Raw genomic sequence first — 60,948 nt, forward strand, 5'->3', positions numbered from 1 at the left:
ATAAATTCAGCAAGATAGTGGGATACTAGATTAATATACAGAACTCTGCTGCAAATCTTTACAACTAATAACAAAATATCAGAAAGAGAAAGTAAAAGAAAATAATCCTTTTTAGAATTGTGTCCAAAAACAAAAACAAAACAAAACAAAACCAAGGAATAAACTTAACCAAGGAGATGAAAGACCTATACACTGAAAACTATAAAACATTGATCATGGAAATTGAAGATGATTCAGAGGAATGGAAAGATATCCCATGCTCTTGGATTGGAAGAATTTACATTGTTAAAATGGCTATACTACTCAAAGCAATCTGCATATTTAATGCAATCCCTATCAAAATACCCAGGACAATTTTCACAGAACTGGAACAAATAATCCTAAAATTTATATGGAATCACAAAAGGGCCAGAATTGCCAAAGCAATCCTGAGGAAAAACAACAAAGTTGGAGGCATAACAGGTTCAGACTTCAGACTATATTACAAAGCTCCAGTAATCAAAACAGCATGATGTTGGGACTTCTCTGGTGGCACAGTGGTTAAGAATCCACCTGCTAATGCAGGGGACATGGGTTCAAGCCCTGGTCCAGGAAGGTTCCACATGCCATAGAGCAACTGAGCCCGCATGCCACAACTACTGGAGCCAGTGTGCCTAGAGCTGTGCTCTGCAACAAGAGAAGCCACTACAATGAGAAGTCTGCACACCTTAATGAAGAGTAGCCCCCGCTCACATCAACTAGAGAAAGCCCACGCACAGCAATGAAGACCCAACACAGCCAAAAAAATAAATATATAAATAAATTAATTAATTTTTTTAAAAAACAGCATGGTATTGGCACAAAAATAGACATATAGATCAATAGAACAGAATATAGAGCCCAGAAATAAACCCATGCATCTGTGGTCAATTAATCTATGACAAAGGAGGCAAGAATATACAATAGAGAAAAGATAGCCTCTCCAACAAGTGGTGTTGGGAAGCTGGACAGCTACATGTAAATCAATGAAATTAGAACTCTCCCTCACACCATATACAAAAATAAACTCAAAATGGTTTAAAGACTTAAATATAAGACATGACACCATAAAACTTCTGGAAGAGAACATAGGCAAAACTTTCTCTGACATAATTGTAGCAATATTTTCTTAGATCAGTCTCCTAAGGCAAAACAAATAAAAGCAAAAATAAATGGGACCTAATCAAACTTAAAAGCTTTTCATAGCAAAGGAAATCAACAAGACAAAACAACCTACAGAATGGGAGAAAATATTTGCAAATGATGCGAATGATAAGGGGTTAATATCCAAAAATATGCAAACAGCTCATACATAACTCAATATCAAAAAACCCCAAACAACCCAATTAAAAAATGAGCAGGAGACCTAAATAGAAAAATTTCCAAAGACATACAGATGGCCAACAGGGACATGAAAAGATGCTCATTGTCACTAATTATTAGAGAAATGCAAATCAAAACCACAATGAGGTATCACCTCACACTGGTTAGAATGTCTATCATCACTAAGTCTACAAATAATAAATGCTGGAGAAGATTTGGAGAAAAGGGAATACTCCTACACTGTTGGTGGGAGTGTAAATTGGTGCAGCCACTATGGAAAACAATATGGAGTGTCCTTAAAAAACTAAAAATAGAGCTACCATATGATCCAGCAATTCCACTCCTGGGTATATATCTGGAAAAAATGAAAAGTCTAACTCAAAAAGATACATGCACCCCAATGTTCATAGCAGCACTATTTACAATAGCCAAGACATGGAAACAACCCAAGTGCCCATCAACAGTTGATTACTTTAAGAAGATGTGGTACACACACACACACACACACACACACACACACACACACACACACACTGGAATATTACTCAGCTGTAAAAAAGAATGAAATATTGCCATGTGCAGCAACATGGATGGATGGACTGATATACTCAGTGAAGTAAGCCAAACAGAGAAATACAAATACTACAAGATAACAGTTATATGTGGAATCTAAAAAATAATACAAATGAATCTAGGGAATTCCCTGGCGGTCCAGTGGTTAGGACTCCATGCTCCCACTGCAGGGGGCACAGGTTTGATCCCTAGTTGGGGAACTAAGATCCTGCAAGCCTCGTGGTGCAGCCAAAAAAGAAAAAAAAAAAAAAAAAAGAATCTGTATACAAAACAGAAACAGACTCATAGACATAGAAAACAAACTTATGGTTACCAAAGGGGAGATGGAGGGAGAGAAAGACAAATGAGGAGTACAGGATTAACAGATACAAACTACTATACATAAAATAGATAAGCATCAAGGATTTATTGTAGAGCACAGGGAACGATATTTGATATCTTGTTATAACCTGTATTGGAATATAATCTGAAAAAATATATAACCGAGTTGCTTTGCTGTACACCTGAAACTAACACAATATTGTAAATCCACTATATTTCAAATTTTTATAAATGACTTCAGTTTATCTTAAACATTGGTTCCAGTTTAAGGGAGTCTTAAATATTGATATCTGCTTTAGAATTTTTCTTCTTTTTGATCCTTTTCAATAAAAATGTTGAAGTTCATTACTATTATGGTATTTTTAGTATTCAAATATGCCTCTCAGGGACTTCCCTGGTGGTCCAGTGGCTAAGGATCTGCCTTCCAACGCAGGGATGCCGGTTCGATCCCTGGTTGGGGAACTAAGATCCCACATGCCACAGGGCAACCAATCCCGCGCACTGTAGAGCCCCCGCACCACAAGTAGAGAGAAGCCCGCACACTGCAACAAAAAGCCCATGCGCCACAACAAAAGATCCCGCATGGGGGCTTCCCTGGTGGCGCAGTGGTTGAGAGTCCGCCTGCCGATGCAGGGGACAGGGGTTCGTGCCCTGGTCTGGGAAGATCCCACGTGCCGCAGAGCAGCTGGGCCCGTGAGCCATGGCTGCTGAGCCTGCACGTCCAGAGCCTGTGCTCCGCAACAGGAGAGGCCACAACAGTGAGAGGCCCGCGTACCACAAAAAAAAAAAAAAAAAAAAAAAAAAAAAGATCCCGCATGGAATCTCTCCTGGTGGCGCAGTGGTTAAGAGTTCGCCTGCCAATGCTTTTTGAGAAGCATTTTCTGTTTAGAAAATACATATAACTTTGCGCATAACTTTAGAATCCACATTAGTGGTCGACTACGTTTCCTGGCCCCATTTTCCTGTGGGGGTAATATGTTGAGCCAAACATGACTTACTGAAAAATATCTAAATTGAATACTTTTCAAATTGCAAAAGTAGTATATGCCCATAGTAAAAACACAAAACAAAGATGTATAAAACAATTCTCCCTTATTCCCCTCCTCAACTCCCCCCCATTCCCACCACCCTCACAACTTAAACCTGTATCAATATCCTGGTGTGGGGCTTCCCTGGTGGCGCAGCGGTTGAGAGTCCGCCTGCCGATGCAGGGGACACGGGTTTGTGCCCCGCTCCGGGAAGATCCTACATGCCGCGGAGCGGCTGGGCCCGTGAGCCATGGCCACTGAGCCTGCGCGTCCGGAGCCTGTGCTCCGCAACGGGAGAGGCCACAACAGTAAGAGGTCCGTGTACCGCAAAAAAAAAAAAAAAAAAAAAAAAAAGCCTGGTGTGTATTCTTTCACACCCTTCTTTTGCTCATATAAACACAATTGAGCATAAAGATATGCATATAGATGTATATGTTTATATAAAGATATTAAGTTACTTGGTGTTTTTTACTAAAAAGGAATCATATTATACAATTATTCTGCAACTCTGCAACTTACTTTTTTCACTTGACAGTACCTCATGACCACTTACAAGTTAGTGTATATACTACATCTGCAATTGTTTCTTATGGTTGTTGCAACAAGTCACCACCAATTTAGTAGCTTAAAACAACACAAGTCTATTCTCCTACAGTTCTGGAAGCCAGAAGTCCGAAATCAGTTTTACTGGGCTACAGTTAAGGCTTAAGTCGGCAGGGCTACTTCCTTCTCAAGGCTCTAAACTTCTACTGGCTGACTTTATTCCTTGGCTTGTGGAGACCGCTCCATCTTCAAAGCTATCCCTCCAAGCTCTGCTTCCATTATCGTATCACCTTCTCTCTTCTTAAACAATTAAAAAAAAAATCATTTCATTTAAATTTTGGAGTTTCTGTAGTTGCTAAACTTGGGGTTCCTAAAGCTACATTTCATTTTTCAAAATCTATTTTCTTTCTTAGAATCTTCTCACAGCCTGCTCCCCACTCCTGCCGCCCGGACCTTGCCCGGGAAGGAGGTGGTCAGGAAAAAAACGGTCTCAACACCTTTCCTTTTGTCTTCCTGATCTCCTTTCCGGAAGTAGCAGTCTACCAGACCCACCAACGTCCTTTTTGTCAGTGAGTCAGGAACTTTTGGACCCCAGTTCCTAGTCCCTCCTTGGCCCGCAGAAGCATCGGAAGGCGTGACCCAGGCCCAGGACACCCTAGCTGAGCGCCAGGGGTTGACACTCTTCTCTAGCACCTCAGAGACAATTCTGAATATTGAAAGACAAACCAAACACACCCGTAAGGAAGGAGACACACCACAAGGACCAAGAAGACATGTTTCCGGCATCCCTTTACGGATAGGAAACATAGGATTTTACCTATGTTTTGCGAAAACAAGAAACACAGAACTAAGGCGTCTTCAGTTCTATTAGATGGGAAATATCTTTTATAAGTTAGTCAGAGGGAGGGAGACTAGGTCAAGAGAGGGGTCAGCCAGACCTTCCCAGTTAGCAAAGGTCAGGCAGTAGCTAAATCACTGCTTCTTAAGTTAGTACACGCTGGCATAACCTCGATTCACCTCATTTGCTGATTTTAAATAAGGGACCATAAGAACTTGAAATGCATATTGGGTGTCAACCAACAGTGAAGCTCGACTGCCAAGGTGGAAAAAAAAAAGCGCCCTTTCTCCTCCTGCTCCTGGCCCCCCGAGGTGCCAGGTTGCAATCTGCAAATGTATTGTCTGGCCCTAGGGGCTTGACAGTTAATGATTTGCCGCAGAAGGAGCCCGCCGGCCGCGGTGCGAGAAGGACGCGAGCGAACCCGGCAGCGCGGACTCACTGGCCGAGCCGAGCCGCCACCGGCAGCACAGGCACCGCCTCCCGTCTTCCGGGACCCGGCACGTCTAGGGGTTCCGGGCGCCGGAGACCGCGGGGCTCCCATGGAGGCCACCTCGCCGGCGGGATCCGCCCGCCCGCAGCCGCACGCGCAGGGAGCAGCGGGCGAGTCCGCCAGCCTGCTGCTCTGGATCAAGGGCAAACTCTTCACCTGGTGAGTGGAGGCCGCGCACGGCGACCGGCTGGGCGGCCGGCGCTGCTGGGAGCTCCCGGGTTCGCAAGTGGCGGCGGCAAGCACTGGGGTGCTGGTTCAGGCGGCTGAACATGTGCTGCAGGGATGTAGCTGTTTACTGGCTTTATGAAGCTCTTGGCGTCCCTCCCTTGACTCCCTCTTAGAAATCGTGGGGATGTATTTCAGAGGATTTGAGGGGAAATTCACTGTCTTGGCATTGTTAGGTCAATCCCCAGTGGCCTCCCAGCGGGGAGGGGACGAAGTCCCCAGGGATGCTGTGAAGGAGGGGTGCCCAGTCTCGGGCTTGGTAGGTGGGTGAGCTCCTCTTCCTGCCGCCGGTGCCCACATTCCCTGCTGCGGAGCCCGGCAGAGTGGGCGGGTGATCCCTCACTAACAGTTGAGTTCACCCAAGTGAGAAGTCTGTGTTGAGTTTTGTGGTGCCGCCCCGAGGAAATCCAGAGCCTGCCTCTTTCCCGAGCTGAGCGAGGCGACGTAGCCACCTTCGGGTCTGAGGTCCAGGGAAGCCTGCTTCTCTTGTCACTGTGTTACGTGGAAAATAGAGAGAAATGTGCTCAAGGGATCGGCAGAGACTCTGGGACAGGGAAAGCATTTCTGTGGTTACTGGACGACTCGCATCCTGGAAATACAGATAACTCAGGATCTGAATAATGAAAGCGAACGTTCACTGAGCATTCACTATGTCACGTACTGTGCTTAGCGATTTATATGGATACTATCATTTAATCCATACCATTTTATGAGATGGCACTGTTGTTATCCCTGCTTTGCTGATGGAGAAACAAAGAAGGCTAAGCAATTTCCCCAAGGCCATGCGATGACCTGTAAGGGGTGGCGCCTGCCAGCCCCAGTCTAAACTGGGCTTAACTACTCCTGGACGCTGGCACCCTTTTTTTTTTTTTTTTTTTAAGGTTAACAAAGTGAATTTTCCTTTAAAGGTTGTGAAAACTGTCTTAAAAAGTCATACTATATTCAAAACTAGATCAATAATGGTGTATGTATTTTTTCATGTAAATAAGTTTTAAATAGCTGTGTGTGTTTAAAGGGCCAAAAATCACCTTGTATTATCCAGCTATATACAGTATGTCTGACAAATTTAGCCATAAGTTCTCAGCTGGGAGGCAGTGTAGTGTAATGTCTAAGGGTACAGATTCTGGACTCAAATCCTGTTTTTGTGCCACTTACCAGCTAGGTGACCTTGGGCAAGTCACTTAACTTCTCTGTGCCCCACTTTTCTTACTTGTAGAATGGGGATAATAACAGTACCTACCTTGTTGGGTTATTGTGGAGATTAAGTGGCTGATTACGCAGGAGTGGCAGACAGCCTTGCTCATGGTACTATGCATGGGTTAGTTTACACCCACCATCAGCCCTCCATTCCTGGGTGATAGGAAGATGTGGTGTTGCTTCAGGAGATGAGAAGCAACCCTGATGAGGAGACAGACAATATGGTGGAATAGTTGAGCAAGACATAACAAGGATTAGCAATAATTGTTTTTTTCCTAATGCTCTAATATTTTCAAAATCTGGTATGTTTTACCAGGAACATCTGATAGCTTCCTAGATAGAAGATTTCTTCTGTCTCTGAACAGACTTTCTTTGTGCCTCCCTTATGGATTTTTACTTTCTTCCCTGTGTGATAGCTATTTATGTGTATCTTGCATTCCTGATGGACGAAGTCCTTAACAGCAGAAATCAAGTCTTTTAAATTTTTGTATTTCCCACAACCCCATAAATGAATGAATGAGGGATGACTAAGGTTCTTGAGGCTTCCTTTCCATTCTGCCATACTCTCTACAGTCTTCCCTTTATTGATCTTTATTCTGAGGGTCTTGGGCTGGAGCTTTTTTTTTTTTTGGTTGGCTGAGCTCTTTTGTTCATTAAGATTTTCAGTCCTACCTCTGGCAACCATCCAAACATGAATTCTTGTTTGCAGTTTCTCCTTGTCTAACCCAGCAATCAGAAAAATGCAGTTTACCTGATATCCAGGACTTCTTATATTCAGTATTTTAAACTCTCAGTATTAAAACTCATCCCCTAAATTTGAGTTTAGCTCCATGAATCCCTAACCGTTATGGGATGGAGAGAGGTTGGTAAGTAGATGTGTTATCACTATATGGATAGGATATAAAGGAATAGTTTGTGACCACACAACTGGTTTCTAGTTGTTTTACCAAAAGGGGGCAATAATACCTCTTTTGGCAACTGGGTACTAAATAACAGAGGAAAAGTTTAGGACCTTGAGCTGGTTCTGTTTTCATTATGAGAGGGATATATTCTAGGTAACACCAACTCCTGATATGCCTGCCTCAGTAGTAGACAGATAACTTTTTCTCTATGATTAAGAATATCAGGTCACTCGTTCAATAAAAATTTATTGAGGACCCACTACATGCCAGGCATTCATGATAATGAGCACTCTATGTTTCCAAGTAGATTCTGCTTGTAATTTCAGCTTTTGTCACTTATTGCTATCAACTCAAATGACAAATACTACGATAGGAGGATATGGATTTCCAGGAATACCTGAGGATATTTATTTAATCGTATGGATACTATCTAGCAGATTATATCCTAATGTATACTCTAATTCAAATATGAAAAATGCATGTTTATTATAATGACTATCAAATTTATATCTCTAGCAAAAATTGTTAATTATTATTTCACATATTTGTCCTTTTCCCATCAAATAGATGGTAAGCTTTTTGAGGGCATAGGTTTTATCCCATTCTTTTCGTAGTACAGTGCAGGACATGTATTCATTCATTCAGTCTTTCATTCGATAAACCTTGAGCATCTATGATGTTCTAGGTTCTAGACTAGTCTCTGTGCTATTAAGATGAATAGGATATAGTTCCTGTTCCCAGAGAACTCATGATCAAATTATGGTAAGAAGTTATGATAAAAACATCATAAAAAAAAGAAGTTATGATAAGTACTGTAGAGGTGAGCACAAAGTACAGATGGCACAAAGTAGGCCAGAGATCATGTCCACCAGCATGAGGGAGCTCGACAGAGAAGGTGATCGGGAATTTGACGCATGAATGAGTTTTCCAGGTGGACTAGGTGAGGAAGGACAGTCCAGGCTTAGAGATGCCAAAGAGTATTTTGCTCAAGGAACTGCAAATAGCTTGGTTTGAGGGGGGCACAGTCTTGAGGAGGAATGAACAATAGTATTTGGTCAGTCTACACGTGTACTCCTTGTTACTGTCTAGTAAAGGGCCTGGCCCTTTGGTTCTTCTTTTCTGTTTGGTTTCCTCATTTCAAAGGTTAAGGCGCAGAAATTTGGAAGGAGTCATTTAGTGGTGTTTAACTGTACAGCCTTCATCTATTCACTCAACAAACATCTATTGAGCACTCACTGTGTGCACAACACAATCCTAAGCCGGTATGTAGCCCTCCTGAAAGGTACTGTAAATTGAAGAACTTTCTGTGGCCTTTGCAAGTGAGGGATTAGGGAGCTCTAGATCCTACCAGTCTCCAAAATATCTTCTCCCTTCCCCTTTAAATTTGCAAAATTAATTAATATCTGCCTCTTCTACTAGACTTCAGGAGGTAAGGAATCCAATCTAGTTTTGGTCACAATTGTATTCTCTGCCAAGTGTAGCGCTTACCTTGCAAATACATACACAATGAATACCAGATGTGACTATATGAATCCTTAATTCAAAATAGGAATTTTATAATAGATCACATCTCTTAAAAAATTTTTTTTTCTATTCAGCACTATATGTTTATGACCCAGTCATGTTTTGTTCCTCTACTCCATCGTTTTTCAATCTCAGCCTTATTGACATTTTGGGTCAAATAATTCTTTGCTCTGGGGGCTGGCCTGTACATCGTGGGATGTAGCAGTATCCCTGGCCTCTACCCTCTAGATGCTAGTATAGCACTCTCTCCACCTCCTTACCTCTGAATTGTGATAATCAAAAATCTTTCCAGACATTGTCAGATGTTTCTTGGGGGACAAAATGACCCTGGTTGAGAATCACTGATCTAGCCTGTTGTTTCTAACTATCTGTGGTTCCATGGTCCTTCAGTGATGGACACTCAGATAGTTTCCAACTCCCAGCCACAAACAACACTGATGAGCATTCTCATACATGTGCCCTTGTGTACTGGGGAAGAGTCAATGGCCAGGCCTGGCCAAGTCCCTCCAGGTGGCTTTAGGTAGAAGGGAGGGGATGAATCCCAGAATGGAGAATCCTTGGGCATTACAAAACCACTGTTGATTGCTTTTGTTTGGCACCCCTCCATCAGGCTGTTCTGTGACCATGGCTTTATCACCAGCTGCTCTGGAAGAAGGAGGAGGCAGTCTTTCTAGGTTGTAACCCATTAGCCCTAGGAGCTTGGAGGGAGGTGGGTGGAGGAATGGCTCCTGGCTAGAAAGCCTGAACCTTTTTAACTTCTCAACACTGCAGGAAGTTGTTAAAGGGATAGGCAGTAATGCAATGTAGGGGAGAGGTAAGGGTTGACATTAAAAGCGTTCCACTTGGCCTCTGGCTGTTCTGTGCCCCGGGTATAGTCCTGTCCCTCCCCCAGACCAGTTCTAGGAATAACCTTTGGGTTATTCCTGCTTATCTCTGCTCCTTTCTTCAGGTTGATTTGGAGGAATATGAGATGGCTGCCAGTGCTTATTTCCCATCTTGACAGCATTTCCAGAATATTTCTGGAGTCCACCTTCCCCTCCAATCCTTATTATCACTACTTCAGTTTAGGCCTTTATCATTACTTGGACTTTTGTCGTAGCTTCCATCCATGCCTCCACCTACCCTAAATCATCTTATTTCACAGGAACCACAGTAATGTCAAATAAAATTAAAGGGTACCAATAGCTGCCATCAAATGAGAATTTACCACCTATCAAGGTATCCTACTAACATTTCATCAGTCCTTATATAAAAAGTTTTTTTAGTCCCTTTATAGCATAGAAGTAACTTGCCTGAGGGCACATGGTTAGTGAGAGGCAGAGTTGAAATAGTTTCATTTGATTCCAAACCAGACTGTTTTACAGTACTGTCTCAGAAATCTCACTGCATCATGTTCAGGCCGAAACCTTTTGGCTTCCTCCCATCACCTGCATCAGTGGTTTGCAAATTGAGGGAGCTCTTGGGGTTCCCTGGAGACTCCTCTGGGTCCATTATGGGGGCAAGTTAGGAAACAGACGCTGGTGGCTCCTGGGCTGGCCTCTGGCCCCCACCAGTCTGTTGCTTAGCCTGGTTTATAGTTGGGCTTCTGTGCAAGATGTTTGAAGAAAGGGTTCTGCAGCTAAAACAAGACTGAGAGCCACTGGTTACTGGATGGAGCTCAAGCTGTGGCTGTTGCTACTGCTTCTGGCTGTTGTTCCCCTCCTCCCTCCTTCATTTTCTTCTTTACCTGAACACAATTATTATATTTTTAGGGGTTTTTATTATGGTAAAATATATATAACATAAAATTTACCATTTTAAGTGACATTAAGTATATTCAAAATGTTGTGCAACCATCACCGCTCTCCATTTCCAGAATTTGTTTATTATTCCAAACAGAAACTCTGAACCTGTGTAAACACTAACTCTGCATCCCCCTCTCCCCTCAGCCCCTGGTAACCACCATTCTACTTTCTGTCTCTACAAATTTGACTATTCTAGATCTCTTATATAAGTGGAATCATGCAATATTTGTCCTTTTGTGAGAACTCAAGGTTCTTGACGTGAACTGTAAGGCCCCCTATCACTGGCCCACTTCCCTCTCCAAGTTTATCTCCCAGAATATCCATCTCTCATGTGGCGGCCCAGCAATAACGGCATGCCTCTGAGTCCCTTGCTGTCTGCATCTTTACACCTGTACCTCCCTTCTTGAATGCCTTCCTATCTGACCTCATGGCTGCTTAAAGACTCTTTGTAGACAGAATCAAGTCAGGCAGTCTTCTTCCCTGGCTCCTTGCTGCACTCTGTTGGATGCCCTTCCTCTATGCCCTTCAGTTACCTGTTTCCTAACTCGTTACATTTACCATATTATGACAAAAAAGGTAATTTTCACTAGCCATAGCTGTGGAAGAAGCGAAATGGCTCTCAAGGTAACTGCTTGTGTATATAAGTTTTGGTAAGTTTGTTAAAAAGTTATAAAGCTTCCTTATATTATTATTTACTGAGGAACATCAGAGAAAATGAATCATTTCATGCAGGTGAATTTTACAGAAAACTTATGACCCACTCTTTTAAAGTATTAAAATTTACTTTTAAACCCAATTAAAATGACACTGTTTATGTAATGGATTACTCACTTCTGTTAATTAATTTATTCATAATTTTGGGCAGCAGTTCTTCAACATTTAATTGGTTTGTATCAAACAACTTTCTAGGGTAGGCCAACCCATTGAATTACTTAGTGGGTCCATTTGCAACTAATCCTGGAGATTTTACCAAGGGAAAAAACCCCATTATTTAGAAGTCTTCATGGTATATTTAAAACAGATATATGAGACTACTTGCCTTCTAATAAACAAAGTGCATTCAACATATCACCTTTTCTTCATGATTCAGGATCATCATTATGATGATTTTCTTTTTTTTGCGGAACGCGGGCCTCTCACTGTTGTGGCCTCTCCCGTTGCGGAGCACAGGCTCCGGACACGCAGGCTCAGCGGCCATGGCTCACGGGCCTAGCCGCTCTGCAGCATGTGGGATCTTCCCAAACCGGGGCATGAACCTGTGTCCCCTGCATCGGCAGGCGGACTTGCAACCACTGCGCCACCAGGGAAGCCCCATTATGATGATTATGATGATTAAAATTATTATTCTGAGTGGTTGTAATATAATCAGAGGTTAATTTTTTGTCTTATTTTTTTCTGACTTCTTTCTGACAGTTTTCACACATGATTTTTTTCTGTATTACTGAACATATCTCTGAAAGTCTGCATTCTTACTAAATTATGACTTCTAACCTGTTAATGCTGTAGAAACCAGGTAACCCAGTTTCTTAGAATTGCTCGTAGTGAAAGTATAAATAGGCCCTGTATAAAGATTTAAATGGTTTTTATTTTAATAAATTATAAAAACTTTAAGTCCACAAATTTTGGGACATTTTTTTGGATGGTTACAGGAGTCTATGTTAATTAAAGTCATCAGATAAGTAATATGTCACAAAAACTTGGTTATTTATTCTAATGATGCAGAGAAAGATTCCATGAGAAACCACCTTTGAGTCCCAAACTTCTTTCTAGTCATTTCTTGGAAACCAGAGTATTTAAGGAACGTTTTAACTCAGTTTTTTCAGTCCAACAAATCCTACTGAGAGCTTGAGGCTAGTATTATTGAGAGCTTGAAGCTTAGAGCTTCCCGGAGCAGTACTGAACAAAAGAGTTTAGGAGAACATTTCTTAAGCTTTTCACTGTGGTATCAAGCCAGAGATAAAAAAAATAATAAAAGCTAATCTTTGTTGAGTAAAGTTTACTTAGTATACCTAGAGCAACTTCACTATTCCAGCACCTCATGTGGATTAACTCATGTAATCCTTACAATAATACTCTGCAGTAAGTATTATACTATCATTGCCAGCCTACTGAACACATTTGGAAGCTGAGGCACTGAGAGGTTAAATCGTATTCCCTAACAGGATTAGTCACACAGTAGTAAGGAAAGCAACCAGGTTTCATCTCCTCCATCAAGTCAGTCTGGCCACAGAGCCTGTGCTACTAACCAGTGTGGTGACCCTGCCTCCTATGAGCTGGGCAATAAACAGAAAAAAAAGGACTTGGAAAATTTACCCCCTAGGGTTTTTGCTCTGGGTTATTTGTATCGCCTTGGGGTGCCAGAGAGTATATAAAGTCACACGATAAATATAATGCTCTTTCTGGAGCATCATTTAATTTATTTTTTAGATTTCAGTTGCACAGAAGTGGATTAATCATAATCCCTGGCTCATGACACCCTTTCGTTGTTGGCCCATGAATAAGTTAATTTTTTTGTGTGCAGTAAGTTCCTGTATACCTACAACCAGCCTTAAAGGTAATTTTAATCTACCTATTAGTCATCTCCTCCTTCATATCCCTTCTTCCCCAACCAAAGATAATCACCATCCTGAATCCTCCTTTCACCATTTCCTTGCTCTCATTTTGATATAGTTTGGTACCTCTATGTATTTCTATATATAATCTGTTGGGATTTTTTTACCCATTGCTAACTTTCATCCATATTGTTACCTTATGCTGCAACACACTCCCTTTTGCTTCATATAATGTTCTTTCCTGTGAGTATACCACACTTTATTTACTCATTCTGTTGATGGGCATTTGGGCTTTTTTCTGTTTTTTGCAATAGTGAACAGTGAGCATTCTTCTACATGGCTCCTATTGATCACTTGTAAGAGCTTCTTTTATACACACACATGCACATATACATACATCTAGGAGGGGAATTACTGGATTATAGGGTATGTGATTGTTCAACTTTATAAAATAATGCCAAACTTTTTCCAAAGTGGTTGTATCAATTTACACTCCCACTAGCTGAGTATAAGAGGTCCTGTGAAACAAATAACCTTTCTAACACTTGATATTATCAGACTTTAAAATTTTTGACAGTCAGATGAATGTAAAAGAGTATCTCTTAATTTGCATATCCCTGATCACTAATGAAGCTGGGTCTCTGTGTATGTTTATTGGCCTTATTTGTTTCCACTTTTGAGAAATACTCATATTACCTGTGAAATACCCATATTTTGCTATTACTTTTATATTAAATAGTGTCTCTATACACAATGCAATTTATATAGATTTTAAAGATACCACCAGAGAGTTGAAAACATTGGGGCTTGTATCAGGTTCTCCACTAATGCTCATTTACTTCTCCTTGCCTGATAGTGGGGGTTCAGTTGAAAAGGCTGAGAGTAGTTGAGAGTTGGGAGGTGTAAATTAGGAGCAAATGAGTCAGTTTAAGGAGGGGAATGAGTTTTTCTGGTTTGAGGCCTGTGGAGTGTTGAAAGACTCACATGACTCACAGGAAATCTCCCTTACACCTCCATTTGCCTCCCAGGCCCAGTCCTCAGGAACTTTCTAATTCAGGTTTAGACTCCTGTTTTCTTTTGGTGCCTGGCTGGTGTTTAAATAGTGTATTAGTTTGATTGTTAGCAGAGAAATCCAGCTCACCACTGTTGTAGGTAAAATAGAGGGTTTATGACTTCACAGAGTTCAAGGAGGGTAAAAGTGCCAAACCACAGAGAGCAGAGAAGCAGCTGGAGGCAGGAACCCAAACCACAGTGGGATTCTCTGCCTGTCTCTTTATTTGTGCTTTGCTTTCACTGTTGATTTCATTCTTCTAACTGCAGACCAGATGATTATCTTCATTTGAGAATTACATTTTACAGTTTAAACCACACAAAACAGAAAAAAACCCCAAACCCTCAAGTTTTGAAGTCTGTATTTTTGTTTGATAATCCACAAGGGATGTACATTTAGATTTTCCAATGGTTAAAAAAAAAAAAAAACTTCTTCAAACTTCCTATTCAGCCTCAGCCTCAATGGGCAGGCAGTATTAGCAATTAAAAATTTTATGGGTCGTGGCTTCTTGGCTGCCCATTGAGAACAGGGTTAGTCTGTTTTCTTCCATGTATTTGCCAGACTGGGCTGGGTAGAGAGAGGGCTGTACATCTGTCACAGGGTCATAAACTCTAGTCATCTAGACTCTTGAAACAGCAGCACACTCATTACCCAATACTAATCCCATCCTTCTGAATCTACCCTTGCCCCATCCCTGAGCCCAAATTGTCAGCCCTCCTGGAGCTCCTGTTCCTAGCCTTTGGAGGGTGTTCACATTGGTGCCCCTCTTAGAATTCTCACACAGGAGACTGGGGAGAGGGAGAATCCTGGAGGTAGAGGCCATATCCTCTACATGTTGCCCACAGTTTAGTGCTGCCCCCTCCCCTCTTGTAGGCTGTAGGACTCAAGTTTCTCTGACCTGTGTCCAAAGAGAATAGGTGAGTTGAATATGTGTTTCAGACTTTCTTATTTCAGCCAATCAAAAATTGGAGGACAGAGGGAGGATATCATAAATAGATTTTATGTCATCTTATTTTCATTAGAACACCCCTTATTAAAATAATTAATTGTAGAACATATAATCAAATGAGTGTGTTAATGCCCATTGTTAGAGATGCAAGGTAATTTGTATCAGTTGGTCTCCCTGTATGGTATTATAATCCTCAATATTGTATATTTTATTTTTGTTCTTATCAGGGAGGCAGTGTGTAGCATGAGAAAATACAAACTGAACAGCTAAAACTCAGTTTCTCACCTATTCAATTGTACTTGTAATCCCTTTCTTACAAAAGTTTTTGTGAGATTTAAATGAAACAACATATATAAGCACTTAGTATGGCACCTGACACACAGTTATTTTTATTAAGCCACCTCACTTTTGTTAGGATAATAATAAAGGATTTTTGAGTTCATAATAAATGCAAGTAGTATCCCAACTGTCCTCAGTTTCAGTTACACATGGTCAACTGAGGTCTGAAAATATTAAATGGAAATTCCAGAAATAGACAATTCATAAGTTCTAAATTTCGTGCTGCTCTGAGTAGCATGATGAAATCCTGTGCCGTCTGCTCCATCCCACCTGGGACTTGAATCATCCCTTTGTCCTGCGTGTCCTGCCCATTAGTCACTTGTAGCATCTTGGTTATCAGATTGACTGTTTTTGTGTTCAAGTCACCATTACTTTACTTAAAAATGACCCCCAAATGAAAGAGTAGTGATGTTGGCAATTTGGATATACCACAGAGAAGCCATAAAGTGTTTTCTTTAATTGAAAAGGTGAAAGTTCTCTACTTAATAAGGAAAAAAATTGTCAGCTGAGGTTGCTAAGATATATGGTAAGAACAAATCTTCTAGATGTGAAGTTGTGAAGAAGGAAAAAGAAATGTGTGCTAGTGTTGCTGCAGCACCTTAAACTGCAAAAGCTACAGCCGCAGTGTGTAATAAATGCTCAGTTAAGATGGAAAAGGCATTAAAGGCATTAAATTTGTACCATAAGATATTCTGAGAAGGATCACATTCACATAACTTTTATAACAGTATATTGTTGTGATTGCTCTATTCTATTAGTTACTGTTGTTAACTTCATTTATAAATTAAACTTTATCGTAGGTATGTAGGTATAGGAAAAAACACAGCATATATAGGGTTTAGTACTATCCACGTTTTTGGGCTTCCACTGGGGTTCTTGGAATGTATCCCTCATGGATAAAGGGGAGGGGGCTACTGTACTTCCAATATAACAATGATTATGAGCCACACTGCTTGGGTTGCTCTCCAGGTTCTACCACTTACTAGCTGTGTGATATTGGGCAAGTTGCTTAATGTCTTGTGCCTCAGTTTCTTTATCTATAAAGAGCTATAAAAGTAGTACCTACCTGGGACTTCCCTGGTGGTCCAGTGGTTAAGACTCCATGCTTCCACTGCAGGGGGCACGGGTTGGATCCCTGGTTGGGCAACTAAGATCCCACATGCTGCATGGTGTGGACAGAAAAAAAAAAAATAGTACCTACCTTTAGGATTATTGGGAGGATTAAATGCATTAGGATTATGAAATTGTGAAATTGTTAGAACAGTGCTTTGTACATAATGTGCACTCAACAAGTGTCAGATATTGTTATTACTACTGTAAACAATAACAGTGGTAACAGTAATAATAGTAATGGTAACAATAGTAACAACAACAATAATAACAGTACTAGATATTGTGTGGATATGTATATAAGGGGGAGGCACAAAAATATCCGTGACAGTTTCTGCATTTATAATCTAGTAAAACAAATACAACAGGCATATAAAACACTACAGACAGGATGTAGAAAATGGGAAGGAAGGTTACAATGCAAATGCCGTAGGAGTTGAGAGGACATGATTCTGGAACTGGGCACCCTTCTTACTATCTTTCTTCCCACAATTATTTGATTTTCTTAGCATAGAGGAATGGAAAGAACACAGGCTTTAGAATCCTGTTTGGATTTTAATCTAGTGTTACTATCTGTTTGTCATATCAACTTGGTTAAAAAACTTTGAACTTTTGCAAAATTTTGCCTACATTTTAGGTTTGTATGAAAATCCAGTAAGATAATATATGTAAAAGCTCAATACAGTGACTGACACTTGTCTCCCTTTTATTGTATAGACAGTGAGTATTAATGTTTCCCTTGTATTCTTGACTACCTAGGAATCATGCAGGACATAATATGTAAGGAAATCACTGGATTTCCAATTTTTACTTTTGTTGGTTTGAATAAATCTAGTTTGGTAGATTCTGTCTTGATGGCATGGTTTCATTTTTTTTCCAGCAAATGATGAAAGTGTTTTAATCCAGGATGGCTCCTGATCAACTTTGTCTGAAGTTACTTAATAGGCTTTTTACTTGATGTGATTATCTTGTTACTAAGGCCATTCATTGAGATTAATGTAAATAGTTAAATAATATTATGATTCAAGTATGATTTTAAGTGTCATATGCAACTAAGTTGACTTGGTGTATTAGTTTTCTAGTGCTGTCATAACAAATTACCACAAATTTAGTAACTGAAGACAACACAGATTTATTATCTTACAGTTCCTTAGGGCAGAAATCTGACACAGGTCTCACTGGGCTAAACGCAAGGTGTCAGCAGGGTTTTGTTCTTTTCTGGAGGCTCTAGGGAGAGTGGATTTCTTTTCCTTTTTCAGTTTCTAGAGGATACCTGCATTCCTTGGCCTTTGGCCCCTTCCCCATCTTCAAAGCCAGCCACTTTGCATCTCTCTGACTTTTCTTCTGTAGTCATACCTTCCTCAACCACAGATGGGAAAGATTCTTCCTTTTAAGGACTCATCTCAATGTACTTAACCATAATCACATCTGCAAAGTCCCTTTTGCCATGTAAAAGGAAAAAAACTTCTGACAACAAATGTCAGGGTGGGGGTGCGTGGTTTTCTCACATCAACCGATTCTTCAACTCTCCAGACACAAATTGGGTGTCCTACAATTTAGTTTGACACTATTTGGAGCTAGTGCAGATGACGCAGGTTAAAGACTCAGTCCCAAAAGATTGCCCCCGTCCCCCAACCTCCCATTTTAGACACCACTCACAAGTCCCAGGTTGTCACCTTGTACTTCTGACCAACCAGCTATAAATCAGAGGTTCCCATAACCTCCTTCTTGGGTTTGATAATTTGCTAGAGTGGTTCACAGGACTCAAGAAAAGTTTACTTGTTAGATTACCAGTTTATTATAAAAAGATACAACTCAGGAACAGTAAGATAGAAGAAATGCATAGGGCAAGCTATGGAGGAGGGGGCATGGAGCTTCCATGCCCTCTCCAGGTACATCACCCTCCCAGCACCCCAATGTGTTCACCGACCTGGAAGATCTCTGAAAACCTTGGTTAGGGATTTTATGAATGCTTCGTTATGTCGGCACGAGTGATTAACTCATTGATCATTAGTGATTAACTCAGCCTCCAGCCACTCTCCCCTCCCTGGGGGTGGAGCTGAAAGTTCCAGCCCTCTAATCACTGGCTGGTTCCCTTGGCAGCCAGTCCTCCATCCTTAGGGGCTTTCTTAAAGTCATATTATTAACATAAACTCTGGTGTGGTTGAAGAGGGCCTGTTATGAATAACAAAAGATGATTCTTTCACCTTTATCACTCTGCAGCTATTTCAGGAATTGGGGACAAACAAACAAACAAAAAAAGGTGCTTTTCACTCTTATCATTTAGAAAATTACAAGGGTTTTAAGATCTGGCCAGAAAACAAGACTAAAATATGTATTTCTTATATCATAATATCACACTATGTAAGGTGAACTATTCACAGGTTCCAGGGTACTAGGACATGGACAGTTTTGGGGAGACATCATTCTGCCTACTACATTTGGTGATAGAGTCTAAAATTAGTTCCAATAAAAAAAAAACAGCTTTAGAGCACAAATACCACCTGGATGCTGGTAAAAATGTAAGCAATAATTCATAAAATGTCAAGGAAACCTTTTTTAAACCTTTTCTCAGCTCATCTAACCCACACCTTCTGCACATGGTCAGTGTTTGAAATAACCAACCAAGAATTGGTACTCTTTTCAGGTTGTACCACAGGTTTGAAAGAGATTTGGTAGCTGCTAATTTCTTTGGATGAGCTGCATCTCTAGGCTCCAGGCATGCTGGAGAATTCACAATACCATTCTCTCTGCTGAGACCCTATAAGCGGATAGGGTAGGGGGTCCCTGGAGAAAGAGAACCAGGCATGGCTTTCTTGACATTAGAGAAAGACCTAAGCCATTTTGTGATCTAAGCCTGGACACAATGCCCTTGAACAGGTCTCAGTAATTAGTGATCTTAAGGGAACAAAAAAACAAATGAGTTTTTAGGCAAGAGAAGTAACAGTAGCAAAGAATAAATCAGTTATAAAGGCTCTCAGTTCTGTTTCAATGGTAAAGATAGCCTGAAGCACATTCTTGGGCTGTTTTACAGAATTGAGCCCCCCAACCCCACCCCCTGCCTAGTGCAGCTGGAACCTAAGGAATGATGATGTTGAGCTTTTCTGACCCACGAGATTTCGGTCAACTAAAGCTTGGACTCTGTCAACCTTTGTCCCAATTCTATGCTGAATTCTTCTCTGCTCAAGCCCCTTCATGAATATGCATAAACCCTCAGCTTCAGACTTCCCCAATTTTGCTGTTGGGGAGACACTGCTTTGGGAAAGATACCTGTTGTTCTTACTTGCTGCAAGTAATAAATCCTTCCTTCTCCCACTCTTTGGCTTGGCAGTGTCTTTTAGCTCAAAACCCACTAAGAAGTGAACCCAGTTTTCGGGTAACAGAACAGCAGTTCCTATTCCCTTTCTGTTAACCTGAGCAACTTGACTTCATTCTTTGTGTCAGATGAAATATTACTTCATGAGGAAAGCCTTGCATGAAATCTCAAATTAGGTTAGGTCCCATCCCAATTGTTTCTTTACTGTTTTTCTTCACTGCTGTGTTGTGAATTTCATGAAGGCAGGCTCTCTATTATTTTTCTATATTCCCAGAGCCTGACATACTGTCAGGAAGTAAAAAAATATTTGCTGAATTGAAAAGGATACCATTAAGAAGATGGTAATAAAGGTCACCATGGGTTATTGCAATTGCCTGCCTTGTGGACTATTTCCACTAAGCAGTTTCTAGGTAGGAGTGGTGTACTACTGCAAAGGCTACCCCTCTTCTGAAAAAAGACACAGTTATTAACTTGATTTGATCATCCCTGAGATCATCTCCCTTGAACAAGCTGCAGCTTTCTACTCCACAGGTGCAGTTACCTTCAAATACCTCAAATGCTTTTCTCTCTCCACACTTCTCTATTTATGTGAGGATGAGTGTGTGTGTGTGTTTCTGCTTAACTCTGATTTTCTAGAGGGCTTGATATTGGTAGCCTTCTCTTTTATTGGCTGTGGGATGATACTGTGATGATGAAAGTTGCCAGGTATTGCAGAAGGTTATATACTTCAGTAGTGTGCATAGTATTTATTAAATTGCTTGGTGTGTGTTAGGATATATTTGTATACAAAATTCCAAGTAAAATGTAAAATAATCATAATTCTATGATAACTGATTTAATTCTATGCAAACCCAGTCTGCAGTTATTATGGAATATTTTATCTATTATAAAAATATGGGGAAATATAATATTGAAGACATATTCAATGATCACATAAGAAGTCAGGCATTTATATAGAGAGATGGCACCAACCTGTATTTTTGCAGCCTCATCCATTGTCATCAAACATTTGGTTATAGGAAAAAAAGAAGAGATTAATCCTCTACTTTGAAGTTATTTTAACAGAATCATGTAGGAGGGAACATGGTGGGCTAGCAGAAGCACTCTACTTAGTGTTGGGGTTTTGTATTTTGTACCTAATTCTGCCACTTTTGAACAACGTCGGTTAAGTGACCCATTTCACCTCTCTCAGTCTTGGTTTCTTCGTCTGTAACTCCACAGCACTGTCAAATGGATCAAAAATCAAAGAGAGTAGAGAGAAGTTTTTGTAAATTGTGAGGCACTATAAAAAACATAAAGTTAGGTATTCTGATGGGGTCCATTTATGTGAATGTAATAAATAAATAATATTTGATGATGACGGATGCCCCATTGGCGAGTCCAGGGAGCTTTAAGTCAGCAGTTTGGAAACCTTGAATTGTCAGCTGAGAATCGCAGGTAATAAGGAGGTTGGGGGAGAAGCAAAGGTGAGCTGTGAATCAACATTAGCACAAGGCTTCAAAATGAGGAGTCAAAAAAGTCTTCTAATGTTATGTTCTCTTCTGGTCCCTTCACTTTACAGGTTTTCATAGAAAGAAAGGATTTTTTTTTTTTTTTTTTTTTTTTTTTTGCGGTACGTGGGCCTCTCATTGTTGTAGCCTCTCCCATTGCGGAGCACAGGCTCCGGGCGCGCAGGCTCAGCGGCTCCGCGGCATGTGGGACGCTCGCGGACCGGGGCACGAACCCGTGTCCCCTGCATGGGCAGACGGACTCTCAACCACTGCACCACCAGGGAAGCCCCTCTCTCCTGGCATTTTTTACCTTTACAGCAATTCAGCCTGCCCGTATTGATTCACATACTGGATAAACAAAGATGAATAGGACATTGTTTCTGCCTTTTAGTAGCCTACAACCTACCTGGGGAGCTAAACACATACTAAGTAGTGTATAATGTGAGACATTTTATTAGATCAGCAATCTTTAGGGTTTTCCTCCATTATAAACCCCTTTTCATTACTTCTCTGACAGGAATTAATGTATATTGAAACTCCTGTAAATTGCATTTGTTAAGTAATAATGAATTTATTTTTCCTTCTCTCTCTTTTAACTAATCAGACACTAAAACTTCTGATGAGCAAGAGAAAATGAGTGTTACCATGCTTAGTTGGTAACTGAAAGTAAGTAAATGTGATGTTTGGGTTTATCATGGGTAAATGTGGGGGTTCTGTTAGGCTTAAAAAATATGGAAACGTTTAAATAAAAATAGAGACTATTACCTGCTGTGATGTACTCATCACCCAATAATTATCAACTCATTTCATTTGCACTGCTCCACTTCACCCCTTCTGGATTATACTAAAGTAGATCTCAAGCATCATATAATATCATGCATAAATATTTCAGTATTGATCTCTGCAAGATAAGGGCTTAAGAAACATAATCATAGTACCATTATTCCCCCTAAAAATTAACAATAGTTCCTTACTATCATATATCTTGTCCATGTTCAGATTTCCCCAGTTATAGCTTAATTTTAAAAATAGTGTTTTTAAACCAAGATGCACATAAGGCCCATGCATTTCAACGGGTTGTTATATCTACATCTTTTTCTTCTATACGTTTCCTCTTCCTCTTGGCTCTTTTTTGTTGTTGTTGTCTTTTTCTTTTCTTGGCTCTTTTTTTTTCTTGCAGTTTATTTTTGAAGAAACAGTTCATTTGTCATGGAGAGTTTTCCACACTCTCAGTTTTGCTGATTGTATCTTTCTGGTGGATGTATAGTATTTCCTTCTCAGAATACTGTTTTTAAATGCAGAAAATAAAATATATAGGATTATAGTGGAAACACATTACATCTGTTTAGGTATTAAACTATTAAAACATATTATGATGTTAATATATGTGCTTCTTTTCTTTAAAAAAAAACACGTTAAATAACAAGATCTCACAATGGGTCTTTACCATGATTTTGGAGTAGTGATGATATTTTGAAATTTCAGCAATAGTTGTCATATGATATGAAAATATCTGTGAATTCTTTGGCAGCAAAGTCATAGGTACTGCTAATACTTCTACAGTTTGTTACCCACGTTCACAATCGAAGGGAACGTATTGTGATGTATTTTTTTCCCATCCAAGTTCATGTATTTCCCAGAATATTTTCATGGACCTGATCAGTGGACCCCTGTTAAAAACCCTGTGGTCCTACATTTTTGGCAAGACTATTTCATAGATATTGTGTATTATCTTCAGGAGATGCATAACATTTGCTTGTCTTTATTGTTGTTGTTGTTATATTAGGAGCTATCAAGTTTTATTGCCTAGATTATTATTTTATTAGGGGTTGTAAAATGATATTCTATTTCTGTCATTCCATTTTTATTTATTATATAAGTATTTCTACAAACTCCCTGTCATTAACTCATTACCCTGAGGTATAATTTGTATAGGAAGGGAGGGATTGCCCTTTGAGTTAATTCTAACTTTTAATAAAGTTCAGAACCATAGGGTTTTTAATATAACCTCTTCAGTCTTACATCTTCATCTCCTTTTTCCTGTACCCAAAATCAATACATTAATATCATTTCTTGTTTGCTTTATTCCACAGTATGCAACACTACCTCTAAAAAGTTTAAGATATTTTACAGTTCTTATTGTTTCTATGGTATATTCTATTAGGAATGTACTGTCAAATTAGTGTGTTTTAAAGTCGCTTGAAATAATTCCTTTCTATTTGGTTTTGCCACCAACTTAAGACATCCTTAAGTTCATTTAAAATTTTGTTTTTAATTTTATATGTAGCTTTTAAAAAAATTTAATTTTTGTTTTATAATTATGTAAAATACATGGCTCCTAAGACAAATCTATAAAACAAGGCATATTCAGACATAATGTACCTCTTACTTTCTCTCTCTCCTGACCTATAGGTAACTGTAAAAAGTTACCTGTTTTCATTTAAAAATACTAACAAATATAGGTAAATGTTTGCATTCCATACCCATTTTCCTCCTCATTTGGTTCTTTTTTTAGTATCTCCTGGCCGTCATTTTATAGAGTGTATAGAGATATTTACTTTGCTTTTTATAGCTGCACGGTATTCCTTTGTGTTTATTAAGCTAGTCCCCTGAGACAGGAAGGCGGCAGGGCACAACCTTTAAAAGAATGACAGCCATTGAGGACACGACGTAAACCGTTTAGAACGAACTGGGTCCAAGATGGTGGGTGATTGACTTCCACTAGACCTTGAACCTCAGTATATGTTCATTGCAATACATCAGCAAGCTAAATGACACACCCACAGGCGCCATGACAGTTACGAGGCCGACCATAAAAGGCAAAAAAGTGGGCAGTGGCCCAATTCATGGAAATCCCCACCTCTTCCCCAAAATAGTTGGAATAATCCTCCCACTCATTAGCCTATGAAATTATCCACCCCTATAAAAACTGACAACTGCATACCCTAGTGCCTGTCATCTTCTGAGGTGGTCCACACTCTGTCTATGGAGGGTGTATCTCCCTGAATAAACCTTCTGTCACTTTACTATGGCTCACTCTTGAATTCTTTCCTGTGTGAAGCTAAGAACCCACACTTGGCAGCCGTCCCAGGGACTCGCCTGAGACCAGGGACATGACCATCCTCTTGTGCTCACTTTCTTTCCTGCAACAATATTTTTAGACATACAGGTTTTTTTCTTTAGATTTTCACTATTATAAATAGTGCTGCAGTGAATAGTCTGTATATATTTACTGAACATCTACAATGAGTAAGGCATAATCCAACGGGGGAAAAAGAAAATTACCTTTCCCTACTTGCCTTCCTTTTGAGGTAATAATATATACTACTGCTCTTTCTATTCTTTGAAATTTGGCTTGCTTGGCCACTTTGAGTTTTGAATATGCCTTTATTACATCAGAATGTGTGTTCTTCAAAACTGCTAGCTACTTATGCTTATTAGCATTAGATGATACACTAATGGCTAAATTTTTGAATCATAGAAATGTAGATAAGGAAAGAATATAACAGGTCATCTAGGCTGCTACTCACTATATAAAGAAAAACTATCATATTTTAGCTTCCTTCCAGTCTAATTTAAAATACTCTACTAATAGACACTGGATAATCTATGTGCTAAATGTGATGATTTATTCTTTCCAGATTTGTAATAGGATTTTATTTTTTTTATGTTGGGGGGTAGGAGTTTATTAATTAATTAATTTATTTTTGCTGTGTTGGGTCTTCGTTTCTGTGCGAGGGCTATCTCCAGTTGTGGCAAGCGGGGGCCACTCTTCATCGTGGTGCGCCGGCCTCTCACTATCGCGGCCTCTCTTGTTGAGTAGCACAGGCTCCAGACTCGCAGGCTCAGTAGTTGTGGCTCACGGGCCTAGTTGCTCCGCAGCATGTGGGATCCTCCCAGACCAGGGCTTGAACCCATGTCCCCTGCATTAGCAGGCAGATTCTCAACCACTGCGCCACCAGGGAAGCCCCTGTAATAGGATTTTTATAGAAGTGCTCAAGTTATTATTCTATCCCGGGTATTTACAGATGGCGGTATGATAGATTTAAAAATCTCCCCAAGGAGACGGCTCCATAGATGTCTTTTAGCTTTGATACTAAATCTTGCCTTTAGATGATAATGTACAACCTAGCAGCACGGATTTGAGACATAAAGTGAACAAAAATGTGTGATTTGCATTCAAACAATGCATTGTATCAGTCATTTGACACTTTTTTTTTTCTTCAAATAATTCAGTGGTTTATCATCTTCATTGTGTATTAGATGCATCTAGGGGACTTTTAAAGTAGACTGATATTTGGATGCCACCTCCTAAGAATGTGATTCAACTCGTTTGGGCTGATGTCTTAGTTCTGGTGTTGTTTTAAAGCTCCCAATGATTTTTAAATGTACCCCCAGGTAAAGGACTATCAATCTAACCTGACATTCCAAATGAAGAAGAGCTGAATAAATGAATCAGTCCTGTCATTGTGTCTTGTGTATATTTTATGTAAAGCTAGTGTTTGAATTAGGCAAAAATCCTTCATTCCTGAATCTTCCTGGAAATTGTTCACCTTTCTGGTCATTCTTTGTGAACGTTTTCCAGGCAGTCTTGACTTTTCCTTACCCTGGCCACGCATACAACTCTGTTTTGACACTTTCCCATTTTATTGTGGTTCTGTGTTGTGAGGTCTGTTTCCTCGACTAGACAGAAAGCTCCTTAGCACGTTCAACAATGGCAAATATCCTTGAAGCACTTATTCTGTGCCAGGCACTGTGTTACTCATGGAGAATATAATGTCCCTGTCCTCCTGGAGCTTAGAGTCCTGGAGGAAGAAGAACCACAAGCAGCATGGTAGGTGCTAGGATAGAGGGATATGGTATTTTTTCAGGGCACACAGCAAGAGCCTGCTGACCTGTTCTGGAGAGAAGTGGGCCTGGGACCATGAAATACATGGGCCTTCTAAATTCCCTGTGCTTATTAGCACATATTAGGCACCCAAGAAACTTTAGTAAGTACATGACTGAAGAGTTTACTGACTGATTAAATGAATAAAAGAAGTTATAGTTTCATTGGAAAGCATGTGCATGAGTATGTGTTTTGAAATGGAAGGGATGTTAAAATACGTACTTTAGCTTTTCTGGAAGAAAGAAGGGGGGAAATAAAATGCCTTAAAGTCTTTTCTTCTTTTATTCCTTAAATTCATACAATATATCCAGATAGTAATGTGGTCAGAAGTGATGTTATTTAGTTTATTTTCTACGTGTTTTCCCACCCCTACCCCTGATGATCCATGACTTGTTTGCCCTGCTTTCTGGTGTCCCGGCTCCCACAGCATGAAGCTGCCTTGGAAAATATGTCTTGGAGTTGGATCATATCCTGCCATTGAAGTTCACTTCAGTGGAGGTTCCGTTTGAAAAACAGTGGCAGGATATGTCCTATGGTTAGATGCATGTTGCTTCTGTCAGCTTCCCTTAGAGAGTAACAGGTTTTATTAAGGTGTAGAGAGAGTCCCTTTGTTTAATTCAGAATTCATATGCATTAGGACCTTGTGAAATCCAAATGCTTAAATAGGAAGCCATAAGTAACAAAAATTGTTTTGAGGCCTATGGTATCTCTACAAGTCTGAGTGGTTTTCTCTTCTTTTGCCCTTGTTCAGCCTCCACCCCCTTCAGTTTCTCTTTCTTTCTGTCTTTCTAACTTGCTCTCATTCTTGCTCTCTTCCTCTTCCATTATAGATGAGGTCATTATGATTTGGAGCCAAGAGAAGTGCATTCCTGTAACTTTAAATCTCCATACTCAATTTATGACTTTTTTTTTTAGAAGATGGTTATACTTTATAGTTGGAGGACAGCTTGCTTAATTGTGCTATTTTTTAATGTAAATGTGCGCTTATTAGAGGAATTTTCTCAATTTGTGAACAGGGCTTACTGCTTCCACATTTCTTATTCTCACATATTTCACATTTATTATTGCTTTTGAGCCCATTATGTTCTGCAAAGAATGTTCTGAATTTGATAAAGTTATCAGCCCCTTGATTAGCTTTTTAGTGTCCTGTACTTTGGACATCCAATGCCCTCCTGACATACGGAGAAACAGTGTTAATACTGGTAGCAGGGAAATTAGGCTAGACCCTTTGTTTCCTGACTGCAAGGTGAGGTGCAGGGATCCTTTGAAGAAGGTGTTTCCTAATATAAGCTCTGTTATAAAATCTTGGAGAAGTGAAGGAGGATAAAGAGATGAATGTAGGGAAAGGTGAGCGAGGACAAAGAGGTACAGGAGGTAAGAAGATATCAGCCGTGAGAGATGACCTCACTTACTATCCTAAGACCATGTTGTATAGCGGGCACAGCAGATGTTCAGTGGTCAGACAATTTGTGCACAGACTCTGCTCCTGAGATGATCTTAGGGAAGACACACCCCTCTTCTGGGCCACAGTTTCCTCAACTTAAAAAAGTGGGCATTAGCAACAAAATCTAGCAATTCTGAGACTTTGTTCCATGGAAGAGAGGAGGAGAAGTTTAAAGAAATGAGGTCATTAAACAATGAAATACCAGAAAATTGGAACCATTTCCTTGGCCAGGTACCCTTCCACACATGATTCCAGAGGGAAGTATGTGGTTGGGGACAATGACACAAAGTGAATGCACTTTTTCACTCTTTGGCTTTGGCCTATACTTCTGTAGGTTCCCAGTACACTATACAGGACCCAGTGGTGAATTTCTTATGCCTAGGATAGGGCAGCATAACATCCAGAATTGATGCAAACTATGCTTCCTTCAGGAAGAAATGAGCATAAGAGAAAGAGGTAGCAACCCACAGATCCAGTTTGCCTCATCAGCCTGTGACAGGTAGAACATCCCTAGAAAGAACACTGCTCTGGGGCTTCTCTGGTGGTGCAGTGGTTAAGAATCCACCTGCCAGTGCAGGGGACACGGGCTGGAGCCCTGGTTGGGGAAGATCCCACATGCCGCGGGGCAACTAAGCCCGTGCGCCACAACTACTGAGCCTGTGCTCTAGAGCCTGCAAACCACAACTACTGAAGCCTGCATGCCTAGAGTCCATGCTCCACAACAAGAGAAGCCACGGCAATGAGAAGCTCGCGCACTGCAATGAAGACGCAACGCAGCCAAAAATAAATACATATATAAATAAATTTTTAAAACAAGAATACTACTCTGTGGGAGCAAGTCCTTAACCTCTTGCTCACCTGGGTGAAAATTTCCTTCAGTAGCCTAATAAAATGTCTTTGGGTCTGGCCATTTCCTGATATAATTTCTGCCTGTTGAAGGGTGAAGTTGCTTCATTTTCTTCCTTTTGAAAGTAACAGAGTAAACTGGAGTGATATAACCCTTTGAAGAGCATTTTAGCAAAACAAGTAAAGTTGAAGACATGCCCTAAAACCAATGATTCTACTCTTAAATATATCTCCAGAGCAAATGATTTCTTTAAACTTCATGACACAAATAGAAACTTCATGACACAAATAGAAACTCATGACACAAATAGAAACTCATGACACAAATAAAAACTCATTATAGTTGTAGAGTACTCTGAGTTCACTGCTTCCAGCAGATGTCTAGATGGTACCCATCAGGCCATCCTGAGTGTGGAGGAGATTATATGTTAGCACATAGTTTGCTAAAACCCAGAAAAAGTCTTAGATATGTATGTCAGGGGACACACATATGAATGTTTGTAGAGGCATTGTTTATAAGTGCAAAAATAAATTGGAATACAACCTAATAATAAGGGAATGGATAAATAAAGTGTGATATAATCACATAGTGGAGTACTATACAGTAGTGGAAAGGAATGAACTAGAACTAACATCAATATAGAGGACTCTCTTGAACAATGTTTATCAAAAAAGCAAGTTGCAAAAGTATACATTTAGTATGATGCTGTTTATATAAAAAATTAAAACAGACAAAACAATTGTATACATTGCATAAGGATACTTCTGTAAATATGAAAATATATGGAAATGCATTGAATGTTAAATACCAAGTTCTAGAAAGTACTTATCTCAGGAGGGCTAAGAGATTGGGGAGAACACAAGGGGGATATGTTGATTTTGGCAATATTTGTGGAGAGAGAGAGTAGAGCAGGAAGAGCAGTTAGGAGAAATTTGCTGCAGTTCAAACTGTAGAGTGCTTCCTCCTTGAAATGCCACTTACTCTTGCTTCCAGAGTGTTTTTCCTTGTTTTCTCCCTGCGTCTCTCTGGCCATGCCCCTTCATCCCCATCTCTAATTCCTCTTCCTCCTCTGCCCCTTAAATGTTGCTGTTTCCCAGATTGATTTTTTAAAATAATTTTATATATTTATTTTTAAATTTATTGGCTGCATTGGGTCTTCGTTGCTGCACGTGGGCTTTCTCTAGTTGTGGTGAGCGGGGGCTACTCATCATTGCGGTGGGGCTTCTCACTGCAGTGGCTTCTCTTGTTGTGGAGCACGGGCTCTAGGCACATGGGCTTCAGTAGTTGTGGCACACGAGCTCAGTAGTTGCTCTGCAGCATGTGGGATCTTCCCGGACCAGGACTTGAACCAGTGTCCCCTGCATTGGCAGGAGGATTCTTAACCACTGAGCCACCAGGGAAGTCCCCCAGGAAGTTTCTTTTTTACCCTCTTTTCTTTTCAATTTTTAGGTATATGTTTTAGTGACCTCATTTATATCCCAACTTCGATTACCACTTTTATGATCATGATTCCCAAATTTATTTCTCCAATCCAGTCCTTTTTCCCAGCTCCAAACTGTCTACTGGACATTTCTTCTTGACTGTCTCATAATTAAACAAAATCCAGCATGTCCAAAATGGAGTTAATCTCTTTTCCAAATGTGCCTTTTCCTTTTGTCTTTGGGATCTTGATTAATTACATTGTTATCTACACAGGTGTCTGATCCAGAAAACTGGGTATTATATTAGGTAGATCTGTCTCTGTCAATTTTCCTCTTTAATTGGCTTCCATGGCAGGAATTAAGGGTTAGGTTTTGGTGTTCTGTGTTATGACATAATGTGCTATGACATATTTAGGGACCCAGGAATGCTCAATTCCTACCTTGCTAATCTCTTTACTCTCTCCTATTCAGAAGATTTCAATGAGCTTACCACCAGCAAAATAAAATACCAACTTTAGAACCTATTTTAGATCTCTTCTTGATCTCGATTCTATTGACTTTTCCATCATCTGCTGCTCTTGTTTTTCTCTTACACTCTGGGTTATAGCTACACCAACCCACTTGAAATCCCTGAATGTGCCATATTGTTTTAGAACTCTGTGCCTTTGTACCTGCTATTCCTTCTGCTTGAGATACCTTTCCTTACTGTGCCTGTCTAGTGAACCCCTGAGGTTCTTGTAAGTAGCCCATTTTTGTACTTGTCTGTCTGTGCCCTAATTACTAGTTTATATGCCTACTTATCCCCAATGGTCTCTGAGCCTCTGAGGCACAGAGAGTGCCTATCCAGTTTTGTATCTTCATGGCCTGGCACATTGTAGATGCTCTATAAGTATATATTTAGGGTTGACTTACCCAGCAAATTTCCCCTTTTTCTTTTTGCCTGTGTTAGGATTGTTTGAGATTAGTTGCAAATTACTGAAGCAAATATTCCAAAGAAAAAATACATTGTAAACTCTTAGAACAGATATTCTCTGTCTTCTGCAATTTGGGTATTTTCTATTTTGCTTAGGGCAACTCTGGAAGGAAGTATTTATGTAGAGAACATTTAAATAAAAGTTGCAGTATTCTCAATCCTGGTCCCTGAACCTTCCAGGAACTATATGTCTTCATCATCTCTTTTAATTTCTTTTAAGTTTCTTTCAAGTTTTCACCCATATTGCCTTCTGCTCATCTCCCAAACTTGTTTAAGTTTCCCTGCTTCTTTAACAAGATAATAATTAAACAAACAAACAAACAAGCAAAAACCCTGTCCTCAACACTGCTGCTAATAAGCAGAATACTTCAAACTCTTTCCCCATCGCTGTTCTCCTTTTCATCATTAAAAAGAAAAAAAGAGCTATTTATGTTTGGTGCATTAATTTGCTCATATTCTACTCACTCAGCCCACTAGAATCTGACTTTAGTCATTACCACTAACAAAATGCTTTCCTTCCAAGCCATCTAGCAGCATCCAGCTTGCCAGTCCAACTGTGTCTATTTAGCCATGATGACATCTTTTCTCTCTGCAGTTTTTGACACTGTAGTATTGATGAGCTCATCCTTCTTGAAATGTTTTTCTACTCTTAGTTTCTGTATCATGGCACTCATAATTTCTTGTCTTTCTCTGACTATTGAACTTCATTGGATAAGTGTGGAAGTGTCTTATATTTGAGGTAACCATATATTTGGGCATATGTGGTAATTTCTTTATCCATTTACATTCACTTGACAAATATTTATTTATTAAGTGACAACAAAGTGCCAGCACTGGATATGTTGTGGAGAGTAAAACAGATATGGTCTTTCTGAAGTCCAGAGTTTCAACCTTGTATTTGTTATCTGTTGCTACTGTGTAACAAATTACCTCAAATTTAGTGGCTTAAAACAATACACATCTGTTATCATAGTTTTTATGGATTAGGCATCTGGGCATGGCTTAGCTCTGCCCTCTGCTTCAGGGTCTCTCATAAGGCTGCAGTCATCGTGTCAGCCAGGGCTAGAGTCTCATCTGAAGTCATGACTGGGGAGGGAATCTGCTTCCAAGCTCATGTTGATTTTGGCAAGATTTATTTCCTTGGAGACTGTTGGACTCAGGGTCTCAGTTCCTTGCTGGTTGTTGACCAGAGGCCACCCTTAGTTCCTTTCCATGTGGGCCTGTCTATATATTGCAGATTGTTTGATCCGAGCCAGCAAGGAAGAGAATCAATAGAGTTGGGTAGCAAGATGGAAGTTATAACCTCAGGTAGTGTATCCATGGAAGTGGTATCCTGGTTTTTTTTTTTTTTAATTGAAGTATAGTTGATGTACAATATTATATAAGTTACAGGTGTACAATATAGTGATTCACAATTTTTAAAGATTATACTCTATTTATAGTTATTATAAAGTATTGGCTATATTCCCTGTGTTGTATAGTATGGTATCCCATTAATTTTCTTGTATTCTATTGGTTAGAATCAAGTAAAAGATCCAACCCATGTTAAAGTGGAAGAGATTACACAGAGTAAAACTACCCAGAAACAGAGATTCACTGGTGGCCATCTTAGAGTCTGCCTGTCACAAACCTCTTAATGTTTTTCTCTTAGACCTTCCAGCCACCTCAATTTCTAGTGTTCTCAAATTAAGCTCAGTACTCTCCCCTTGCCCAAACCTGCTTCTCATCCTGTATTCTGTGTCTTGGTCAGCAGCCTTATATCTATCCAGTCATCTAGTCCAGAAACCCAGAGATCATTTTCAATACCTCCTCCTGAGATTTAATGGATCACTAGGCTCTGTGAGTCTTTCACATCATTCTCTACTTAACATTCACATTTATGTGGCTTTAGTTCAGTCATGGATCATTATATTAACCTTCTAACCTTCAGTAGTCCTTCTCATAATAACCAGAGTTACCTTTTTTTTTTTTTTTTTTTTTGCGGTACACGGGCCTCTCACTTTTGTGGCCTCTCCCGTTGTGGAGCACAGGCTCTGGATGCGCAGGCTCAGCGGCCATGGCTCACGGGCCCAGCCGCTCCGCGGCATGTGGGATCCTACCGGACCGGGGCACGAACCCATGTCCCCTGCATCGGCAGGCGGACTCCCAACCACTGCGCCACCAGGGAAGCCCCAGAGCTACCTTTTTACAGTCTGGCCTCTACTTACTTTTCCAGGCTTCTTGCCCTCCACTCTTTGCAATTGACCTTATGCCTTAGGCATAGGCCACTCGATATTTCCTGAACCGACCATTGCATGTTTGTGCCTCTACATTTGGTCCTACAGTTACTTCTTCCTGGGTTCCCTTCTCCCTACTTCTTCCTCTAGATATCTCTTATATACATACTTCCAAACCTAACTGAAAAATCACTTCTTCCATAAAACTTTTCTCAGTTTTCTCCCTGCCTGCTAACTCCCTCACTCAGAATTAACCAATAGTACCTGTGTGCTCTCTCAGCCCCTTAATCACACCACTGTTACTGTTGTAACAGTGTACACTGTTGTTGTGTAGTTTGCTTTCTGCAGTTTCGTAGTTGGCTGTTAAGGTACTTCTCTTTTAAAATGCCAAAGGGTAGGGTCTAGATCTTATTCTTCTCTGGATCCAAAGTGCCAGCCTCTGGAACAGTGATTCACAATCTTGGCTGCATTTGGAATTACTTGGGGACCTTTGAACTCCACCGAGGTCTGGACCCACCCCCCGAGGCGACGATATGATTGGTCTCAGGTGCAGCCCGGGATATTAGCATTTTTAAAAGCTCCATGATTCTAACATGTAGGTAACATTGAAAGCCTCTGCTTCTAGTTGAAGGAACCAAGTCTCTGGGAGAATGAGAGGATGAGAAAATGTTAAACAATGAATAGGAAGACTTTAAAACTAGAGTTAAAGTTGAGCTTTAAAAAATCATACACACAGGGCTTCCCTGGTGGCGCAGTGGTTGAGAGTCCGCCTGCCGATGCAGGGGACACGGGTTCGTGCCCCGGTCCGGGAAGATTCCACATGCCGCGGAGTGGCTAGGCCCGTGAGCCATGGCCGCTGAGCCTGCGCGTCCGGAGCCTGTGCTTCGCAACGGGAGAGGCCACAACAGTGAGAGCCCCGCGTACTGCAAAAAAAAAAAAAAAATCATACACACATAATTCAAATAAAATATGACATAGCAAAGTAATCAAAATGATCTCTAAATAAATCATCAGTGAACTGGGGGAATATGTATTTTTGTGGTAATGAGGGGAAAATTAGAAATGTAAAAGAGAATAAAACTGTAGTCTCTCAAAATCCAATGCTTTAATTTTTGTGCATATGAAGTAAGCGATAAAATGAAATAAAGAACCACCTGGAATTATTAGCATTTTCCTTTTGGTTTAGCCCTAAAGTGTGTGTGTGTGTGTGTGTGTGTGTGTGTGTGTGTGAAAGATATAACTTACTTGCCAGTTCCTCTGATTTCCTCCTTTGTTTTCTAGGAATATTTTGAAAACAATTGCCCTGGGTCAGATGTTGTCCTTGTGTATATGTGGGACAGCCATCACCAGCCAGTATTTGGCAGAAAGATACAAAGTGAATACCCCCATGCTTCAGAGCTTTATCAACTATTGCTTGCTGTTTCTAATTTATACAGTGATGCTGGCATTTCAATCAGGTATGTCAAATGTTGGAATTACCTTTTCAACAAATTATCTTCATAAAAATTTTTGGCTCTTGACATTCAAAAAATAAAATATGGGGCAAAATCAAGAACAGGAAACTACTGCTGTTTTTATTAAAGTTATTAGAAAAGTATGACACCTTTGAATTCTATGAAATTGGTGACTAGAGATGTGTGTAATTCTCTGAAATTGTTGATTAAAATAAGTAGCACCAAACTGTAACGTAGGAGTTGTCTAAAAAAAAAAGTGTAGGGCTTCCCTGGTGGCGCAGTGGTTGAGAGTCCGCCTGCCGATGCAGGGGACACGGGTTCGTGCCCCGGTCCGGGAAGATCCCACATAACGCGGAGCGGCTGGGCCCGTGAGCCATGGCCGCTGAGCCTGCGCGTCCGGAGCCTGTGCTCCGCAACGGGAGAGGCCACAACAGTGAGAGGTCTGCGTACCGCAAAAAAAAAAAAAAAAAAGTGTAAATGCCATTACAAATTAGGTCTTCTATTTTTCCCCCCATGGTTGATAAATTTAAAAGACAGTATTAGAAACACTTAAAAAGTCAAGAACCTCACTGTCCAAAATATGTATTTCCAGCTAAGTGGAGAATGCTAAATGGACCACCAATTGCATGTATTGATAGATCAAGTCTATGTTGTGAGAGAAACAAAACAAGGAATTGGCAAGGAATTAACATCTTATCACTGGCTGGTTAAGTTGTTTTAGAATCATTGTAGAATTATCATTTCTAGCTAACTATTTATAAATGGGAAAAACTAGGCTAACATTATTGCGCCAGGTATCATTTTAATTGCTTAACTCATTGAAGCCTCCTAACAAATCAAGTGAGTATTATTATTATCTCCACTTTATAGATGAGTAATCTGAGGCATGTAGTACTTAGATAACTTGCTGTAAATCATGCAGGTGGAGGCAGATTTCAACCTAGGCAGCCTGCCCCAGAGCCCATGCACTCACCACCATGCTGTATTAGGGGCTTCTTGTCATGATAAGAGCCATCCTTCCCACAAAAGAAGAACATGGTACTATAAAATAAATTAAATAAGATTGAATTCAAGAGTGTAAAGACAATGGGTAACCCAGACTGATAGGTAGGGTGCAATACTCCCATTTTCATCACATTTAAGGCAAATAATAAAATCACCAGTGTGCTATTTGCTAATCGTCTTTTAATATGAACCTTAATACATAATGGTATTTCTATGTGTCAGGATAAATAACTTATTTTGAAAGAAAATGGAAACCAGCTGTGGGAAGGGGTAAAGAGATATCTTAAGGGGAAATCTTCAAATTTGGCAAGAACTTTAGAAGTTGGAAATAGAACTGGTACATGGTTAATAGCCCCAGACTTTTCTCCTCTATGTAAGCATTGGCCTTTAGGAAGTCAGTGTGATTCATAAGTATATCAGTGTAGTCCTTCTAAGGGATGGTTATTAGGTGCGTTCCATGCCATCTTATCTTGGGGAAGACAAACTGTGTTTTCAGGATGTTCCTGCTGATTGGGATTTCATGATAATTATTTGGCTACGAGTCTCACTACCTTTATTTCCTTGCAGGTTATCTTACCCATAAAGCCTTCTTGTATATGTGCCAACTCTATATCTCCTTGTGATGCTAGATTCTACAAAGAAATGAATCACAGTTAACTTGAATAAATAGAATTTAGGGGATAAAAGGTGTTTCTTCAGTGGGGCCACTAAATCTTTTTTCCATACTTACCACTGGCTTAATTTTCTCTTGAAAGCACATCTTTTCCGAAAGAATGACCACATGCAGAGTTTTCTTTGAAGAAGCTCATGAACAGAGGTTAAATAACCAATGAATTCATAAGCAAACATTTCATTTCCTAGGGATCTGGATGTTATATTTCTGTTGCAGTAGGAAAGGGAATTTAACCACTTTTTTCTTATTTCCTTTCTCTTTGGTGTTTTCATTGAACACTTGGTCTATGATGACACCTTAGCTTGGGCCTCATACTAGAAAAAAATCTGACTGCTGAGCTGTTGCAGGAGTTTGGGTTATGAGTAATGGAAATTAGGAGGGTCCACATTCAAAATACATAGTAAACCCTTGATTTGACTCTTTATCTCTAAATTAACATGCAAGGAATCATTTTAAGTACATGTACTAATCTAGATTTCTTTCAACCAGGTAGTGATAACCTTTTAAACATCTTGAAAAAGAAATGGTGGAAGTACATCCTGCTTGGACTAGCAGATGTAGAAGCTAATTACCTGATTGTCAGAGCATACCAGTACACAACTCTAACCAGTGTCCAGGTAAGGAGTCCTCTTACCAGTTTGGGTTTTATAGCTTTAAGAGAAGAATCTGAGCTCATATGTGCTCACCTAATTTTATTAAGAACCTGTTCATTTGAAGAAAACCTAAACACAGGTGGATGCTATCTGTTTTCCAGTGGAGCATATATGCTAATGAGTAAGGCTTCCTGGAATTACTGAAAATGTGTACAAGTTAATCAGTTCCCAAACTGCTAATGCTACAGCAGAATAGAACAGTTGCTATGAAAATAAACATAAATATTTAGTTGGCAATGGATGCTGTGATGTTGGCAAGAGTTCTGTTTTATGTGTTGCTTAAACATGGCATATAAAGTGGATATTACCATTGTGCTACAGAAAAGTTGGAGGTTTGCAAGTAAAGTGGATATTCAAGACAAAGGAACAATTAGAAGGAACCTATTAGACATCTTGGTTAGAGATGGTAGCCAAAAGTAAAACTTATATCTCTATTCCTTTTCTAGGTTTATTCTCACTGGATTGAAAGAAAAATGTTTCTACATAGCAGTACTTTTCAACCTGGTGGAGCTGAGGAAGATTGTTTAAGTTGTCTTAATGTTAGGGAGTTTACTGGTGGCCTAGTGGTTAGGATTATGGGCTTTCGCTGCTGTAGCATGGTTCCATCCCTGGTTGAGGAACTGAGATCCCACAAGCCGTGTCATGCAGCCAAAAAAAAAGAAAAGAGTTGTCTTAATGTTGGCAAACTGTGTGATGTATCATAACACTGACTCCCCATTGCTAACAACAAAATATCTTATAAATGGAGATGAAAGTAAGATAGATTCCAATACCAGGTTTTTGCGGTACGCGGGCCTCTCATTGCTGTGGCCTCTCCCCCTGCGGAGCACAGGCTCCGGACATGCAGGCTCAGCGGCCATGGCTCACGGGTCCAGCCGCTCTGCGGCATGTGGGATCCTCCTGGACCGGGGCACGAACCCATGTCCCCTGCATCGGCAGGCGAACTCTCCACCACTGTGCCACCAGGGAAACTCCTGAATTTAAGACTTTTGATGCATCACTTTTTTTTTGTTTTGGCTGCACAGCATGACTTGCGGTACCTTAGTTCCCCGACCAGGGAGAGATTGAACCTGCACCCTCAACAGTGTAAGCACGGAGTCTTAACCACTGGACTACCAAGGAATTCCTGATGCATCACTCTTTTATATAAAACAGATATGGTCTTATCTTCAAATATTAGGAACATGGAAAAATTTAGCTGTCCAGTTTTCCCAGCACCACTTATTGAAGAGGCTGTCTTTTCTCCATTGTATATTCTTGCCTCCTTTATCAAAGATAAGGTGACCATATGTGCGTTGGTTAATCTCTAGGCTTTCTATCCTGTTCTATTGATCTATATTTCTGGTTTTGTGCCAGTACCATACTGTCTTGATTACTGTAGCTTTGTAGTATAGTCTGAAGTCCAGGAGCCTGATTCCTCCAGATCTGTTTTTCGTTCTCAAGATTGCTTTGGCTATTTCGGGTCTTTTGTATTTCCATACAAATTGTGAAATTTTTTGTTCTAGTTCTATGAAAAATGCCAGTGGTAGTTTGATAGGGATTGCATTGAATCTGTAGATTGCTTTGGGTAGTAGAGTCATTTTCACAATGTTGATTCTTCTAATCCAAGAACATGGTATATCTCTCCATCTATTTGTATCATCTTTAATTTCTTTCATCAGTGTCTTATAATTTTCTGCATACAGCTCTTTTGTCTCCTTAGGTAGGTTTATTCCTAGATATTTTATTCTTTTTGTTGCAATGGTAAATGGGAGTGTTTTCTTAATTTCACTTTCAGATTTTTCATCATTAGTGTATAAGAATGCCAGAGATTACTGTGCATTAATTTTGTATCCTGCTACTTTACCAAATTCATTGATTAGCTCTAGTAGTTTTCAGGTAGCATCTTTAGGATTCTCTGTGTATAGTATCCTGTCGTCTGCAAACAGTGACAGCTTCACTTCTTCTTTTCCGATTTGGATTCCTTTTATTTCTTTTTCTTCTCTGATTGCTGTGGCTAAAACTTCCAAAACTATGTTGAATAAGAGTGGTGAGAGTGGGCAACCTTGTCTTGTTCCTGATCTTAGTGGAAATGCTTTCAGTTTTTCACCATTGAGGACGATGTTGGCTGTGGGTTTGTCATATATGGCCTTTATTATGTTGAGGAAAGTTCCCTCTATGCCTACTTTCTGCAGGGTTTTTATCATAAATGGGTGTTGAATTTTGTCGAAAGCTTTCTCTGCATCTATTGAGATGATATAGTTTTTCTCCTTCAATTTGTTAATATGGTGTATCACGTTGACTGATTTGCGTATATTGAAGAATCCTTGCATTCCTGGAATAAACCCCACTTGATCATGGTGTATGATCCTTTTAGTGTGCTGTTGGATTCTGTTTGCTAGTATTTTGTTGAGGATTTTTGCATCTATGTTCATCAGTGATATTGGCCTGTAGTTTTCTTTCTTTGTGACATCCTTGTCTGGTTTTGGTATCAGGGTGATGGTGGCCTCGTAGAATGAGTTTGAGAGTGTTCCTCCCTCTGCTATATTTTGGAAGAGTTTGAGAAGGATAGGTGTTAGCTCTTCTCTAAATGTTTGATAGAATTTGCCTGTGAAGCCATCTGGTCCTGGGCTTTTGTTTGTTGGAAGATTTTTAATCACAGTTTCAATTTCAGTGCTTGTGATTGGTCTGTTCATATTTTCTATTTCTTCCTGGTTCAGTCTCGGCAGGTTGTGCATTTCTATGAATTTGTCCATTTCTTCCAGGTTGTCCATTTTATTGGCATAGAGTTGCTTGTAGTAATCTCTCATGATCCTTTGTATTTCTGCGGTGTCATTTGTTACTTCTCCTTTTTCATTTCCAATTCTATTGATTTGAGTCTTCTCCCTTTTTTTCTTGATGAGTCTGGCTAATGGTTTATCAATTTTGTTTAACTTCTCAAAGAACCAGCTTTTAGTTTTATTGATCTTTGCTATTGTTTCCTTCATTTCTTTTTCATTTATTTCTGATCTGATCTTTATGATTTCTTTCCTTCTTCTAACTTTGGGGATTTTTTGTTCTTCTTTCTCTAATTCCTTTAGGTGCAAGGTTAGGTTGTTTATTTGAGATGTTTCCTGTTTCTTAAGGTAGGATTGTATTGCTATAAACTTCCCTCTTAGAACTGCTTTTGCTGCATCCCATAGGTTTTGGGTCGTTGTGTTTTCATTGTCATTTGTTTCTAGGTATTTTTCGATTTCTTCTTTGATTTCTTCAGTGATCACTTCGTTATTAAGTAGTGTATTGTTTAGCCTCCATGTGTTTGTATTTTTTACAGATCTTTTCCTGTAATTGATATCTAGTCTCATAGTGTTGTGGTTGGAAAAGATACTTGATACGATTTCGATTTTCCTAAATTTACCAAGGCAAGATTTGTGACCCAAGATATAATCTATCCTGGAGAATGTTCCATGAGCACTTGAGAAAAAGGTGTATTCTGTTGTTTTTGGATGGAATGTCCTATAAATATTAATTAAGTCCATCTTGTTTAATGTATCATTTATAGCTTGTGTTTCCGTATTTATTTTCATTTTGGATGATCTGTCCATTGGTGAAAGTGGGGTCTTAAAGTCCCCTACTATGATTCTGTTACTGTTGATTTCCCCTTTTATGGCTGCTAGTGTTTGCCTTATGTATTGATGTGCTCCTATGTTGGGTGCATAAATATTTACAATTGTTATATCTTCTTCTTGGATCGATCCCTTGATCATTATGTAGTGTTCTTCTTTGTCTCTTCTAATAGTCCCTATTTTAAAGTCTATTTTGTCTGATATGAGAATCGCTACTCCAGCTTTCTTTTGGTTTCCATTTGCATGGAATATCTTTTTCCATCCCCTCACTTTCAGTCTGTATGTGTCCCTAGGTCTGAAGTGGGTCTCTTGTAGACAGCATATATAAGGGTCTTGTTTTTGTATCCATTCAGCCAGTCTGTGTCTTTTGGTGGGAGCATTTAATCCATTTACATTTAAGGTAATTACCAATATGTATGTTCCTATTCCCATTTTCTTAATTCTTTTGGGTTGAATGTTGTAGGTCTTTTCGTTCTCTTGTGTTTCTTGCCTATAGAAGTTCCTTTAGCAGTTGTTGTAAAGCTGGTTTGGTGGTGCTGAACTCTCTCAGCTTTTGCTTGTCTGTAAAGGTTTTAATTTCTCCATCAAATCTGAATGAGATCCTTGCTGGGTAGAGTAATCTTGGTTGTAGCTTTTTCTCCTTTATCACTTTAAATATGTCCTGCCACTCCCTTCTGGCTCACAGAGTTTCTGCTGAAATATCAGCTGTTAACCTTATGGGGATTCCCTTGTGTGTTATTTGTTGCTTTTCTCTTGCTGCTTTTAATATGTTTTCTTTGTATTTAATTTTTGATAGTTTGATTAATATGTGTCTTGGCATGTTCTTCCTTGGATTTATCCTGTATGGGACTCTCTGTGCTTCCTGGACTTGATTATTTCCTTTCCCATATTAGGGAAATTTTCAACTATAATCTCTTCAAATATTTTCTCAGTCCCTTTCTTTTACTCTTCTTCTTCTGGGACCCCTATAATTCGAATGTTGGTTCATTTAATGTTGTCCCAGAGGTCTCTGAGACTGTCTGCAGTTCTTTTCATTCTTTTTTCTTTATTCTGCTCTGCAGTAGTTATTTCCACTATTTTATCTTCCAGGTCACTTATCCGTTCTGCCTCAGTTATTCTGCTATTGATCCCTTCTAGAGTATTTTTAATTTCATTTATTGTGTTGTTCATCATTGCTTGTTTCCTCTTTAGTTCTTCTAGGCCCTTGTTAAATGTTTCTTGCATTTTCTCTAGTCTATTTCCAAGATTTTAGGATCATCTTTACTATCATTATTCTGAATTCTTTTTCAGGTGGACTGCCTATTTCCTCTTCATTTGTTAGGTCTGGTGGGTTTTTACCTTGCTCCATCATCTGCTGTGTGTTTTTCTGTCTTTTCATTTTGCTTATCTTACTGTGTTTGGGGTCTCCTTTTTGCAGGCTGCAGGTTCGTAGTTCCCGTTGTTTTTGGTGTCTGTCCCCAGTGGCTAAGTTTGGTTCAGTGGGTTGTGTAGGTTTCCTGGTGGAGGGGACCAGTGCCTGTGTTCTGGTGGATGAGGTTGGATCTTGTCTTTCTGGTGGGCAGGTCCACGTCTGGTGGTGTATTTTGGGGTGTCTGTGGCCTTATTATGATTTTAGGCAGCCTCTCTGCTAATGGATGGGGCTGTGTTCCTGTCTTGCTAGTTGTTTGGCATAGGGTGTCCAGCACTGTAGCTTGCTGGTCATTGAGTGAAGCTGGGTGTTGGTGTTGAGATGGAGATCTCTGGGAGATTTTCGCTGTTTGATATTACGTGGAGCTGGGAGATCTCTTGTGGACCAGTGTCCTGAACTTGGCTCTCCCACCTCAGAGGCACAGCCCTGATGCCTGGCTGGAGCACCAAGAGCCTGTCCTCCACACAGCTCAGAATAAAAGGGAGAAAAAATAGAAAGAAAGAAAGAAAGAGGATAAAAGAAAGTAAGATAAAATAAAATAAAGTTACTAAAATAAAAAATTATTAAGAAAAAAAAATTTTAAGTAAAAAAAAAAAAGAGAAAAGAAAAAAAACAAAAACGGATGGACAGAACCCTAGGACAAATGGTGAAAGCAAAGCTATACAGACAAAATCTCACACAGAAGCATACACATACACACTCACCAAAAGAGGAAAAGGGGAAAAAATAATATATCTTGCTCCCAAAGTCCACCTCCTCAATTTGGGATGATTCGTTGTCTATTCAGGTATTCCACAGATGCAGGGTTCATCAAGTTGATTGTGGAGCTTTAATCCGCTGCTTCTGAGGCTGCTGGGTGAAATTTCCCTTTCTCTTCTTTGTTCGCACAGCTCCCGGGGTTCAGCTTTGGTTTTGGCCCCTCCTCTGCATGTAGGTCGCCTCAGGGCATCTGTTTTTTCACTTAGACAGGACGGGGTTAAAGGAGCCGCTGATTTGGGGGCTCTGGCTCACTCAGGCCGGGCAGAGGGAGGGGTACAGATGCGGGGCGAGCCTGCGGCAGCACAGGCCAGCATAACGTTGCACCAATCTGAGGCGCGCCGTGTGTTCTCCCGGGGAAGTTGTCCCTGGATCACGGGACCCTGGCAGTGGCGGGCTACACAGTCTACCCGGAAGGGAGGTGTGGATAGTGACCTGTGCTCGCACACAGGCTTCTTGGTGGCGGCAGCAGCAGCCTTAGCTTCTTATGCCCGACTCTGGGGTCCGCGCTGATAGACGCGGCTCGCGCCCATCTCTGGAGCTCCTTTAAGCAGCCCTCTTAATCCCCTCTCCTTGCGCACCAGGAAACAAAGAGGGAAGAAAAAGTCTCTTGCCTCTCCGGCAGCTCCAGACTTTTTCCCGGACTCCCTCCTGGCTAGCTGTGGCGCAGTAGTCTCCTTCAGGCTGTGTTCACGCCGACAACCCCAGTCCTCTCCCTGCTATCCAACCGAAGCCCAAGCCTCAGCTCCCAGCCCCCGCCCGCCCCGGTGGGTGAGCAGACAAGCCTCTCAGGCTGGTGAGTGTTGGTCGGCACCGATCCTCTGTGCGGTAGTCTCTGCGCTTTGCCCTCTGCAGCCCTGTTGCTGCACTCTCCTCCGTGGCTCTGAAGCTTCCCCCTCCGCCACCCGCAGTCTCCACCCACGAAGGGGCTTCTAGTGCGTGGAAACCTTTCCTCCATCACAGCTCCCTCCCTCTGGTGCAGGTCCCGTCCCTATTCTTTTGTCTCTGTTTTTACTTTTTTCTTTTGCCCTACCCAGGTACGTGGGGAGTTTCTTGCCTTTTGGGAGGTCTGAGGTTTTCTGCCAGCCTTCAGTCAGTGTGCTATAGGAGCAGTTCCACGTGTAGATGTATTTCTGATGTATCTGTGGGGAGGAAGGTGATCTCTGCGTCTTACTCTTCCGCCATCTTCTCAAATTTCCAGAATGCCTTTTAATATTGTGCTAAGCATTTTCCTCAGCAAATCTCTTGGGTTTCGACTGGCATGGGTTAAAAAGCCAAGATAGGGGCTTCCCTGGTGGCGCAGTGGTTGAGAGTCCACCTGCCGATGCAGGGGACACGGGTTCGTGCCCTGGTCCAGGAAGATCCCACATGCCGCAGAGCGGCTAGGCCCATAAGCCATGGCCGCTGAGCCAACATGTCCGGAGCCTGTGCTCCGCAACGAGAGAGGCCACGACAGTGAGAGGCCCACATAACGCAAAAAAAAAAAAAAAAAAAAAAAAAAAGCCAAGATAGGAAATATTTGTTAAGACAGACATAATAGGAGGCACGTGAAAAACCCAGAATTTCACAAAAATTAAAACCAGGAGTTACCTAGAAGATGCAGTTCATCACAAATAGTATTAAGTGTACTTTTAGCAATGAATAATGAGTATAAGTATATAGAAAATGGCATTTTTCTAGTCACATCTATCCTCATAATCTCACACACCGTTTAATTACTTGATTACAATTTGCAGAAACTTTGATCTCTAACTAATGACAATTAGAAGTTATGAATTGGTACAAGGTCTAAACACAGCTAAACAAAACACAGCTGGGTTATTGTGACTAAAGGTCATGCCTTAAACTAATCTCAAACAATTTCTTTCGTCTTAGCCTCTTAGAAAAACCTAAGCATTTGGTTGTCAAAAGTTATGCATTTATGGTCCTAGCAAGCCCTATTATAAAAAGCACATCTAACAACTAGAGGTGCTTGCAGCAGTAGAAAGTGCCTCTCATTGGAATTCTTCAAGCGGATTCTCTTCTTGAGTAAATCTCTGGCCTGGTTAATCTGAAAGGGTGGAAGTTATTTACTGATTGATTGATCACCATGCGTGACATGTGGGATCTTAGTTCCCTGACCAGGGATCGAACCTGTGTCCCCTGCAGTGGAAGCTTGGAGTCCTAACAACTGGACCACCAGGGAATTCCCCTTGAAAATGTGGAAGTTTAGATTGGATGGTCTTTGAAACTCCTTCTTAAGGATTCCTTCAAAGATTCTGTAATTGCAAATAGTAATGTAGTAGTTCTTGATGTGGCCATTGACATTGCTGGCCTAGGTTTCTACTCATGTCTCTTCTCACTTCACTGCCACATCTACACATTCCGTACCCACAGGCGGCTTCTCTCTCTTATGTTGCTCTATTCTTTCTAGAATGAATCCTTTTTAAAGCCCCTTCTCTAAGGCCTAATTCAATTTCACTTTCTCCTCTATACTCCACTGTATCTCTAATAAAGTCTAATTCATGTTTATATCCATGCCTTCTCCTCATTCCAGGTTCTTACTTAGTTCCTTGCTTACTGTGACTGTACAATAATTTTTAAAGATTAAATTAAATAGGGAGGCTCTTAGAGCTACAAGCATCAAACAGAAGACATCTGTCACCAAGAACACATTTTGAAAAGATCCAATGTAGATAAATGACTGAATGTGATAGATATCAGATTAGAAGTCATGGAATTTTAGAGTGGGAAGGTACCTGTGAGATCATTTAGTCTGACCTCTTGATTTCAGATTTTGACTCAAAGGGTGACTAGCTAGAGATCACACAGCTGGTCAATGGTAGGTCTGGGGCCTGAGGCCTTGGGAGCTCTTACCAAATGTAGGTGCCTCCCTTATATGGCTACTCATTGCCCACCCAAAATTGTTTAAAATAGAGCAGATTTAAGTTTGACTTTAAGACACAATTTGAGGATAGGGAGTCTCCTGTAATAGTTTTTAGAGTGACTTTTTCCACTTTTTTTGTTTAAGGAATGTAGTTTAGACTTTGTTACTTCATTATGGCTGGATTCTGTTGGTGTCTTCCAGGACAAGCTATTATCATTTGCATCGTTTAATGGTTTGTTGTTCAGGCAGGCTCAATAAAGCACTTAAGAGATTGGAGTTCTAAAAAAAAAAAAAAAAAGAGAGAGAGAGATTGGAGCTCTGCAGCTGGAATAAATAACACAAGGCAAGGTGCCCATTCCTATACTTAACATTGCAGTGAAAGGCAATCAGTAAACAACTGTGGACAGGATCAAACGGGCTGTTGGAGATTTAGGGGCCTGCCTTCTCCAAGACTAAACAGATACAGAGCAAATCAGGGACACGTTTAAAAAAAGAACAGGATGAGCAATCAAAAAACATCATCAGGAACATTATTAGTAAAAGGAATATATTTTATCCTTGAATGCACTTTACCAAATTTGTGACTTTAAGAATCCAGTGAATGGAATCTCTTTTTCTTTTATCTTACAAAGATTTTGGATTTACTATAATTTTGGCACTCTTAATCCCCCTGCCTTTCAGACTGGCAATATCAAGGGTGTAGCAAGTATTTTCTGGATGCAGGACCAACAGGTGATGGAGGAGTATATGATGAAGATGAGCAAGAGTATTTGCTGTGAGCAAGCATCTGTCTTATATGGTAGGGTTGGACACTTTGTCAAGGAGATGGTGTCTGTTTGCTCTCTCGTAATAACCTGTACTTTTTTGTAGCTCTTAGCCCAATTGCATTTATATATTGGTTGTGTGATTCTTCTGTGTCTGTCTAGCCTTCTGTATACTCCTCTTTGTGTCTCTCTTGTTCTCCTCTATATTTCAGCTCCTCTCACAGTGTCTCCCACATATCATATACTTAAATATTTGTTGACTGACTGAATGGGCACATGTCTACTGGACTTAAAGATAAACACAGGTGGGAGTGTAGAGGTAAACTGCATAGGCTGTTGGGCAGAATTCCTGGGTTCATCAACTGGCTCCAACACTTTTATTTATTTATGGCTGTGTTGGGTCTTTGTTGCTACACGCGGGCTTTCTCTAGTTGCAGTGAGTGGGGGCTACTCTTCGTTGCGGTGCATGTGCTTCTCATTGCGGTTGCTTCTCTTGTTGCAGAGCACGGGCTCTAGGCACGCGGGCTCAGTAGTTGTGGTGAACAGGCTTAGTTGCTCCACGGCATTGGGATCTTCCCGGACCAGGGCTCAAACCCGTGTCCCCTGTATTGGCAGGCGGATTCTTAACCACTGTGCCACCAGGAAAGTCCTCCACCACTTTTAACTATGTGAATTTGGGCAACTCATTTAACCTTTCTGTGCCTTTGTTTTCCTCCTGTGTAAAACGGAGATTGCAGTTATAATGTCATAGAATTGTTGTGAGGATTAAATGAGTTAATCCAGGTAAGGCATTTAGTACAGGGCTGGCAATAATAAATGCTCAATAAACACTGACTCCTGTTATTACTTAATCATCTTGTAGCTAATGAGAGATGTTTTAAGCCATCTGTTTCTCCTTCCATGCAGCTTTTGGATTGCTTTGGGATTCCTGTGTTGATGGCTCTCTCGTGGTTTATTCTTTATGCAAGATACAGAGTGATCCACTTCGTCGCTGTGGCTGTCTGTCTGTTGGGCGTAGGAACTATGGTTGGTGCAGACATAGTAGCAGGGAGGGAAGACAATTCAGGTGAGACTGTGTTACTTGTTTCTGGTTTAGTCACAGAAAAAGTTTTGCTTATGTCCTCACTTTTATTGTGCAAAGATAAAGTAAAAGGCAGAGAACGTGTCCTGATTAACTATCTTTAAAATTTTACTTTTAGATTTGCTTGCTTCTGGTACTATAACCATTTCCACAAAGCAGTCTTTATGTTTCTACCTGCCCTGAGCCCTTGCTGTGTTTTGTCACACTAAATGGTTTGTTTTGTGTCATGAGAGAGAAGTTTCTTTATATATTTGCAATAATCTTTTTTTGGCCCATACATTTGGATTAGTTACTGGAAATCCTACTGTAGATTCTTGGGTTTTGTTTTCATCAAAAAGGAGACTTTGTGTTCACTGAATGACCTCTTTTTTCAGTTACTCTGTGGATGAGAACATTTTGATATTCTTTATGTCAAGGTTCAGATAGTTGATACTGTAAAATCTAAATAAGGTCTATGATTTCACTCAATATACAAGTGACTTCAGTGTCTCCTTTGATTGAGAAAATTACCTTGCTTACCTAGCTTCCTTCCCTATAGTTTTCAATGAATTCCCATCAATAATTTCCATTAATTTCTCATGTCATAGAATCATTTTCTGAGGCCTTACATTATGGTATACACCACCATCTTCCAATCTGTTAGTCTCCTGAGGATCCAAAATAAGAAAAATGAAAGCAGAATTGTGCCAGAAAGTGAGACGAGCAGGAGTCTTTAAACTTCTAAAAATCAGGGTTTCTTCTTCTGTAAAATCTTACTTAAATAAATATGAGCCAGATAATTTCCTGGAAGCAAGCTGGAGTTTTCCCTAGTGACAAATGTATTCCTTTTTGTGGCTTATCTCCTTATAGGTAGTGATGTACTGATTGGTGACATCTTGGTCCTTCTTGGGGCTTCCCTCTATGCTGTTTCTAATGTGTGTGAAGAATACATCGTGAAGAAGCTGAGCAGACAGGAGTTTTTAGGAATGGTGGGCTTGTTTGGAACAATTATCAGTGGCATACAGCTGTAAGATTCTAAACTTATCCTTAAAAACAATATAAGCAAATATGTCATAGATGATTACTTTCCAGCTACTAATATTCATTGTTTATTTGGCCCAAATTCAAATTTGAAATCAGTAACTTGCTAAATATCTATTAGAAGATTTTTGAAACATCAAGAATTATGCCTCATTTTCTTATACATGTGTGATGCTTGATTCCTGCTTATAATGTGGTAGACTTTATATTACCAGTGAAGACTCTTTTTCAATTATTCCTAGAAAATATTAACTTCCTGTTCAAAGGGAATACATAGTGTAATGTTTTCCTCCTATAGTTGACTACTGTAGAGTGCTTCTAAGGGAGTCAAACATGTGTTTATGGACTCCTCTGGGTTTTATTCTTTGTCATTTTAATTAAAGATAGTTATTTTTATACTCTAAGAAAAATTCAAAAGTCAACATAATGAATCACCTTGGTGAAGTACTTAAAGCTTGAAGCAATTTAATTGCTTATAAAATAGTAAAAATTAGTATAAAGATCTCTCTGTGACCTCTTGTTTTAATCACAGATTGATTGTGGAATATAAGGATATTGCCAGCATTCACTGGGACTGGAAAATTGGTATGTACATACATAATAATCCTTGTTAGTCTTTCCCCTGACACACATCAAGAAATAAATACTTCATTTTAGTAATACTATTAAACATTTTTATATAAAATCACAGAGTAATTTAGTACACAGAGAACTATAGTGGTTTACATTGAGTTTTCTCTGAGAACTTGTAAACAAACCCCCCCATAAAAGTTAATCCTTAATCTTTACCTTCAGGAATAGCCTTTCTTTACTAGGAATTCTGAACAAGACTGACCTTTGGTCACACTAACTTTCAACTAGATCTGTATCTCGAGTCCTCAGACTTCTTGTAAAGGTTGTCTGCTTGATGTAATTTGTGAAGTATTAACCTGAATAATCTGATGGTGTGTAATCACCACCACGTTCCATTGCTACTCTCATCTGATAGGAAAGATTTGAACCTTATTTAATGATGCGTGGAAAGAAATTAAGTACTACATGAAGTGTCATTGAAATTCATTTACCATGCTTGGATGATTTCATTCAAGTAAATAACTTAGATTGCCTGTGTGTGTGTGTGTGTGTGTGTGTGTGTGTTGAGTGAGGTTGGAGAAGTGGTTGTGAAGCAGAGATAACTGCTATAAGTAGTTGCTGACCCACATGACTAGCTCTTATGAGATGAACAAAAGATAATGGGCCTAACGACTATCTTTGATACCCTAAAAATACTTTATTTTGATTCAACCACACAAATCATGTCCAACCATGATGCCTTTTATCATTGGCATCTCTCTGCCCTGGGCAGGTGGATAACATGGGGTGATAAGAGCTGTTGACTTACACCATAAGCAAGATTCTATGGCCTCGATCATTTAACACTCTGTTGAATTTTTTAAGTTCTTCATCATATCTTGTTGTTATTTTTTCTGAGAGCTTTGTATGTCTCATTTGCAATACTTGCTGTTAACAAGGGGCTTTGTGGATAGTATGTTAAAGGATCAGGGAATTTTATATATCAGTCAAGCTTTAAAAGCACAGCACCTTTAACTTTTGGTTTCTTCCTATAACATTAGATATTCCATTTTTTTCACAGCCCTGCTGTTTGTAGCATTTGCCCTATGTATGTTTTGCCTGTACAGCTTCATGCCACTGGTGATTAAAGTCACTAGTGCCACTTCTGTCAACCTGGGCATCCTGACAGCTGACCTCTACAGTCTTTTCTTTGGACTCTTTCTGTTTGGCTATAAGGTGAGCAAATAGATCTTGTTCAAATCAGAACACTTTTTTGGTTTAAAAGAAGTAATGGGTTTCTTTAAGATTTTAGATCCCAAAATGAAACCTTCTCACCTTCTTGGCAAGAATTTCTTCGGACACTCTCACTCCAAGCAAATAGCATGTTAGTGTTATTATAAGAGTCTTGCTTTGAGAACTACTGCCTTAGAAATCCATCTTTCCGGGACTTCCCTGGTGGCGCAGTGGTTAAGAATCCGCCTGCCAATGCGGGGGACACGGGTTTGAGCCCTGGTCCAGGAAGATCTCATATGCCGCGGAGCAACTAAGCCCATGTGCCACAACTACTGAGCCCGTGAGCCACAACTACTGAAGCCCGTGCACCTAGAGCCCGTGCTCCGCAACAAGAGAAGCCACTGCAATGAGAAGCCTGCGCGCCACAATGAAGAGTAACCCCCGCTTGCTGCACCTAGAGAAAGCCCGCGTGCAGCAACGAAAACCCAAAACAGCCAAAAATAAATAAATAAATAAATTTATTTATTTATTTATTTTTCTTTTTGCGGTATGTACGCGGGCCTCTCACCGCTGTGGCCTCTCCCGCTGCGGAGCACAGGCTCCGGACGCGCAGGCCCAGCGGCCATGGCCCACGGGCCCAGCCGCTCCGCGGCATGTGGGATCCTCCCAGACTGGGGCACGAACCCGTGTCCCCTGCATCGGCAGGCGGACTCCCAACCACTGTGCCACCAGGGAAGCCCAATAAATTTATTTTTTAAAAAAAGAAAGAAATCCATCTTTCCATAGTATAAAGCTTGTTGACTTGGCTGCTATTACAGTCATTTGAACAAATAGTTAGAATGTCGGCTGTTGCTTGATAATTTTGGTTTTAGCTGGGGATAGCGACTATATTTCTTTATCCGTGTAAAATTTTGTATCTGGGTGGAAATTGCTTGGCACTGATTTACTCTGTTCCCAGGAATTGGCCAGGAACTCACGATGCCTAGTTCAGTGTGTTCTCAGAAATTTCTGCTTAAGAAGCATAAACCATTTTTGCTTTTACATGTCACAGGAACCAGCTGTTATCTTCACAAACTTGCTGGTTAAGGTATTCCTGAACTAAGACTGAAGAAGTATTTATAGCTTTTTGGTGGCATCATTAAAAAGTAACAAATGTCAAAGTGAATCAGGGAAGTGATCCTGACAGCCCTAGATTTTTTTTTTCTATGATAGCAATCATTAAGGGGTACAAAGTGGGCCTTAAAAGTGAGTTAAAAAAAAAAAAAGTGAGTTAGCTGTTCTGTGGTGCTGTTCTTGCATTTCACATGCCCACCACTAGGGGACCATGGTGTTTTTATTCTGCAGTTCAAGGCCAGTTGATGGCTACCCATACCCAGAGAAAGCTTGAGAGCTCTGCAGTATAACATGTGGCCCCGCTTACCTGTGCTTTTTTTTTTTTTTAACTAAACATATTGAGGTAGCTTTAGTAGTTTAACTTTTACTTTTCCCTCATTAGTAAAATAATGTCCAAGGAGGAAGTAAGGTTAAAGAAATAAAAGCTTCAAAGTGAAAGTACACTTGTCGCTACCTATTATAAGCTCCCTTAATGTACATATTTGCTTTTTAACTGTATTAACTTTAATGAGAAAAAGCCTTCTTGTGTTGTCATTTTTTTGGCCACATGACTTACACTATTATTCTCAAAAGTGGAACATGCAAACTATAAGTTCCTTGCAGTTCTTTTGCTTTATGTTTCTTTGTCCCTGCATGTCTAGCAGCTCACTCATAACTCATATCAGATTTTATTCTTTTTGGTCAAAGGCTGTTTCAAGACTTGTAGAGCAAAGAGGAGGTCTGCTGTTATCTTCAGAGTAAATTACAGAGGTGGGAAATCATTCAGAGCATAAAGACGATATCTAGGATCTTAGAAGAAATTTTTAAAGACAGCATCATAAGTTCAATATGTCACTAATTAAAAAAAATTATAGTATCTAAAATAACTTCGGCTCTGATATTTTAAAACACAGTTGAAAAAGACATTAAACAATTTCTGTATTCATTGGTGTCAGACTCTGCCTCCTCTGGATTGATCTTGAGTAAATACTCACTGAACAGTTTAGCCACAAGAAATTTCCTGTATAGATCCAGACACAAAGGGTAAAATTTTAAAAACAGCCTCTGATTCAGGAGACTTATTATCTCACTCCCTCAGAGTCTCTCTCTTCTAATAAAGGTGGCTCCATTTAATCATGTGCCTTCTTAAGAGGAACAAGATACTTTTTTCTTATAAACATTTAAAACCACCAAACCAAACAGGACATGTTTTGAATAAGTTACTTAGGTTTTCCCACAGGTAACAGTGAACATTCTATTGGAGAGCATGATTGACCTTCATGATACTGACTTTAAAAGTTTAGGGTACTCTAAATAGCTTTAACTCCCTTTAATCTTTTCTGAATCATTTTTCCCCCAAAAAAACATTTATTCAATACCAGCTATGTGCTGGGTGCTGTGCTGAGATTGGATCCAAGAATGAAACCTGTGGAGGAAATTAGTTTGGCTGCTGCTCCGGTTGACATTATCACTGGCTTTGCATCATCACTGAATCCAGTGGAGGCCTTCCAGCTTTGGGGAGGGCTGTAGGTATTCCATTCCTTAAAAAGTTCTAACGGTTTAAGGTTAAGAACTAATTGAGCATCTATGAAACATTAACATGTTGAAGCCAATGGTGACCCATAGAAGCCCACACCTGGAGATGACTATAATCTACTTAATACTCATTTCAAAACCCATTTCATTTTTTCCTTCTACCTTTGGGAGTATGTCTTTTTTTAAAAAAATTAATTTATTTTATTCATTTATTTTTGGCTGCATTGGATCTTCGTTGCTGCGTGCAGGCTGTTCTCTAGTTGCGGCCAGTGGGGGCTACTCTTCATTGCGGTGTGTGGGCTTCTCATTGCAGTGGCTTCTCATTGCAGTGGCTTCTCTTGTTGCGAAGCACAGACTCTAGGAGCGTGGGCTTCAGTAGTTGTAGTATGCGAGCTCAGTAGTTGTGGCTCACGGGCTCTACAGTGCAGGCTCAGTAGTTGTGGCACACGGGTGTAGTTGCTCTGTGGCATGTGGGATCCTCCTGGACCAGGGCTCGAACCCATGTCCCCTGCCTTGGCAGGCGGATTCCCAACCACTGCACCACCAGGGAAGCCTGGGAGTGTGTCTTACTTTTTCTTCTCTCTCATCTTCTTTCTCTTCTCCTTCTCCAAACCATTCTGTTTTCTTATTGTTTCACACCAGTGTTGTAAGCTGTGCCTAGGGTCTGAAACTGGGTCTCTCATGGTACCATGCTAAATTTTTAGTCTCTCCACTAAGTAAGTGGGACTAGTTGTGAGGTGGGATGCAGCTGGGTTATCACAGAGAAAGGCAAAAGTCCATTTCCTAAAGATCCAAGAATCCAGTTGGCTGACGTGGTGGGTGATATGGGCAGAGCTCACACATTCACCAGTACACACACACAGAACGGTTTTGGTCATTAGCATCTCCTTGGGCAACTTTCAGAAAAAAAAATTATGAGAAGGTAACCCTCAAAGCTCTGTTGACAAAAGGCAGCAGTAAAGATGTGTATGTGAGAGAGCACTGTCCACATAGCCTATTATTTCCTCCTAGTTTTCAGGACTCTACATCCTGTCTTTCACCGTCATCATGGTGGGGTTCATTCTGTACTGCTCCACTCCAACACGCACTGCAGAGCCGTTTGAAAGCAGCATGCCACCAGTTACCAGCATTGGAATCGACAACCTGGGACTGAAGCTTGAGGAGAACCTCCAGGAGGCCCACTCTGCAGTCTTGTAGCTGGAGAAGAAGGCACACACGTACACCTGGGGTTTCCTGGGAAGCTGGAAGCTGTCACCTGGATAAAGCAGAGCCTACTGCCTTGGGATACTTGGAAAATTATCAGACTCAGAGTGAATACTCTGTAGCGTTGGGTTGGATCCAGTGGTTAGATTTTACAAAGGAATACAAAATAATGTATCAAAAGTAGAAATTCCAAAATAGGGCAGAAGCCAAGGCCAGAATTGTGTTTCTGTGTGTTTGAGGGCCAATACCTATTAGTGTCAGGGAGACAAGGAGTGGGGCCCACACTGGGGTCTTAGAGGTACAAGTAGGAAAGCAGGATTGGATAGATACCTGGGTGTGAGCCAGCCTCAGGACACAGCCTGAAAGCAGGCTGTCCAGGCTGGGCTAGGTAGTCAGGAGGAGGGGCAGCCCAGGTTGGTTTTGGAGTAGGTTTCCTCATTTGGAGGCATCTGAGTTTTGTCCTGCTGAGGCAGTTATTGTCCTTGTACAAGCCTCGTGGCCTTTAGGCCACTAGATGAGGTCTGGTGACTGATTGCACATGTTGGGAACATGGGTGGGCAGTACTTGAGAAATCCTGAGATACAACTGTGAGTACCATAGAAGCCGTAGAGTACAGTAAACCTAGGAACCTTCTCCCAATTGTTATTATGCTACTTCTTAGCAAATAATGTGCCATGAGATTTTTATGATACTTCTTCAATACAGAGTGTTAATATGTAGCATCATTATGATATCAACTACTAGTATGCCACTTTACAAAAACTCTGTATGTAAACTTTTTTAGGTAAAAATATAATAAAGAAATTGAGGGTAAGTGTTCATATTATTAAAAGATTTTGATTTCATGGAAATATATTTACTGTGTAGTTTTTTTGATTACCTAATTCCCCTTGTGGATTTTAAATGACTTAATATATTCAAGCTTTCCTCATATCCAACTTTTCAGAATCATGTCTTCTTAAGGCGAAGCAAACCTATCTATTTGGGGCTCTGCCAGAATGGAGGGGAAATCAGAGTAAGCTCCCAGATCATTTTCTGGAATAAACATTTAAAAATGTTTAATGGGTTTTTAAAAAAACCTTTTTGAGTGAAATAACCTTTCATTTCCTGCAGCCAATTAAAACTGATATTTGGTTTTCACTCCTTACCATTAACAACTGTCAGTGAGTGGAAAAAGATTATGTTAAAATGTTTGGCCTTTTGGGGAAGACTTCCAGTTTGATTAATACACTGATTATTTCTTAAAATATCTTGCTTAATAATAAACCGGTATATATAGGGATAGTGGTGAAGTAGAGAATCTCAGGTGACAATATCCCACATGTCTGTCGAGGCTAAGCTCAAATGTCATCTCTACTATGAAGCCTTTTTTAGGCCATCTGGGCTGGGTCCCCCACCTCCTCTAGGTTCCCAGGGCCCTTGCTTGTTCACATCTTCCTCGTAGCACTTATTGAATTGAGGTGTTGCTGTTTACCTGCCTCTCACCACGGGTTGAGCTCTTCCAGGTCAACAGCCTTTTATCATCTTTCTAGTCCTTTGGTCATCTTACTTCTTGAGTGATTATTAAATGAACTTTGTCTTTGGTCTCAGTTCGGAACATTTAAGGGGAGATTGATCTAAAGTAAGGCCTTTTATGCAGATACATGTCTGTAGGGAGTAAGTTATCCTACCCTACTCTCTTTCTACCCATCACCCTTAATCCTGGTGTTTCCCCTTGCTTGCTCCCTTTGGAAAGGGGCAGAGGAGTTCCAATCTGGGCATCCCAAATTAAAACTCAGACTAGTGTTCCAAAGAAGCAATTCTATGAATGACATTCAGCAACTGAGTAATAGTACTGCAAGGCTGTGCAAGGTTTAAGGAAGTTGTGAAGACTGTCAGTTTAACCAGCCTGCATAATACCACTTTCATGGAAGATGTGTCTTCAAAAATCTGGCTTACACACGAGCTTTTTATTTATTTATTTATTTATTTATGGCTGCATTGGGTCTTTGTTGCTGCGCGCGGGCTTTCCTCTAGTTGCAGCGAGCGGGGGCCACTCTTCTTTGCGGTGCGCAGGCTTCTCACTGCGGTGGCTTCTCTTGTTGAGGAGCGTGGGCTCTAGGTGCGTGGGCTTCAGTAGTTGTGATGCACGGGCTCAGTAGTTGTGGCTCGCGGGCTCTAGAGCGCAGGCTCAGTAGTTGTGGCGCACAGGCTTAGTTGCTCCGTGGAATGTGGGTTCCCAGACCAGGGCTTGAACCCGTGCCCCCCTGCATTGGCAGATGGATCCTTAACAAGTGACCACCAGGGAAGCCCGACACACAAGCTTTGAAACACAACACGTTCTTAAGTTGAAAACCTCCTATAAATTCTTTCTCAGCCTATTAGAGCAATATCGATTTTTCTATATTTTTTGTAGATATTCGTGCCATTAAAAAAAATATCCTGCTGAATAATATAATAGAGTTGCTAGGTCATTCCCTAGTGTTGTATAGGGGTAATAACTTGTGCAATTGGACTGTGGTAACACTGTAAGAAGAGAGGGCTTTGCTGGCGCCATTTTCGTTATTTGCGTTTTGAATCTAGGTTCTCTTTTGTGGATGAGTAGTTAACATTTCTCACCTTTCTGATACCAATGTCTCACAGAGAATTGGTATGTAAGATCAGTATTTCCAGCAGGTGGCGCTTTAACAATTATAAAAAAGACCTGTGACATAATCTTTCATTTTGTAGTGCCTCCATAACGTTCTGTTAAATCAAAGTGTTTTGTTTTAAAAGAGGGTATTATGATGACTGTCCTCAGCAGCGATTGCCTTTGATTAACAGTTGAAGAATGCAGGTGTCAGAAAAGTTGAAATATCCTTTGCAGGTCACATAGTTTGGTGGCTAAAGTGAATACAGGATCCAGGATTCCCTTCAGTTTAGTTGGCAGCCTGAAGTTCCCACTGCTTCATGAAACTGAGTTCTGAGGGGGCCGTAGTCCCTGTGGAATGTACCTCCAGTGAGTGGAACTGGGAAGATTTTCCATAAAAACTAGCTTGATGGTGCAGTTTTCTCTGCGGCTCTGGAGCCTGCCCTTTTAAGAAGCTGTAGACATGCATCTCTGTGAGGTGTTCTGTATGCCTAGTCACGATTCTCTTTTCTGTCGTTATTATGGTAATGTACCATTTTCATCCACATTTAATCACTTAGTATCTGGATATATCCTCAGCCCTCAAAAGATACCAATAAATCAGGGAAATTCAGCAAATAGCCACTTAGCTTATTAAAAGGCAAGAGATTTATGAGGAAATTAGGTAATGCTGAACATGCAGTTCTTCAATAGTATTTTTATAAAGAGTGTTTTGAGAAGTCTGTCTATGTATATGTGGAATATCGAGAGGAGTAAAGCCTCTTTAGGATAGCAAAATTTTACCTGTAGGATTTAATGTCCCAAAGTTTCTTCCCCCAATGCTTTCTTCATACACTTTGTTCCTGGTTTAAATATTGCCCTCTTTAGCAATCTTAAGGTGCAGACACTTCTGGAGAAGAAAATTGGAAAGGGGAGAGAAATGATATGAATAAAAAACATGGGCCATTTGAACAATTATTGGCTCCAACTTACCATAACAAGCATTCAGATGGTGCCATATAATCATCACTCAATGAGCTATTCTTCACAGCCTGCCCAGTGGGGAGGCCAGACTCTATATACCAGGTGAGATGTAGAGGACTTGCAGTGCTAGTAGCCGGAGCTTGGAGTCCCACTTTCCTTGACCTCAGATGTTGCCTTCTTTCTGCTTGGTGACAGTGCTTTTCCACTTTTCCCTGAGTGTTTCACATTCTTTCAGATTCATATTCTGACTTTGGTCTTGTGGTCCCATGTGGGACCTTATCCACCTTGGTCTTCATAAAAAGTCCAGTGCAGGTACCTTTACATGATGGGACACACACAGACACACACACCACCATCACCACCATCACCAACTCCTATGTAGACCACTCCCCCCGACATCTTATTTTTCCAGAAATTGCAGTTGTTGATAAGATTGGTTGCAGCAGTTTCAGGGAATCTGCCCTCACCCCTGACACACATCCAGAGGCATTTCTATAGAACTTCAGTTTCCTGGTCCAGCTGTTGGATTAAGTGTACAGGCATACCCCATTTTATTGTACTTTGCTTTATTGTGTTTTGCTGATATCACGGTTTTTTACAAATTGAAGGTTTGTGGCAACCCTGTATTGAGCAAGTATATTAGCACCATTTTTTCCAACAGCAATTGCTTACTTCATGTTTCTGTGTCACATTTTGGTAATTCTCACAATATTTCAAATTTTTTGTTATTATATATTTGTCATGGTGATCTGTGATCAGTGATCTTTGGTATTACTGTTGTAATTGTTTCAGGCGCCATGAACTGTGCCCATATAAGATAGTGAATTTAATTGATAAATGTTGTGAGTATTCTGACTATTCCACCAACCAGCCATTCTTCTGTCTCTCTCCCTCAGCCTCACTATTACCTGAGACACAATAATATTGAAATTTGGTCTATTAATAACCCTACAGTGGCCTCTAAGTGTTCAAGTGAAAGGAAGAGTCACATGTCTCTCACTTTAAATCAAAAGCTAGAAATGATTAAGCTTAGTGAGGAAGGCATGTTGAAAGCTGAAAAAACTAGGCTTCTTGAGCCAAACAGCCAAGTCGTGACTGCAGAGGAAAAGTTCTTGAAGGAAATTATGTGCTACTCCAGTGAACACATGAATGATAAAAAAGCGTAACAGCCTTATTGCTGATATGCCGAAGATTTTGATGGCCTGGATAGAAGATCAAACCAGTCACAACATTCCCCTAAACCAAAGACCAATCCAGAGCAAGGCCCTAACTCTCTTCAATTCTGTGAAGGCTGATACAGGTTAGGAAGCTGCAGCAGAAAAGCTTGCAGTTGACAGAGGTTGGTTCACGAGGTTTAAGACAAGAAGCCAGCTCCATAACATGAAAGTGCAAGGTGACTCAGTAAGTGCTGATGTAGAAGCTGCAGCAAGTTATCCAAAAGATTAGCTAAGATAATTCATGAATGTGGCTCCTCTAAACAACAGATTTTCAATGTAGATGAAAGAGCCTTCTGCTGGAAGGAGATGCCATCTAGGACTTTCAATAGCTAGAGAAGAGAAATCATTGCCTGGCTTCAAAGCTTCAAAGGACAGGCTGACTCTCTTATTAGGGGTCTTTTTGAAACAAGTTCTACTGTGGGTAAAATGTTATCAAACAGCATTGCATGCTACAGAGAAATCATTCATGAAAGTAAGAGTAAAGTGATGCAGCAAACTTCATTGTTGCCTTATATTAAGAAATTGCCATGGCCGCCCCAAACTTTAGCAACCACCACCCTGATCAGTTGGCAGCCATTAACATTGAGGCAAGACCCTCCACCAGCAAACAGATTATGACTTGCTGAAGCCTCTGATGATGCTTAGCACTTTTTAGCAATAAAGTATTTTAAAATTAAGCTATATACATTGTTTTCTTAGACACGATACTATTGCACACTTAACTGACTACAAGTAACTTTTATATGCACTGGGAAACCAGAAAAAATTGTGTGACTCGCTTTATTGTGATATTTGCTCTATTGCAGAGGACTGGAATCAAATCCGTAATATCTCCAAGATATGCCTGTATATAGTGACAACTTGGATACAGTTGGTATACAAAATTTATTTGGTCTCCCATCAATTTAGAGCATTCAATAGGAGGGGGATGGTCAAGTCTTAATATCTGATCTGATAACTAAAGTGTGAGACATGCCAGAGCAGGGGGATTTGGCTTAGTTGAGAGCTAAATTTGGCAGGTAAGCACAGTCCTGAGAACTCTTTGGTCATGATGTAGAAACATGGTTCAAGTCCACATCTCCTTGTGGAGAGCAGTGCAGAAGGAATCTAGGCTAGGCCAAAGGACACTGTCTGGGAGATCTATTTGCAGAGAGCAGGGAACTCTCAAATTGCCTGGAGTTCAGTGACCACATGCTAATCCTTTAGAGGAAGGCTGGCTAGATTATGGGAGGACACTCACATAGATCTCCCAAACAGGGAGGCAGGGGGCAGGGAGAAGAAACTGGGGAAGGTGTGAGTCCTAGGTCCCTGGTACTAGGATGAGTTCAAGAAAAGTAACTGGGGGCATCAAAGACAGACAACTCAATTTGGCCCTCAAATAGGCCTGTGGCCTTAGAATGTTCTTTAACCTTCTAACATGTACATTTCTCCAGTTGACTATCCTACCATTAAGCTCAGTAAATTGAACTGAAGCACATCATGGTTTCTATCCCCTTCACTTCATCATCTGCCTCACCTTTTAACATAGCAGGTGGAGAAATGTCCCTTTTAGAAGGTTAAAGAACATTCTAAGGCCACAGGCCTATTTGGGGACCAATTTATAACAATTAAAAACAATACCTTTCCATTTGGTTATCCTCTTAATTTTCTTCCCTCGTTACTAGTTTTGCTGTTTCAACAGTGATAGATAATGCAGTTGGGAATAATTCATGTGTTTTCAACTGAGTGGGACAAGAGAGGAAGGGCTACGAGCGCTCCGAGAAGGGAGAGAACCCTGTGGACTCCATCTACTAGGAGGAGGAGATGGACTTGAGCTGAAGCTTGGACAAAGTGTTAAGTACAAAAAGAAGAAGTAGAAGAAGGACTTGCCCCTAATATAATTAAATAATTATTATTTAGGTGCATGGAGAATTATGAG

At 40.3% G+C, this 60,948-nt stretch overlaps 1 protein-coding gene across 1 annotated transcript; it reads left to right on the forward strand.

The window, feature by feature from the left end:
• Nucleotides 1–5,009: 5,009 nt before the first annotated feature.
• On the forward strand, nucleotides 5,010–55,082 carry SLC35F2 (solute carrier family 35 member F2). Its single transcript, XM_060018016.1, has 8 exons — nucleotides 5,010–5,293; nucleotides 34,644–34,819; nucleotides 36,984–37,111; nucleotides 47,432–47,591; nucleotides 48,456–48,612; nucleotides 49,159–49,211; nucleotides 50,260–50,414; nucleotides 54,051–55,082. The coding sequence occupies exons 1-8, from the start codon at nucleotides 5,010–5,012 to the stop codon at nucleotides 54,234–54,236; spliced, it is 1,299 nt and encodes a 432-aa protein (XP_059873999.1). The 3' UTR covers nucleotides 54,237–55,082.
• Nucleotides 55,083–60,948: the final 5,866 nt, after the last annotated feature.

This window comes from Delphinus delphis, chromosome 8, assembly GCF_949987515.2.
Source record: "Delphinus delphis chromosome 8, mDelDel1.2, whole genome shotgun sequence".
NCBI lineage: Eukaryota > Metazoa > Chordata > Mammalia > Artiodactyla > Delphinidae > Delphinus > Delphinus delphis.

Bases quoted from the DNA above. Each gene is read 5' to 3' on its own strand.
- SLC35F2 (XM_060018016.1), top strand. From the start codon at position 5,010: ATGATTTGCCGCAGAAGGAGCCCGCCGGCCGCGGTGCGAGAAGGACGC. The intron at 34,820-36,983 runs GTATGTCAAATG...TCTTTCAACCAG, and splicing joins GATGCTGGCATTTCAATCAG to GTAGTGATAACCTTTTAAAC. The intron at 50,415-54,050 runs GTGAGCAAATAG...ATTTCCTCCTAG, and splicing joins TCTTTCTGTTTGGCTATAAG to TTTTCAGGACTCTACATCCT.